Genomic DNA, 56,852 nt, shown 5'->3' with positions numbered 1-56,852 from the left:
TGGCCGGAGCCCGCGGCCGCCGGGCAGCGAGTGGGGGGCGGCGCAGGCCGCGGGACGGCCGCAGGGCTCGGCGCCAGCCCGGCGCACACCCCGCCACCCCGCGGCGCCCCCCGCCCGAGCGAACGCGGCACACCCGGAAGTCGCCCGCCGCGAACCGACTTTCGCGCCCACCGCGCCGCACTTTCCGGCGGAAGTGACGTCATCACCCGCCGCGCGGGTGGGCGGGGCGGCCCGGTGGGCGGGGCGGCCGCGCCGAGGAGGCCCGGGGCCGCTGGGACTTAGCGCTGCGGTCCGCCTATTTGTTTTGTTTTTGTTTTGATACTAGGGATTGAACTCAGGGTCGTTCTAACTCTGAGTTACACTCTCAGCCCTATATTTTGTTAATTTATATGTATTTATTTTGCAGAACTGGGAATGCAACACCGGAGCATTTTACCTGGAGCTACATCCCCAGCCCTAGTTTTTGTTCTTTTTTTTTTTTTTTGGCGGTACTGGGGATGGAACCCAGCGGCATTTTACGTCTGAGCTACACCCCCAGTCCTATTTTTTATTCCTTATTCTGAAACAGGGTCTCACTGAGTTGAAAAGGGCCTCACTAAGTAGCTGAGGCTGTCCTCTGTCCACAAACCGCGATCCTCCCGTCTCAGCCTCCCAAGTACTGGGATTACAAGCGTGCGCCACTACGCCAGGCTTAATTTTTGTTCATTTTGAAACAGGGCCTCACTAAGTAGCTAAGGCTAGCTACGAACCTGTGATCCACCTGTGCCAGCCTCCCAAGTACTGGATTACAACCCTACGCCACCCGGGCTCTGTGTGTGTGTGTGTGTGTGTGTGTGTGTGTGTGTGTGTGTGTGTGTATTTTTTTTTTTAAGTTACAGGGATGGAACCCAGGGGCATTCTACTTCCGAGCTATACCCGCAGCCCTATTTTTTATTCCTTATTTTGAAACAGAGTATCACCGAGTTGCAAAGGGCCTAAGTAGCTGAGGCTGGCCAGGAACTTGTGATCCTCCTGTCTCAGCCTAATACTAGGATTACAAAGTGCGCCACCACACCTGGTTGGATTTTTTTTTTTTTTTTTTTTTTTAAGGCCGAGGCCTATTGTTGGGAAAAGGGTGAGGAAAGCCACCTTGTGGTCTGGTCAGCTTCAGGGTGGCTGATCTCAGTCCCATAGTCCGGGGCGCTTCCTGGTAGTCTGGTCAACCTTAGGGTCCTCTGGCTGATTGACAGGTATGCTGGAGTGTCCTAAACGATAGGTTTCTCAAAATATCCTGTCTTGTCAATGCACAGGGCAATTCTAGTTTCTTTTAGTTAACTCTAGGACCTACAGATTTCCCAGGAATTTGGGAGCATCAGGCCTGGGAAAGAGAACTGGTTTGTGGGCTAAAGACTTCAGCTCCAGGTTCTTATATTAATTTTAGCCGGGCGTGGTGGTGCACACTTGTCATCCCAGCATTCGGGAGGCTGAGACAGGAGGATCGCAGTTCACAGCCAGCCTCTGCTACTTAGGCCCTTTGCAACTCAGTGAGACCCTGTTTCAAAATAAAGAATAAAAAATAGGGCTGGGTTGTAGCTCGGAGATAGAATACCCCTGGGTTCCATCCCCAGTACTGGAAAAAAAATTTAAAAAGTTATATTTACGTTTCCTTTCTGTCACTGTCTTTTCTACCCACTTATTTTTTTCTATCCTACATCAGAGACCACGGGGTTTTTTGTTTGTGGTGCTGGGGATGGAACCCAGGAACATTCTACCTCTAAGCTACATTTTTTGGGGGGGTACTGTGGATGGAACCCAGGGGCATTCTACCTCCAAGCGACATCCCCAGCCCTACTATTTATTCTTTATTTTGAAAGGGTCTCACTGAGTTGCAAAGGGCCTCACTAAGTAGCTGAAGCTGTCCGCAAATCGCAATCCTCTGGTTTCAGCCTCCCAAATGCTGGGATTATAAATGTGCACCACCATTCCCAGCTAAGCTACATTCTTAACTCTGTGTGTGTGTGTGTGTGTGTGTGTGTGTGTTTTAATTTAGAAACAGGATCTCACTGAGTTGCAGAGAACCTAAGTTGCTGAGACTGGCCGTGAACCTGCGATCTTCCTGTCTTAGCCTCCCAAATACTGGGATTGCAGGCCTGCCCCACCACACCTGACTGCACTGTGCATCCTAACAAGCCCTCCAGAGGGCTCTGAGATACACTGAAGTTTAATTCAGTAGCCATCCTCTGGAGAAGGGCAAACGTGGTTATGTAGGTTTGTGTCCTGTGAGGATTGTGGTGAAAGTGGGGAGCGGTTGTGATGTTCCTGGGGACCTGGTGTTTGGGGTCAGTGTTTAGCGTCACTTTTCTGTTTCTCTGGCAGGGCTGTCACCTAAAGCCAGATATTCTAGACCCAGCTTAGGGTATGATGTGTGTGTGTGTGTGTGTGTGTGTGTGTTACTAAAGATTGAACCCAAGGACATTCTACCTCTGAGCTACACTCCCGGTCCTATATTTTATTCTTTATTTTATTTTTTTAGTATTGGGGATGTGACCCAGGGACATTCTACCTCTGAGCTACACCCCCAGCCCTATTTTTATTCTTTATTTTGAAACAGGGGCTCACTAAGTTGTGGAGGCCTCACTAAGTAGCTGAGACTGGCTGCGAACCGTGATCCTCCTGTCTCAGCCTCCTGAGTGCTGGGATGACAAGCGTGCGCCACCACGCCCATCTAGACTGGGCTGTGATTAAAGGGAACTTTATCTGTCTATGGGATGAAGCAGTGCAGGAAGTAAATATGGCAAAATATTTACTTTGGAAATATGAGGAATAGACGGCATGGTGGTGTACACTTGTACTCTGAGTAGTTGGGAAGCTGAGACAGGAGGATTGCAGGTTTGAGGCCAGTCTCAGCAACTTAGTGCAACCTTGTTTTTAAAATTAAAAATAAACCAGGCAGCCGGGCCTGGTGGCGCACGCTTGTAATCCCCGCGCTTGGGAGGCGGAGACAGGAGGATCGTGCAGGTTCGAAGCCAGCCGCGCGCGCGCTGGCTTAGGAGACCCTGTTTCCAAATAAAAATGTAAAAATAGGTCTGGGAGTGTAGTCCGGAGATAGAAGGGCTTCCAGGAACCCCAGTACCACCAAAAAAAAAATAATAATAATAAAAAAAAATAAACCAGGCATGGTGGCACACCCTTGTAATCCCAGTACTTGGGAGGCTGAGACAGGAAGATCGCAAGTTCGCGGCCAGCCTCAGCTACTTAGGCCCTCCACAACTTAGTGAGACCCTGTTTTAAAATGAAGAATAAAGTAGGCCCTGGGGGAAGGGGCTCAGAGGTAGAATGCCCCTGGGTTCCACCAGGGCATTGTGTTTAAGTTTCCAACACCCTAAATGAAGGCAGTAGATAATCCTGGCTGCTGCAGCAGGAGTCTCTGAGTGGGCAAACATTTATTGAAACTGTGTGCCCTGGACAGTAGAACACAGGCTGCCAAGCCGCAGGGAAAAGAAGGTAACAGGATGTCTCTTTGAAAGAGACAGGGAAGAATGGGTCAGTTTGCAAGCAACAATTAAAGGGAATTTTTTTCTTTCTTTTTTTTTTTTTTTTGGTGGTGGTACGGGGCTTCCTGGAAACCCTTCTACCTCCGGGCTACACTCCCAGACCTATTTTTATATTTTTTAAATTTGGAAATGGTCTCTTAAGCCAGCGCGGCTGACTTGGAACCTGCGCGATCCTCCTGTCTCCACCTCCCAAGCGCGGGGATTACAGGCGTGCGCCACCACGCCCCCGCACAATTAAAGGGAATTTGAGAATAATAATTAAAAAAAAAAAACTAGGGAGTTGTTCAAGGCTGGAAAAACTGACTGGATCTAGGTCCTAAAACAAGAGAGAGACCTAAGAGAGGTTCTGAGTGCTGTCCCACTCTGTCAGCGGGGGCTTCCCCAGGTGTGCTCCAGGGACGAACAGCTGGGGCCCTAGGGGGAGAGCGGGGGCCGTGGAAACAGGTGTCTCATTTGAATGCCACCCTGGCCACGCACCCGTCGGTGAGCTGGGCGCGTCACTTAACCTGTCTGCACCTCGCTTTCTTCCTGATGGAGAGGGGTGACCGATAGCATCTCCCTTCTGGGCTGACTCCAGTGCCTGGTCCTGCCATACATTTACAGATCTCTATTTTCCCAAAGATCGTCCCTGACACACAGTCACTAAAGCTGCTCCCACAATACAGCCTGACCGCTTGCTGTTAATGACAGCCTGCGCCCAGGAGACGGCGCTGGCCCCACGGACGTGCTTCCTTCACGCTGTGACTTCGTCCCTGTACATAAAAGTCTTCAGCGTTTGCTCCAGGGCCTGAGGCCGCAGCCCGCTGGATTTAGGGTCTGTTAGCTCTTGGTGGATCATTAACTTGAGGAGGCCAGATGTCCCTGTACCCTGTTGGGTTTTGTCCACAGGCCCACAGAGGGGATTGCTCAACCCACTTTTGAGATATTTATGTACATTTATTTATCTACTAGATAAACTCTTTGTTGGGCTGGAGATTGAATCCAGGGGCTTTCTACCCTTGAGCTCCATCCCCAGGCCCCCACCTTTTATTATTTTGAAACAGGATCTCACGAGGTTGATGAGTCTTACCACTTGCTGAGGCTGTCTTCAGGTCACCCTGCTCTGTGATCCTCCTGTCCCAGCCTCTCCAGTACTGGGATTAAAAATCTGCACCATGCTGGGCTTGAGCTTCTGTTTCTTGAGAGAGGGCTGGCTGTGTGGCCGTGTTTGCTGGGTGATAATCAGTCACGCTGCACACTAAGGATCTGCGAAGTTTCATGCACGCTTACCGTATTTTAAAAGTTCTTTCAGTCTTCTTGAAACTTAGCATACTTTCCCCTGGCAGTGTTGTACACTAGCGAGCAAGAATAACTGTCCATAGACAATTGTTTGTCCAAAAAGCCACACTTTATTAACAGGTTGGAACCTGGACCCAAGCACCTCTGCTCAGCAGATCATGACAAGGGCCCGTCTTTTGTTAACCCTCCCCTTATATAGCATCTTGTTACAAGGTCATTAGTCATTCTATCAGCCTGGACATTTTTGATGTTTACAACCTGAAAAGCAACCATAAAGCACACCACTGACCTGGGAACAGGGTCCCTCCTCTTACGGTATGTTTACCCAGATGTTGAAGAATGAGATAACGGGATGTGTTTTACCCCCCCTCCCCAGGACAGCCGGGGTTCCTTGCCCCATTTGTCTTTCTATCTGCCAGTTAGATAGAGGAGATGAGGGAGAGCAGGCTCGGGAAGGTATACACTTTTTAAATTTATAACTCCTATGTTTAAATTGCCTGAGAAGCCTGGATGTTTAGGGGTGGCAGGGGCTCACGGAAGAGGGTCTCTTATCTATGGAATGTTTGTCCAGACACAAGGGCAGTGGAGCTGGCTCCGGCCGGCGCTTGTTCTATAACTGCTGTGGGAATTTTCTTATAAGTTATTTCCCGCCCGGTGCCTGGATTTAAATCTCAAGAGGAAGTTAAGCTAAAAAACTTAAATTTAAGACTAAAATAAAACTTATAGAATCAAACTCTATTACGATATAAATTCTAAAAAAACACACTAAATTATTGATCTTACTAATGATTATAACAAATTTTGTATTAGCAAAACTTGAACTAAGCCTTAATATCTAACTTAAAACACTTAAAGCAAGGCACAACAGCAGGAGCCCCAGAGCTGAGGGATGCCGTCTGGCCATTTCGGGCGCCTCCCGCGGGACCTCAGAGGGTCTCCAGAGTCGCTTCAGGGGGAAGCGCAAGGACCCCCAAACTCTGTGCATTCGTGCGCGCGCTTTCCTGGCCCCAGGGAGTTGGTGTTTGGGGAGCCTGGGAGCTGCTGGCTAGATAAGCAGCTGGGGAGGGAGTGGCAGTGTGATGGCGGGGCGGGCACCTTTCTGTGTAGGCGGATCCACCCTCTCTGGGCAAGTGAAGAAGACCCAGGGCCAGGGCTGGGAGCCAGACCAGCCCGCAGGCCCGTTGCCGCCGCTGGGGAGATGAGGCTCGTCCTCTTCGTCTTGCTGGGCGCCTTAGCCCTGGGTGAGTTCGCCCCGGTGGTTGCTGGGGGAGGGGCCGGGCGCCAGCAGCCCCACAGCCTGTGGGCCAAAGGGGAAAAGCCATCACTCTTGAAAGGAATCCACCTGCTTTCGTTCGGCTGCAGTGCGACCCAGGCTGTCTTTGACCTCTCTGAGTTGGATAAAAATTGTCTTTTCACAGCCGGGCGTGGTGGTGCACACTTGTGACCCCAGCACTGGGGAGGCTGAGACAGGAGAATCGTGGTTCGCGGACAGCCTCAGATACTTGTTCGCCCACAGCCTCAGATACTTAGTGAGGCCCTTTGCGACTCAGTGAGACCCTGTTTCAAAATAAAGAATAAAAAATAGGACTGGGGGTGGAGCTCGGAGGTAGAATGTCCCTGGGTTCCATCCCCAGTACCACAAAAAAGAAAAAAGAAAGAAAGAAAAAAAAATTGTCTTTTCACCACACACAGGGCTGTGGGCAGAGCCCAGGGACAGGTGTGTTTTCACTAGTGCAAATCTCACATACAGACGCAGGGCCCCTTTTCATATTGGGAGGGTGGGCTCCCTCCCACCCTAACTGGGCAGTGGGAGGGTGGTAATGGTGCAGTCAGAAAAGCCAGGATCCCTCCCTGGCTCCTCAGTCCCTTCTCCTCCATGGGGGAGCGTGTGGGCGCCCTCCTGGCCTAGCACAGACACCCCAGGGCCCTGCAGGGAGCTAAGTTGGGGCGGGCTGGGAAGACGGCACAACTGTGACCCAACTACAGTCACAGGGAAACGCCCTGCTGGGCACAGAGTACTCATCTGTAAGCCCCATATTTGGGAGGCAGAGACAGGAGGATCACAGGTTCAAGACCAGCCTCAGCAACTTAGTGAGACCCTGTTTCAAAAACAAAAAATAAAATAAAATAAAATAAAATAGGACTGGGGTATAGTTTGAAGGTAGAATGTCCCTGAGTTTGATCTCCAGTACCATAACAAACAAAACAAAACAAAAATCTAGAACAAAGTAGCAAGGAAACTCGGGGTACCGCCCCCACCCCCATCCCTACCCACTGATCTGGACAGGGCCTTGATAAATGCGCTTACACTTTACTCTTGCTGTCAAAGAGGTGAGCGGGAGAAGGCGGGAGACCCCCGCCAAAGCTCCTCCTTTTACCTCCTGTTTACAGGTCATGATCAACACATCAGTTCTTGTCTGTGTCTTGCTGTAGAAGTGGGGTCTCACGTTAGGAACATTTTAGAAGATGGTTTTGTTTTTGTTTTTATCTTTGGTGATATCACAGATTGAACCCTGGGGCATTCTGCCTCTGAGCTACACTCCCAGCCCTATTTTTATTTTTCATTTTGAAACAAGGTCTCAACCCAGTGGCTGAGAGCCCCCCTAAGTTGCTGAGGCCGGGGTAAACCTGCGATCCTTAAGTCTCAGCCTCCCAAGTACTGGGGTCACACGCGGGCGCCGCCATGACTGGCTCTAGGAATGTTATAGACGGTTAAGTTTCTGTCAGGGAGATGGCCGCCTCCAGCTGTCCCCAGGGGGTGGCCGTCCACCTTCCATAAAGCAAGATGAAACAATCAGGGAACAGAGAGAAGCCTGTGGAGGTCACCCTTCAGCTCCCTCAGAGAGGCCGCCTTCTGCCAGAGCCCGGCGAGCCTTTGGCCAGAACTGTTTAGGCTTAGAGCAGTTTCCCCAGGGCCTGTTGTTTGCCTCTCTCTCCACTCCAGGCAACGTCAGACATTGATCAAAAGGTCATTTTCCCAATCAGTCCTGTTCACAAGCCAGAGCCGTCCCTGTGGGCCCCAGCCCCTGCCTCCTCCCTGGCTGGTGGACCAGCCTGAGGCCCAAATCTGCTTCCTGAAGCTCAGCTTTTTCCCTCCCTCTTTCCTTCCCTCCCTCTCTCCCTCCCTCCCTCCCTCCCTTCCTTCCTCTCTTTCCTTCTTTCCCTCACTTCCTCCCTCCCTCTCTTTTTTTTACAGTTACTGGGGATGGGACCTACACCCCAAGCCCTATTTTTTTTTATTCTTTATTTTGAAACAAGGTCTCACTAAGTTGTGGAGGGCCTCACTAAATAGTTGAGGTTGAGGCTGGTCACAAATCTGTGCTCCTCCTGTCTCAGCCTCCCAAGTACTGGGATTACAAGTACGTATTGCCACATCCACAATCCACACCAGGGGCACTCTACCTCTTAAGCTACACCCCCAGCCCTATTTTTTATTTATTTTGGAACAGGGCAGGGTCTCACTTGTTGCGGGGGATAAGTTGGGGGGGGGAAGGTGTGTGGTGTGAAATAACCCCCCCCACCACCAGACACACAGAGACAAACAGAAAAACCGTGGATTCTTGTCCTAAGCCAAGAATAAGTATTCATCGCTTGGACAGCTGCTGCAGATTTAAAGAAGTTTATTAGAAGGTAGAAATATAGAGGTAGTTACAGCCCTGTGCCGGAGCCGACACAGGGGGGCAATTCGAATGAAAATGCCAACGAACTCCAGTTTACTGAATTTTTATCCTGTCTAAGTCCGAGGAAGGTCCTTTGATCTGTAGATATGCTAGCCCTATATCTAGTGTGAAATTGTTTCTCCGGCATCTGGGATTTCTTCAGATTTCCCTTAGGCCATTTGTTTCTCTCAGGCATCTGGGATTTCTTCACATTTCCCTTAGGCCATTTGTTTCTCTTTCAGAAATGTAAAGGAGCCTCTCAGGCTTTCTTTCCTTCCCTTTAGAAATGTAAATTACAAGTCCCTCCTTTCTGCTAGCCCTGGCCTTCTTAGTATAAAGGATATATTTTTAAAATTGGAACTCTTTTCCCAATACTTATACCTTAATACATTTCAAACCCTCTTCCCACTACCAGTACATCACTGAGTTGCAGAGGGCCTCACTGAGTAGCTGAGGCTGACCGCAAACCCCTATCCTCCTGTCTCAGCCTCCTGAATGCTGGGATTGCCAGCTGTGCCACCACACCCAGCCCAAAGCTCAGTTTTCTAGTTGAACAGAGAAACTTTTATTTTTTTAAATCATCATTTGGTTGCAAAAGAGAGAAAAGTGATCAAAGTAGCTCACACAGAACTGAGCAAGCAGAGGTGCAGTCACAGACCGCCCGAGCCCTCGGGGGCCGAGGGTTCCAGGGCCTGGGTCTCCACCTCGGGCTCCACCTCCTTCTAGGTCTCCTGCTCTTGTAGGACTCCAGAACTGTCTGTGCTCAGTAGGGGTGGCCACCAGCGCCCTGGGGATGTTCACACTGGCTGCAAAGAGCAGGGGTGGGCGGTGAGTGGTCTGCCCGTCTAGGGGACTGCCTCCACCCACCCTCGGTGTGCATACAGCCTGTTTCTTCTCTAATCCTTCCTATCCAAGTGTTTTTCATAAAAAATGAACTTTAAGTATACAGACAGTTAAATGAATTTGTGTGTGTGTCATACACACACACACACACACACACACACACACACACACACACGATTGAACCCAGAGGCAGTCTATCAGTCTACCACTGAACTACATCCCCAGCCCTATTCTATTTTTTTGTGGAACTGGGGATTGAACCCAGGGGGATTCTACCTTTGAGCTACCACCCCCAGCCCTAGTTTTTATTCTTTATTTTAAAACAGGGTCTCACTAAGTTGTAAAGGGCCTCACTAGCTGAGGCTGTCTGCAAACTGTGATCCTCCAGGTCTCAGCCTCCCAAGTACTGGGATTATAAGCGTGCGCTACCACCCCCAGCTTGTTTTTTATTTTGAAACAGAGTCTTGCTAAGTTTCTGAGGCTGGTCTCAAACTAACCAACCTTCCTTCCTTCTTTGTTTTTGTGGTACAGGGGATTGAACCCAGGGGCATTCTATCTCTGAACTGACCTGCACCCCCATCCCTATTTTATTTTTTATTTTGAAACAAGATCTTGTGAAATTACCACGCACTGGGCTCCAACCTGTGAGCCTCCTGTCTCAACCCCTTCTGCCTGCAGAGAAAGTGACTGGCTTCTCCATCAGGCCTCTGGCTTCTCTCCCCAGGGCTGTGTCAGGAGAATCCTGGAAAGACGGTAAGGTGGTGCACCGTGTCGGAGGCTGAATCCGCTAAATGCTCCAGTTTCCATGACAACATGAAGAAAGTTCTTCCAGCGGACGGTCCCCTCGTCACCTGCGTGAGGCGAGCCTCTTACTTTGACTGCATCCGGGCCATCGTGGTAGGTCACAGCTGCCTGAGCGGGAGCCTGGGAGGCCCACGCTCCCTCCCTCCACCCTTGCTCCTGTGGGGCAAACAGCAGTTAGTCAGAATCATGCTCATTGGACCTGAGAGAGAAGGAGTCAGCCTCAGTGAGACATCTATGCAAGCCTAGCTAGCATGTTAAAGAGCATCTGAGAGGACTCCAGCATCGGGCTGGGGAGGTAACTCGGCGCTAGAGGGCTGCCTGGCCTGGTCAAAGCCCTGGGTCCATCTTAGCACCAAAAAAGAGGAGGAAGAGGAGGAGGAGGAGGAGGAGAAGGAGGAGGAGAGGAGGAGGAGGAGGAGGAGGAGGAAGAGGAGGAGGAGGAGGAAGAGGAGGGGAGGAGGGGGAGGAGGAGGAGGAGGAAGAGGAGGAGGAGGAGGAAGAGGAGGAGGAGGAGAAGGAAGAGGAGGAGGAAGAGGAAGAGGAGGAGGAAGAGGAGGGGAGGAGGAGGAAAGGAGGAGGAGGAGGAGGAGGAGGGGAGGAGTTCCACCTAACATTGTTTTTAGAATTTCTTGGTGATGTAGCAAGATATGAGATGGATAGAAGGTAGCCAACACACAAAAATATCAATATTTTTAGATGTTTGCATACCTAGAAAGTATATAAAGATCAATTTTGCTACTATTATTTATTAAAGAATAAATTTGTTTGGTGAAAAATAAATATATTACAAGGAATGTCATTCTCACATACCTACGATCATTAATCGGGGGACAAGAGCCTAAGGTTGTGGTCTCATGACATTTAAAGTAATAAAAAGCTGGCTGTGGCGGTACAAAAGTCGCAGGTTCAAGGCCAGCCTTAGCAAGTAGAGAGGTTCTCAGCAACCTAGCGAGACCCTGTTTCAAAACAAAATAAAAAAGAACTGGGTGTATAGCTCAGGGGTAGAATGCTTCTGGGTTCAATCTCCAGTATCACAAACAAATAAAGTAATAGACAGGAAAATATCATAGGAGAGAGTTGCAAAACTGTTAAAATATAATGTAAAAGTCTGTGATAAGGGAATAGTGTGTGTGTGTGTGTGTGTGTGTGTGTGTGTGTGTGTGTATGTATGTATGTATGTATGTATGTGGTACTGGGGTTCCTGGAAACCCTTCTACCTCCGTGCTACACTCCCAGACCCATTTTTATAATACACACACACACACACACACACACACACACACACACCTAGTTATTCCACCATCTACTGTAGCTCACTAAGACTCAGCATGAGCGTCCCTGGCAATGGCTAGACCATCGTCTTTCTCAGAGGTGACAGCCCCCTTCACAGTCAATCTCCTCTCTTTCAGGCCAACGAAGCAGAGGCCGTGACCCTTGATGGCAGTTTGGTGGCCAAGGCAGGCCTGGCCCCTTACAACCTGAAACCCATTATGGCGGAGTTTTATGGATCCAAAGACGGTGTGTTCTCCCTGGGTGCCCAGGACTGGTGCGACATCCCAGCCACCGTGGGAGGCGGGGACTCTGTCCGCTTTATACTGGAGCTCTTTGGATTGAGGGTGCTGTCCCTGGTGCTGCCTTGGGTGCTGCAGGCTGTGGGGGCATCCACAGGCCAAGACGGAGTGCTGCCCAGAGCCCATTGCACCCCAGTGGGGCTGCACCAATGGGACTTTTTTTGGCACTGGGCATTGATCCCAGGGGCATTCTACCTCCAAGCTACACCCCCAGCCCTTTTTATTTTTTATTTGGAAACAGAGTCTCACTAGGTAACTGTAGGTCTCACTAAGTCACTGAGGCTGGCCTCAAACCTGCCAATCCCCTATCTCAGCCTCCCAAGTCCTAGAACTACAGGTGTGCACCACCATGCCCAGCTTGGGAGGCCCATTTTGCAGACAAGTGAAAATCAAATCGCCTCTATCCCATGCTTTCTTTCACGGGTGCCACCACGCATGGAGTTTGTTGGAAGGAGAGGTTCTAGGGGGGTCTGTGAATGGACTCCGCCTCCTTTCTGTCCTTGTCCCTTGGTGCCACTGGAGTGGCACGCAGCCACTGCCACCTGACTCCGGCTTGCACGCCCCCACCTTTGCAGTTGAGCTGTAGTGGACAAGGAAGAAAAGCCCTGCGGAGAAGCAGCAACGTCGCAGTGTCTGGGAGCGGAAGCTCTCCCGCGCACGCCTGCAGCTGGGCCTTCGAGGTCCCTGTCTCCACTGGCCCAGAGGGACAGGCAGAGAAAGGTCTACACGTGCCCCCCAGCTTATGACTTATGCTGGGGCTTAGGTCCTGGCAAACCTACTGCGAATAGAAAATATTTTAAGTCAGCCAGGCACAGTGGTGCAAGCCTGTAATCCCGATTCTTGGGAGGCTGAGACAGGAGGATCATAGGTTTGTGGCCAGCCTCAGCCATTTAGCAAGACCCTTGGCAACTCAGCAAGACCCTATCTCAAAATGAAAAATAAAAAGCCGGGCATGGTGGCGCACACTTGTAATCCCTGCGCTTGGGAGGCTGAGATAGGAGGATCCCACAGGTTCGAAGCCAGCCTCGGCTACTTAGTGAGACTCTGTTTCCAAATAAAATATAAAATAGGTCTGGGAGTACAGCCCGGAGGTAGAAAGCCTCTGGGTTCCACCCCTAGTACCACACAAAAGAAAAAAGAAAGAAAAGAGAAGAAAAGAAAAATGGGCTGAGGGTATAGCTTGGAGGTAGAATGCCCCTGGGTTCAATTATCAGTACCAAAAAGAAAGGAAGAAAGGAAGTATTGAAGACGATGGTGTATCCACTATACCTGATCGTCACGCACCACAGCTCGCCAGTATCCTACGCTACAAAGTGCCAGTGGTTTCCCTGGCGAGGGCGTGGCTGCCTGGGAGATGTGGCTGCCGCTGCTGTCCTGCATCAGGAGAGAGGAGCCGGCCTCTCCCCAGAGTCCGGGAGAAGCTCAACGCAGTGGCTCATACCTGGAATCCCTGTGCTTGGGAGGTGGAGACAGGAGGATCAGAGGTTCCCAGCGTTCCAAAGTAAAAACAAATAAACAAATGGAAAGATCAGGTTTAAAATTCAGACAGTGCCTTCTCCTGACTGCAGCGCTGTCAAAGCTCAGAGTCTAACTTAATGAGCCAGGGGGGGCTGTAGCAGTCACCGCCTTGAGGAGCTCCAGAGTTCTCTCTCTTGTCAGTTAAGGACTTATTAATTAATTAATTAATTAATTAATTTAGTTGTACTGGGGACTGAACCCAGGGGCATTCTACCTCTGAGCTACACCCCCAGCCCTATTTTTTATTCTTTATTTTGAAGCAGTCTCACTAAGTTGCAGAGGGCATCACTAAGTAGCTGAAGCTGGCCTCAAACCTGCAATCCTTCCATCTCAGCCTCCCAAGTACTAGGATTACAAGTGTGCACCACCATGCCCGGTTTACTTAAAAAAAAATTTTTTTTAAATTTCTTTCTCCCTGCTTGCCAGGGGACAGTGCAGGTCTCAGGACCCTCTAAAACCCCTCAGCACGCACTCTCAGAAGAGTAATTGTGACCATGTGGCTTCGCCTTTGGTTCCTCTCTCTCTTCTGCTCACAGACCCACAGACCTACTTCTACGCAGTGGCCCTGGTGAAGAAGGGGAGCGGCTTCCAGCTGAACCAGCTCCGGGGCAAGAAGTCCTGCCACCCTGGCCTGGACTGGGCTGCCGGCTGGAACATCCCCCTGGGCCTGCTGCTCCCCGCTGGCTCCCCTGACACAGGTGAGCCAGCAGGGGCGGTGCCCCCGGTCGGGAGTGCGCGGGCCACCCCGTGCGAGCGTGTGTGTCTCGGCCTTGGTGGGAGCCGGCGCCTGGGTTTTCTCTGCCCCAGTACTTTTAACTCTCGGGGCTGTTCTCAGTCCTGGGATTCCCAGAGCATTGGTTTGACAGGGGACCCAGGGTGAAAGGTCACCTTCCTCCCAGCTTCTCAGGAAGCTTCGCAGGGATTCTGTCCAGCCCAGGCGAGCACAGGAGGCCTCTTCAGCCCTGGGAGATAATGACCAAAGCCAGGCATGGCTGTGCATGCAGTACTCCCAGCACTTGGGAGACTGAGACAGGAGGATTGCAGGTTTGAAGACAGCCTCAGCAACGTAATGAGACCCTCAAATTAGTGACATCTTGTTTCAACAACAACAACAAAAAACATCAAATCCTATATTCTGAAATATGTCTTTTTTTTTTTTTTGGTGGCACTGGAGATTGACTCCAGGGGCATTCTACCTGAGCTACACTCCCAGATCTATTTTATTTATTTATGTATTTATTTACTTATGTATGTATGTATGTATGTATTTAGCGGTACGGGGGATGGAACCCAGAGGTATTCTACCTCCAAGCTACACCCCAGCCCTATTTTATTTTATTTTTGCGGTACTGGGGATGGAACCGAGGGGCATTGTACCTCAGAGCTACACCTCAAGCCCTATATTTTATTCTTTATTTTGAAACAGCGTCTCACTGAGTTGCAGAGGGCCTCGCTAAGTAGCTGAGGCTGTCCTCGAACCATGATCCTCCTGTCTCAGCCTCCCAAGTACTGGGATTACAAGCGTGCACCACCATGCACGGCTTGAAAGTGTGTCTTTTTGAGTGCCACCAACCTCTGCGGTATTGGTGACCGTGACTGTGCCTGGGACATGCGGCTGAGAGGGGTCTGATGGAGTGCTACAGCCTGGACCACGTTCTGGCCCTACTTTGCCCTTCCTGGGGAATTCTGTTTACCTTGGTGACAGATGTCACTGCATGTACTCCTGGGCAGTTAGGCGCTGGCCATCGGCCATTGGCACGCCCCTTCCCATAGCCAGCAAGACTTCCCACTCTCTCTGGGCAGGGGGCTCCCCATGAGCCTCCAGGGCTCTGGACATAGAATGGGAGGTGCAGGTGGGCCCGTGTCTGAGATGCAGAAGGGCAGCGGGACTGGCTGACCACACAGGGTCCCGCCTAGTCCTTAGCTGCCGCCATGTTGTGAGTTACAAAGGCTGGCGGCTGGGGCGCAGCCTGGTTGGTTTCTTGATGTCACATCCTGCAGGGGACCAGCTGGGGAGGATCTGGGCTGCACATGGGTGTGATGCCCAAACACAGGGACCCCGGGCCATCCGCTGGCCGCATCTGGCCGGCCGAGCGCCCGCCTTCCTTAGGACAGGCCTGGGCGGGGCGGGCAGGCCAGCGGGCTCTCGGGCAGGGCCACCTCCCTGCACCTGTGTCTTTCTGTCAACCAGCAGCCGGGCAGTTCTTCAGCAGCAGCTGCGTCCCCTGTGCGGATAAGAAGTTGTACCCAAGCCTGTGTCAGCTGTGCGCGGGGAAAGGCGCAGACCACTGCTCCTGCTCCTCTCGTGAACCCTACTTCGGCTACTCAGGCGCCTTCAAGTGAGTGAGCGGCCCCGCTCCTCCCCGCCCTGGCGTGGGGGAGACGTCACCGGGAGTGGAGGGGCCGAGTGCCTCCCACGCCAGCTCTCACTCCTGACCTTCTAGAGGAGCAAGCTTTGGCGTGGAAGCCCCTCCTGTCTCCCCAGAGCCTGGGGCGCACCCGAATTTCTTTCCTGGTTCACTGTGGGCTGAGGGAGCAGGCTCACTTCTGGGGACCCTGCATCTGTAGACACAGGCCTGGGCTCCGCAGGCAGGTGGGGGCCAGGCCCCCAGCTCACATCCTTTTGTAGAGCGGGGTCCCTGCCCCCACCTCTCTCCACCTTGCTCAGCCCCTGCAGGGACCACTCCACAATCCAGGCGACTGATCGGAACCAGAGCGCAGCAAGCGTGGCACACACCACCATCCTAGTACTTGGGAGTCTGAGATAGGAGGATTGCAGGTTGGAGGCCAGTCTCAGCAACCTAGCAAGACTCTGTTTCCAAAAAAAAAAAAAAAAAAAGGTGGGGGTTGAGGGTGTAGCTCGGAGGTAGAATGCTCCAGAGTTCAATCCCCTGTATTACAAAAGCAAAGCAAAAACAAAACAAAACAAAAACCGCCAGTCGTGGTGGTACACGCTTGTAATCCCAGCATTCGGGAGGCTGAGACTGAAGGATCGCGGTTCGTGGACAGCTTCAGCTACTTAGCGAGGCCCTCTGCAACTTAGTGAGACCCTGCTTCAAAATAAAAAAGAACAACAACAACAACAAAAAAAAAATAGGGCAGGGGGTGTAGCTCAGAGATCAAATAAAAAATAAAAAATAAAGAGACCAAAATTAGGGCTGGGGTGTAGCTTGGAGGTAGAATGCCCCTGAGTTCATCCCCAGTACTGAAAAAAAAAAAAAAAAAAAACCCACAAAACTGGCTGAACTCCACGGCTATCCAGTGCCTATATTATCCATGTAAAAAACTTTAAGCCTTTATTAAAAAAAAAAAAAAAAAACAGGCAACCCCTGTTGACTTGGGCTGCTCTCCAAGAGGAAGACGAGGGTCCTTGTTTTGCGCCCTCCGTCTGTCCCCAGAGGTGCCTGGCGCGTCTGCTGCAGGGCTAAGCTGTGCTGTGGGGTTCAAAGGCTGCTCGTCTGAGGAGGGCCACCGCCTCCGTGAGGATGGACTGGTACCTGAACAACTACCGGCACCAGCTGCCCAGGGCTGGTCGCCCGGCAGACCTTCAGGGGACCGCCTGAGAGCTGGGCCCGCCCGTGCCCAGGCTCAGCACCTGACAGCGGCTTTCCTGTTCCTAGGTGTCTGGAGGATGGTGTAGGAGACGTGAGTTTCGTGAGGCACCTGACAGTGTTTGGTAAGTGCTGGATGCAGAACCTTGGGGGCCCAGGCTAAGCCCAGGGACTGTTCATCACCCAGAGTCTCCTCACATCTAAAAACAATACCCAAGCCAGGCGTGGTGGAGCAGGCTTGTAATGCCAGTGTTTGGGAGGCTGAGGCAGGACGATCACAGGTTCAAGGCCAGCCTCAGCTACTTAGTGAGGGCCTCTGCAACTCAGTGAGACTATGTTTCCAAGTAAATAATAAAAACTAGGGCTGAGGCTATAGCTCGGATGTAGAACGCCCCTGGGTTCCATCCCCAGTTCCACAAAAATAAAAATGATACCCCGGTGTTGAGTGGCACGGGCGTGGTTGTGCACAAGCATCTCTGTGGTTTGTATCTTGTTCTTCTCAGCCCACACGGCTCTGAGCATCTCCTTGGTCGGGAGCCTGTGCCAGCCTCTCCCCACCTGCCCAGCCCATCGCAGGAAGCTCCCTCTAAGTCCAGCAGACAAACTTTCTGAACAGCTAAACAGGGCTTACTAAGAAAACAAAGCAAGATTTTAATTCGTTTGTTCTGAGGCACATGGGATGGAGCCCAGGGCGTTGAGCGTGCCAAGCAAGCATTCTACCGTGGGATTACATCCTCGACACTGAAAACAAGTTTTAAGCCAGCTGTGTTGGCACACGCCCATAAACTCAGTACTTGGGAGGCCGAGACAGGAGGATTGCAGGTTCAAGGACAGCTTTAACAACATAGGGAGACTCTCTGCAACCTAGAGAGACCCTGTTTCAAAACAAAAGATAAAAATAGAGCTGGGTTGCTGGGCATGGTGGCGCACGCTTGTAACCTCAGCATTCGGGAGGCTGAGACAGGAGAATGGCAGTCACAGACAGCCTCAGCTACTTAGTGAAGCCCTTTGCAACTCAGTGAGACCCTGTTTCCAAATAAAGAATAAAAAATAGCTTGGAGGTAGAATGCACTTAGGTTCCAACCCCAGGACTAAAAAATAAATAAATAAAATAGAGGTGGAGCATAGCTCAGAGGTAGAATGCCCCTGGGTTCAATCTCCAGTACCACCAAAAAAAAAAAAAAAGTGTTTTAATAATTGGTTCTCTTAATCACTAAACTATCACTTTCAAATTTAATCACATTCTTTTTTTTTTTTTTTTTTGAACTGGGGATCGAACCCAGAGCGCCACACCTGCAAGGCAGATGCTTCGCCACTGAGCTACATTCTGGCTCCCAGTCACATTCTTTTAATTAATTCTATTTAAATTTCTATTGGTCCTTGTAATGTCTGGCTATGTTGAGGTTTTAGATTCTGGGATTTATAGCCAATTAGATATCTGTCAGCTGCAAAATACACCGCACCACTCAGAATGTTTAAATCCCAGTGTGTGCTCGCTGCCACTGGGCAGGACCGGTGTTCTCAACGTGGTACTGGCCTCGGCTCCTCACGGCCTCGGGTGAGCCCGTGATAGGAAGATTCCCGAGTCCCTCCATCTCTTACTTAGCCACCTGCAACACACTGGCCCCTTGTGACAGTTTGGTTTGTCAGCGTGTTGGCAACTGATGTGTGCCTTATTATGAGCCACTTTAATTAGTGGGTCACCTCTCGGTCTCCTTTCCCAGGAACAAGTTGTTCCAAGTCATTATCTTCATGTCCTGCTTGGATGCTCAAGTTGGCACAGCTCTGTGCACTTCCCGGCCAGCGGTCACCCTAGAGAGCTTGAAACAGCCTCACTGATGGGGGCGCAGGTGTCCCAGACCATCCGGGTTTACCTTTGGCCAAAGTCGTTTATTATTCCGTGATTCCTTATTACCGTGTGTGCATGTGTCTTTGTGCGTGTGTGCGTGGCTGGGATTGAACCCAGGGACATTCAACCTCTCACCTATACTCCCAGATCTTTTTATTTTTTCTTTTGAAACAGGGTCTCACTAAGTGGCTGAGGCTGGCCTCTAACTTGTGGTCCTCCTGTCTCAGCCTCCCAGGTTACAGACCCAGTTATCCTTTACCACCTTCTTTGGAGAATTTGGGGAGAGACTATAGGGCGGGCGTAGGGTACAGGTGAGTGTTAGGAGTGAGCCGGGGTTTGCTGCAACCTCCTCTGGGCCCTTGGGTGACTGAGTGAATATGTGATATCTTTTTGAAATCATTAGGTCATATTGATTCTTTTAAGTTTAACATCATTAAATCATTTGAAAAAAAATTTTTTTGTGGTCCTGGGACTGAGCCCAAAGGTGTTCTACCTTTGAACCATATTCCCGGCCCTATTTTATTTTTATTCTATTATATTTTATTTTTGGTACTGGTGATCGAACCCAGGGGCATTCTACCTCAGAGCTGCACTCCCAGCATCCCCTACTTTTTTTTCCAGTTTTTATTATTTATTTATTTATTTATTTATTTATTTATTTATTTATTTATTTATATTTGCAGTACTGAAGATTAAACCCAGGGGCATATTTCCTCTGAGTTACATCCCCAGCCCAATTTTAGTCTTTATTTTGAAACAGGATCTCACTAAGCTGTGGAGGGCCTCACTATGTAGCTGAGGCTGGCCGCAAACCCGGATTCTCCTGTCTAAGCCTCTCAAATGCTGGAATTACAAGTGTGCACCACCATGCCTAGCTCCAGTTTTTATTTTAAAACAGGGTTTTGCTAAGTTACTGATGGTCTCGGTACATTGCTGAGGTTGGCCTTGAATCTGTGATCCTCCTGTCTCAGCCTAAGTACAGGATCAGGCTAAGTTGCCCAGGCTGGCCTAGAACCTGTGATCCTCCTGTCTCAGTCTCCCAAGCATTGGGATTCTAAGAGTGCACCAGCATGCTTGGTTTTGTTGAGATTTTAAGTTGCCTTAAAACTCTGATTCTGTTTCCTCTCATTTATAATGGGATAATCTTATTATTACTAATATTATTATTGTTGTTGTTTTGTTGGTGTTATTAGTTGTGGTCCTAAGGATTAAGCCCGGGGCCTTCTACCTCTGAACTATATAACTCCAGTCCTATTTTATTTTATTTTGAAACAGTGTCTCACTAAGTTGCTGAGGTTGGCCTTGAACCTGCAGCCCTCCCGTCTCAGCCCCCCACCAAGTACCGGGATTGCAGTGTGTGCCACCAGGCCTGGCTGGGATCGTTATCTTCTTGGGCTCCCTAGCTGCTGTGAGGATGCAATGAGACCAAGCAGGGACAGTCCCCAGCACCACCGTCGGTGGGTCATGAATGCTCAGTACTCATTTGCTGTCACCATTCCTCCTAGCAGGACCACAGAGGAGCGGGACTTCTGTAGTAGGGGCCCCGTGTCTCCCCACAGCAGGATGGTGAACCAGTTACCGCCCTGCCCGCTCCTCCAGCCCACAGCTGCATCACATCTGTTTGGAAAGGTCCTCTCTCAGCCCCCTTTGAGCCACACCTGGAGGTCCAGTGGGCACCGCAGCTTACCCAGGCTCCCTGGGCTTTCTCTCCCCAGAGCACCTGCCCCAGAAGGCCGACAGGGACCAGTATGAGCTGCTCTGCACAGACAACACCCGCCGGCCAGTGGACGAGTACGAGCACTGCTACCTGGCCCGGGTCCCTTCGCATGCCGTTGTGGCTCGGAGCGTCAACGGCAAGGAGGACCTGATCTGGGAGCTTCTCAGCCAGGCGCAGGTACCCCTAACCCCCACCGCCACCGGCACCTCAGCCCCACGCGGGGAGAGCCCTGTCTGCGGTCCCGGCTTTTCCTCCCGCCTTCGGGCTGCTCTAGAAGTCCTCTGCGTTCCAGACACAGTGGGGTTGTGGGTGACACGTGGCCCTTTGGGTGACAGGGCGCTGGTGTGTGTTTACTGCAGAGAGCAGAGTCCACAGCACCCTCGACCCACCGCAGGCTCGGGGGCTCCGCCTTAGTCTTTTCAGCTCTCAGCAGGCCTGGGGTGCAGCAGTGTGCTCCCTGCCACCCACGGCCTGTCCTACCCTCCAGTCTCCCCTCGCAGCAGGCCCCTAGGGCCTGAGCTCTTTCTCTGTGTCCTGTGTGGGTGGCATCCCCCCCCCCCCCCGCCCCAGCCAGCCTCCCTTTATCTCCCTGTTCCATCTCTACCAACGCTTTCCGCTCAGCACTGGGGGATTCAGAGATTAGAGAGAGAGAGATTGGCCCTTGAACAGCCCTCAGGTGGGCGTAGGAGGAGGAACCAGGTGTGTCTGTGCTGTCACCCCCAGGTGGACTCACATGGCCCCGGGGACCTGCACGGAGAGCGGGGCAATGCCCGGGACGGTGTATCTGGGAAGATTCTGGGCCCTGGGGCCTAAGCTGTGTGCCCCAAAGAAGCTGTCAGGGGTCACTGGGGCTGACACTTCCTGCAGAGCCACTGCAAATGTGGACAGAGAGTCATTTGAGAGAGCTGGTGGGCTGGTGCTCCCAGAAGCTATAATTAAGGATGGCTTTGGGCCAGCCAGCTGGCGTCCTGAGCAAAGGGCCCTTTGTTTTTTGGAAGCGAGAGAGGAGGACTATTTGATGAATGACTACAGAGCTGGGGTGGGAGGAAAGCTGACCTGCAGCCCCAGGACAACATGCGTGGGCTCATCGGCCACCAAGGGATGAAAACTGCCATGACGGTGGGATCAAGGCCCACACTGGAGAGGGACAGCTGCCTGAAAGAGGCCACCGCATCCTCTCTGTACGGAGCTAGGGCAGCCCCTGGTATCATCGCTGAGGCCACACAAGGCAGCACATTTCCAGGAGATTCCTGAGGACACAGGAGCCACTGGATGATATTGGCCCCAGCCACTGTCCAACAATCAGGGACTCGCTGTGTCCCCTCTTAGCTTGGGATACATTCCAACCCCCTCCCCCAGGGAATGCCTGTAACCATGGGTAGTACCAACCCTACACAGGTACTTCTCAACTTTTATCATCACCGTCACCATCATCATCACTACCATCACCACCACCATCATTACCATCACCACCATCATCACCATTATCATCACCATCACCATTACCACCATCCCATCATCACCACCACCACCATCATCACCATCATCACCATCATCATCATCACCACCATCTCATCATCACCATCACCACTACCACCATCACCATCACTACCATCACCACCACCATCATTACCATCACCACCATCATCACCATTATCATCACCATCATCATTACTACCATCCCATTATCACCATCACCACCACCATCATCATCATCATCATCATCACCATCACCACTACTCTGCAGGAAATGTCAGCCCCAGTGACCCCTGACAGCTTCTTTGGGGCACACAGCTTAGGCCCCAGGGCCCAGAATCTTCCCAGATACACCATCCCGGGCATTGCCCCACTCTCTACAAGCACACCGTGCAGGTCCCCGGGGCCATGTGAGTCCACCTGGGGGTGACGGCACAGACACACCTGGTTCCTCCTCCTATGCCCACCTGAGGGCTGTTCAAGGACCATCACCGTCATCACTATCACCATCATCACCATCACCACCACCACCATCACCACCATCACCATCACCATTACCACCATCACCATCACCACCATCACCACCACCATCATTACCATCACCACCATCATCACCATTATCATCACCATCATCATTACCACCATCCCATCACCACCATCATCATCACCATCACCACTACCACCATCACCATCATCACTATCACCATCATCAACATCATCATCATTATCATCACCATCACCACCATCACCATTACCACCATCACCATTATCATCACCATCACTACCATCACCATTACCACCATCACCATTACCACCATCACCATCATCATCACCATTATCACCATCACCATCACCACCATCACCATCACCACCATCACCATCATCACCATTACCACTATAACCATTACCATCAACATCACCACCACCACCACCACCACCACCATCACCACCATCACCATCACCACCATCATTACCATCACCACCATCACCATCACCACTATCACCATCACCATCACCACCATCACCATCACCATCATCACCACCACCACCATCATCAACATCATCATCACCACCACCATCAGCCCCATTATTATCACCATCAGCATCAGCATCAGCATCATCACCGTTTGTGGTGCTGCAATTGAACTCAGGAGCATTCTCCCTCCAAGTTACACCCCAGCTCTATTTTTTAAAAATTGGAAACAGGGTCTTGCTGAGTTGCTAAGGGCCTCACTAAGTTATTGATGCTAGCTTTGAACCTGAGATCCTCCTGTCTCAGTCTCCCAAGTACATGCGACACCACACCTTGTACTTCTCAACTTATGATGGGTTATATCTGGCTAAACCCATTGTCATGGCAAAACTTCTTAAGTCAAACCATCCTAAGTTGGGGAGCGCCCAGACTGTTTTTCTCTATGTAAACCTATGATAAAGTTTAACTTATAAATCAGGCCCAGTAAGAGATTAACAATACTAGCTGATAGTTGGAGATTTTCTCTCCGGGACTTGGAGAGTCTTCTTCTGAAAGGATGCGGACAGTTGTGGAAGGCCACTGACAACTTTATTCAGGGTAATGGGCACTTATGTATCATAAAACGTGGAAGAGCAAGCCGGGGTATCTAGGACAAAGGATTGGATGGCGTGTGAGTCAAAGAAAAACTAACAACACTTAAATATTTTTCAGCTAATCCTAAACTTAATCAAGAATGCACGTGCCTAGGAGAACACACGGGTTTGCGTGTGGCCATGGCTCTTGGAGCAGCTTGTGGACTTGGCCCTGCGCCTAGTCCTCGGGGGCCTCTTCCTACAGCATTTGCCTTCAGCCAGACCTCACAGCTAGTAACAAAAGAGAACACAACACTATATCCCATTAAAAGTACTTTAAACTGACTATTTGGGGAAATTTCCATTTACTGTTTTTGAGTGTGGCTAACTGGAGGTAACTGGAACTTGGAAAGTAGATGGTGTGTTAAGGGGTCTCCTGCATATTTCTCTCTGCTTTCCTTATCTGGTTTGGGGTTTGTTTTGTCTTTATCTGTAACTCAAGGTCTGCCTCCCTCTTTTACCCTTCCTTTCCTTCCTTTTTTTTTAACCTCTGAGCTACACTTCTAGCCCTCCTTTTTTTTGGAGGTACTGGGGTTCCTGGAAGCCCTTCTATACCCGGGCTACACTCCCAGACCTATTTTTTTATTTTTGGAAACAGGGTCTCCTAAGCCAGCGCGGCTGGCTTCGAACCTGCGCGATCCTCCTGTCTCCGCCTCCCAAGCGCGGGGATTACAAGCGTGCGCCACCACGCCCGGCTTACACTTCTAGCCCTTTTTATTTTTCATTTTGAGACAGAGTCTCACTAAATTGCTGAGGCTGGCCATGAACCCATGATTCTCCATGTCAGCCTCCCAAGTACTGGGATTATAAGAATGCACCACCACACCTGGCTTATTTATTTATTTATCCTTTGAACAGGAAAAATTTGGAGCAGTCAAGTCATCAGGATTCCAGCTCTTTGGCTCCCCCCACGGGAAAGACCTGCTGTTTACCGATGCCGCCCGTGGGTTTTTAAAGGTCCCTCCTAAGATGGACGCCAAGTTGTTCCTGGGATATGAGTATCTTTCTGCCATTCAGTATTTAAAGAGAGGTATGTAAGGTCTTGGACAGTGCCTGGCCGGGGTGACAGGAGGGACCATGAGTTGCGGGTCTCTGGGTGCTGCAGGCCTCGCCTGACCCTGCTGACCTACAGCGCCCAGGGAACTATCAATTGAACTGGGCTGAGGAGGGGATTTTCTGCTCTGCTCAGAGAAGGGCCTGAAGTCTGTGACTACAAAAGGGGTTTGAAGCCGGGCATGGTGGCCCACGCCTGCAGTCCCAGTACTTGGGAAGCTGAGATAGGAAGATCTCAGCAAACTAGCGAGACCTTGTTTCAAAAGCAAAATAAAAAAGGTCTGGGGGTAGATTGCCTCTGGGCTCAATCCCCAGTACCAAAAAAGGGGGGGCTGCTTTGAAGCCCTTATTATAGTCAAGCAGAAATGATAACGGTCCCGTCGACTTTCCTAACCGGGCTGTCGGCCCGGTGACAGGCGTGTTTGACAGGGCCAACAGCCCATCCGTCTTAGTTATTAGTCACCACCTCGCTGCTCTAACCCCAAGGCTGGGCTCGTAACTTAGAGGAAGGATGATTTATTTGCTCACGGTTTCGGGATTCAGTCCACGTGAGGCCGGGGACTGCGGATCTCAGGACATGGCGGCAGGGAGTGGAGAGAGGGAGAGTGCAGTCTCCGTTCTCCCATCATGGAGGCCGGAAGCAAGAGAGGGAATGGGAGGAAGGTGGATATACAGTCCCAAGGCCCAGCCAGCCACGTCCCTCCAGCCCAGGCCACCCTGATAAATCCATCCCGGTGGATTCATCCCCTGCTGGGGTTACACAGCTGCCTTTCAACACTGCAGGCCCGTGTCCTTGGGGCCCGGAGCTTTCCATCGCCAGCCTTTCAGTCTTAAAGTGAGAACACGCTGCTACTCCACCGGGGCCCAGCAGGAATGCCAGGGCTTCTGAGTCCAGCTCCTGACTTCTCCCGGATCTCCGCACCTCCTTTCTCCTTCTCTATCTCCCCCCTCCTTTGAGTCAGTCAGTAGTTACTGAGTGGGCCGGGCGTGGTGGCGCACGTTCGTTCGTAATACCAGCATTCGGGAGGCTGAGACAGGAGGATTGTTCAGCTACTTAGGCCCCTTGTAACTCAGTGAGACCCTGTTTCCAAAAATAAAAGACTGAAAAAGAGGGCTGGGAGTGTAGCTTGGAGGTAGAATGCCTCCGGGTTCCACTCCCAATATTGCCGCACACACACAAAAATTTACTGAGCAGACACCACAGACAGCCACCATGTGGGACGTGGGCAGGGCGGGGAGCAAAGCCAGCCAGCCAGTGTCCACCCAGAACAGGACTTGGGGATGAGCCGCTGGGGCCTGCTCCCAGGATGGGGAACCCAGTTCTGGAAGGGAAACTCTAGAAGGCCTTGGCTTGGGTTCCGCTTCTCCTGGAGGGAGGTGGGCAGGAATTAGCAGTGTAGGAGGAATGGGTCAGCCCCCTTTGCGGCCGCCAGCAAGGGCCCGTCAGGCAGCCACTCTGCTGCCTCCTGGGCTCCCTTTTGCCTCCCTGGCTCTCCTCCACCCACCCCAGGTACAGAACACCCCGAGAAGCTGCGGTGGTGCACGGTGGGTGAGCACGAGAAGGCCAAGTGTGAACTGTGGAGAGTGGTGAGCGGCGGGATTTTGACGTGCGTTGTGGAGGAGACCACTGAGGACTGCATTGCCGCCATCACGGTAGGAGCACCCGCCACAGCTCGGCTCTGCCGTGCAGATGCTGTGCGCTGGGCCCTCCCCAGGAGCCCCTCAAACAGCCGCCCAGGGCTCCTCGGGGCTCAACTCTGGAGTTGGGGAGCTCGGAGGGGGCCCTGCCCAACCGCTGCGCACCCGGCAGGGCCACCTTTTCGGTCCTTAATGTTTTTTTCCGGGTCCTAGAAATACTACTGTTGGCGGCAGATAAATGAAACTGTTCAGAAAATCTCTGCTCAAAGTGGTCCACACCTGGAAACCAGCTGCCCAGAGGCGGAGGGAGGAGGACCGCAGGTCCCAGGACAGGCTGAGCAATGTTGTGACACTCTTAGCAACCTAGTGGGACCCTGCTTCAACGTAAAGAAATTAAGAGAGCAGAGGTATAGCTCAGAGGTAGAATGCGCCTGGCTTGAATACCCAGTACCGCTAAAACAAACAGAAAAGAGAGAAGAAAGAAAATTAAGAAAACTCATCCCTTCAACACGCAGAGGTCGTCTCGCAATTTATTTTTTCAATCATCACATAATTTCTGAATGATGTTGTATTATGAACCTTCCAATCTTCTATAGGCAGTTAATATTTTTATAATCAGGTTAAAATATATAAATAAAGCCGGGCGTGGTGGCGCACGCTTGTCATCCCAGCATTCGGGAGGCCGAGACCGGAGGATCGCGGTTTGCGGACAGCCTCGGCTACCTAGTGAGGCCCTTCACAACTCAGTGAGACCCTGTTTCAAAATAAAGAATAAAAATTAGGGCAGGGGGTGTAGCTCGGAGGCCAAATGCCTCTGGGTTCCATCCTCAGACCCCCAAGATGTGTGTGTGTGTGTGTGTGTGTGTGTGTGTGTGTGTGTGTGTGTGTGTAAAACTGTCAAACTTAGAATGGCTGTACAGGAGTCTTGCTGATTATACAGCATCTTGAATTCCTCACCTGTAAGGGTTACAACTGGAATGCTCAGAATAGTGCCTGGCAGAGGAATCAGTCAATATTGTTGTTGTTGTTGTTGTTGTTGTTATTATTATTTTAGTGGTACCGCAGATTGAACCCAGAGGTATTTTACTTCTAAACTACACTCCAAGCCATAGTTTATTTTTTTGTGGTACTGGGGATGGAACTCAGGGCATTCTACCTCCCAGCCACACCCCCAGCCCTATTTTTTATTCTTCATTTTAAAACAGGTTCTCACTAAATTGCAGAGGGCTTCACTAAGTAGCTGAGGCTGGTCACGAACCTGTGATCCTCCCATTTCAGCCTCCCAAGTACTAGGATTACAAGTGTGTACCACCATGCCTGGTTTATCATTATTATTTAATGTTTGGGCCACGGTTGGCGTACTTGCTTAGATAATGAAATATTTAACTATATACATATTTTTTATTTTTTAGTGATATTGGGGATGGAACCCAGGGGTTCTTCTAACTCTGGGCTATACTTCCAGACCTATTTTATACTTTATTTGGAAACAGGGTCTCACTGAGCTGCTGAGAGCCTCACTAAGTAGCTGAGGCTGGCTTCGAACCTGCGCGATCCTATCTTAGCCTCCCAAGCACAGGGATTATAAGTGTGCGCCACCACGCCTGGCTAACTATATATATATTTAACAGCTGCATAATATTATACCACATAATTCTGCCTCGATTTACTTAACTAATTTCTAAATGTTTGTGTTTTTGGCTATTTCCAAACCCTTTGCTATTATAAAAAATGTAGCATTGAAAAGTTTTATATCTTTAACTGTCAACATTTCTGAGTATATCTTTGATATTAATGATAGCTAATATTTCTCTTTAAAATATATATATTTATTTATTCATTTATTTATTTGTGGTGCTGGGGATTGAACCAACAGACATTTTTACCTACAAGCTACACTCCAGTCTTATTTTATTTTTTATTTGTAAACAGTATCTAGCTAAGTAGCTGAGGCTGTCCTTGAATCTGCGATCCTCCTGTCTCAGCCTCCCGAGTACTGGGATTACAGATGTACACCACCATGCCTGGCTGATAGCTAGTATTTCTTCTGTTACCTCCTATGTGCCAAGCATGCTAATGAGTTTTGCCATTACCTTATTAATCTTTTTGATAAGCCTTCGAGGTATTTCTTACCAACTTCAGGGATAGAAGTACTGTTTAGGGTTGTGTGCTTTGGAATAATTTGGTTACTTCAGGAATTACAGTGCCTAAGACTAAATCTTAGTGAGCATATATTACACAAATTATTTAACCTCTCCCTGCTTCAGTTCACTAATCTATCAGAAAAGGAAATTTATCACCAGGTGTGATGGCTCAGGCTTGTAATCCCAATACATGGGAGGCTGAGGCAGGAGGATCACAGGTTCAAGGCCAGCCTCAGCTACTCGTGGGCTCTCTGCAATTCAGTGAGACCCTGTTTTAAAATAAAGAATATAGGCCAGGCGTGGTGGCGCACGCTTGTAATCCCCGCGCTTGGGAGGCTGAGACAGGAGGATCGCGCAGGTTCGAAGCCAGCCTTAGCTACTTAGTGAGGCTCTTGGCAACTTAGTGAGACCCTGTTTCCAAATAAAATATAAAAATGGGTCTGGGAGTATAGCCTGGAGGTAGAAAGCCTCTGGGTTCCACCCCCAATACCACCAAAAAAATAAAATAAAATAAAAATAAAAAATATAATAGGGCTGGAGGTATGTATAATTTGGAGGCAGAATGCCCCTGGGTTTAATCCCCAGTGCCATAAAAAAAAGAAAAATTATAATACCTGTGTTACTGGAATTTGTACAGAACACATAGGTAATCACTGGTATTTAGAAAAAAGCTGATATAAGAGATTGGTATACTTTTTAGATTTCTAGAAGGGCAGTTAACAAGTTAAAAGTGAACACTGTTAGCCAGGCAGTGTGGTGCATGTTTACAATCCCAGTATTTTGGAGGCTGAGATGGGAGGATTGCAGGTTTGAGGCCAGCCTCAGAAGCTTAGTAAGACTTTCAGCAACTTAATGAGACCCTGTTTACAAATAAAAAATTAAATGGGTCTGACGGTGTAGCTCAAAGGTAGAAGGCTCCTGTGTTCCATACTCAGTACCACCAAAAACAAACAAACAAATAAATAAGTCTAGGTGTATAGCTTAGAGGTAGAATGCCTCTGGCTTCAACCCTCAGTCCTGAAGAAAAAAAAAAGAACAGTGTTTATATATTTGTTTATATTTATTTTGAAGAATATAATTATAGAAAGCTGGGTATGTGGTGGTGCATGTTTGTAATCCCATTACTTGGGAGGCTGAGACAGGAATATTGCAAGTTTGAAGCCAGCATCAGCAACTTAATAAGGCTCTCAGAAACTTAGATGAGACCCTGTTTCTAAATAAAAAATAAAATAGGTCTGGGAGTATAGCCCAGAGGTAGAAAGCCCCTATTTGGGTGCTACTACCAAATTATCCCAGTACCACAAAATTAAAAAATAAATAAAATAAAAATAATTATATGAACATAATTAACAATTTATACATTTTTTTTGGTGGTACTGGGGGTGGAACCCAGAGGCTTTCTACCTCCGGGCTATACTCCCAGACCCATTTTATACTTTATTTGGAAACAGGGCCTCCCTAAGCTGCTGAGAGCCTCACTAAGTAGCTGAGGCTGGCTTCGAACCTGCGCCATCCTCCCGTCTCAGCCTCCCAAGTGCAGGGATTACAAGTGTGCGCCACCACGCCCGGCTAACAATTTATACATTTTCCTCTGTATTTAGAAAATTAGTTGAAGTAAGTTAATTATTAATGAGTTATTTAATAGTTTTTTGTGTATTTTTTTTTTTTCGGTACTAGGGATGGAACCCAGGGGCATTCTATCTCTGAGTTAGACCCCCAGCCCCGTTTTTTATTCTTTATTTTAAAACAGGGTCTCACTGAGTTCGCAAAGGACCTCACTAAGTAGCTGGTCGCACATCCATACTCTCCTGTCTCAGCCTCCTAAATGCTGGGATTACAAGCACGCGCCACCACGCCCAGCTTATAAAATAGTTTTTATTGAAAGCATTTGTCATTCCTGGGTTCTGAGCAGAGTGCTAAGGGGGTTATGGGATATATGCCCTTGTTTGAAGGAGAACATACTCCCTAAAATAGATTCAATACTGTCCCTGAGCCTGGCCATGTGGATTGTGGATCTGACCCTGGTCACACAGACGGTGTGGTCAGGGCATGTCCCGGACTCAGCCTGGGCCCCCTGGGGGCACACAGAGATGTCCGAGTGTGGCCTGGGCCTCCTGGGGGCACACAGAGATGTCCGAGTGTGGCCTGGGCCCCCTGGGGGCACACAGAGATGTCCGAGTGTGGCCTGGGCCCCCTGGGGGCACACAGAGATGTCCGAGTGTGGCCTGAGCCCCCTGGGGGCACACAGAGATGTCCGAGTGTGGCCTGGGCCCCCTGGGGGCACACAGAGATGTCCGAGTGTGGCCTGAGCCCCCTGGGGGCACACAGAGATGTCCGAGTGTGGCCTGGGCCGGGCATCCACTCCTGGGCCAACAGCACCAAGGCGGGTCCTGTCTTCTGAAGCCCACGTGTACGTGGTAGAGGACTCGGGTGATCTGAGGTCTGGCCCATCAAGGGCGAGTGAGGTGGAGTCAGCGTGATGGGAGCCTCGGAGGGCCAGCGGGACGGGAGACAGTCACTGTCCCACCACTGATGGCTTTCTCAACTTCAGAAAGGAGACGCTGATGCCATGACCCTGGATGCAGGATTTGTCTACATTGCGGGCCAGTGTGGCCTGGTGCCTGTCCTGGGGGAGAACTATGGTAAGTGGGGGGAGGGCCTGGACGTAGAAAGGGGAAGAAATAACGTCGTGTGGAACAGGATACTAGTAACTATTGTTGAGGTGTTAGGGAACTAGTTGATAAAATACCCCTCCCTAGAGTCAAAACCAGTGAAGAAGCTGGGCATGGTGGCACATGCCTGGAGTCCCAGTAATCCCAGGACTTGGGAGGCTGAGGCAGGAGGATCACAGGGTCAAGGACAGTCTCAGTAATTTAGCGAGACTCGCAGCATCCTAGAGAGACTCTGTTTCAAAACAAAAAATAAAATAAAATAAAATAGGGCTGGGGGTATAGCATGGAAGTAGAATGCTCCTGGTTTCAATTTCCAGTTCTCCCCCCCCCCAAAAAAAAAACCAAAAACAACAACAGTGAAGATACAGAAGCAGGAGTTGGGCAGAAAAGTCTCAAAATAATACTCTTGTTACTGAGAGAGCGCAATGCTTGCCGATGGCTGTGTTAGAGCTGCCCACTAATTCAGGACAAGATGCCGAGGGGACCGCACAGTTACTGCAGACGAACCTGGCCAAGATCTGCGGCTATCTCACCCCTCTTTCCCTTCAGTAGGCATCTTATTTTCTTTCTTTTGCATCTGCCTGAGAATGGAATTATCAATGCTGGTGTGGAACCTAACTTTTAGATGGGAAAGGGCAGAGGGAGAGGTGTTGAAGGGGCCTGCAGAACCTCAGCTCGCTGGCAGCCAGTGACCGACGGCTTAGGTAGCGTCTCAGTCAGCATCTCACTGCTGTAGTCCTAAACAACAGGCCACACAACTCAGAGGAAGGAAGGTTTATTTGAACATAGTTCTGAACACTCAGGGGTTCAGGCCATGTTAGGTCAGGTCTGTGGAGCTCAAGGCATGACAGCGGGAGAGCACAGCTCTGCTCTCATATGTCAGAGAGGGAGAGAGCAGGGGCGGAGGGACCACGTGTAACCCCCAAGGCCGCATCCCCAGGGCCCCTCCTCGGCAACCAAGCCCCACCTCCAGTATGGCTGCCTACTCCCAAGAGGTCTCGGGGAACATTCTAGATCTAAGCCATTAATTACAGTTAATGCTTCTCCTTTTATTCTTGCTGCTTATGATCAAGAAGGTTTGGGTAGAGAACTCTGAGAGTTTAATGCCATGTACCTTGATTGCTTCTGTTTTTTTTTAAAATTTAGAGCCTAACCAGTATGGTAAGCAGCTTGGGTCGAGATGTGTGAACACACCCTTAAGAGGTGAGTGGGAGCCAGTAACACTGGGTTCACCTTTCCAGTTTCTGTCTGTGGTTCAGGACTCGCTCCACCAGCACAAGCACTTACACAGTGCTGGGTAGGAGTCCCTGAATAAAGCATGATGATTTCCGTTAGAATTGGGATTAAGTCAAGAGTGATAGTTCCTACCAAAGACTGCAATAAACATAAGAAAGAGAGAGAGAGAGAGAGAGAGAGAGAGAGAGAGAGAGAGAGAGTGTGTGTGTGTGTGTGTGTGTGTGTGTGTAAGATAGTGCAGGCATGAAAAGAGATTAAAATGTTATTAGAAAATAATATTGTAACCCTAGAAAATAAAAAACTTAATATTAAGAAAGGAGTTACCAAAGCTCTTTTTTTTTTCTTTTGAACTTCAACAGAAATACTTAGGGGGGCATTTCAGAGTCAGACATTCCAATCCCACATGGACAGAGGGATTATAAATAAGTGGCCTGTGAGAGGGGGAAATGAGTCACAATATGAATGCCCACCAGGGAGCTGGGCGTGGTGGATAGGATCAGAGGTTCAAGGCCAACCTCAGCAAGTCGCACAGCAACTTAGCAAGACCGTGTTTCAAAATAAAAAATAAAATAGGCCTGGGGATATAGCCTGGAGGTAGAAAGTCCCTGCATTCAATCCCCAATACCACAAAAATAAGTAAATAAAAGTCCACCACTGGGGAGATTTTAACATATGATACTTGTCATAGGACACAACCTAGATTCAACCAGTAACAGAATGAAATCGGTATGTTTGTTTCTTTTGAATTAAAAAGCTATGCACTACATATTATTGAAGAACAGAGCAACTTGCTGAAAATAATGCCTAGCAAAATTCTATTGAAATAGTAGAGTCTTGTGTGCAACTGTATGTGGGTGCATGCATGTAGACATGTCAGGGAGCAGTGGTATGTGTCTGTGTGGCTCAGGACCTAATCATGATACTTATTAGCAAGGTCTCTGCTACAGGAAGATGTGGGAGTTCAAGATATTCTTGTTACCTGGGAGAGTGGCAGACAGAGGCTAGCAGCAGCAGCTCTACAATACATTTTCAGAGAGCTCTGAACATGGGTATTGAAATTGCATCTTGGCACCCACCATGACAAATATACTGTAATCCTTTATTGTGTGTGTGGAATTAGGATCGAACCCAAGGGCATTCTACCTCTGAGATATATCCTATTTTGTATTCTTTATTTAGAAACAGAGTTTCACTGAGTTGCAAAGGGCCTCACTAAGTAGCTGAGGCTGTCTGCAAACTATGATCTCTCCGGTCTCAGCCTCCCAAATGCTGGATTACAAGCGTGCACCACCATTCTCAGCTCTTACTTTACTTTCTAATTTTAAAACAGGGACTCCCTAAGTTGCAGAGGGCCTCACTAAGTAGCTGAGGCTGGCCGTGAACCTGTGATCCTCCTGTCTCAGCCTCCCAAGTACTGGGCTTACAAGCATGCCTAACCATGCCCAGCTCATCTGTAGTCCATTTCTAAACACATATATTTAATAGAAATATTAGAAGTGTGCATCATATGAGTAATTATGTATGTGTGTGCCAGCAGTTTGTTGCTGTGACCAAAATACTTGATGAGGACAACATAGCAGAGGAAAATGTTTACCTTGGCTCATGGTTTCAGGGTTCAGTTCATGGTGAGCCAGCTCCATTGCACTGGGCCTGGGGTGAAGCAGAGCATCAAGGCAGAGAGGCATGGTGGAGGAGAGGGAAAGGGAGGAGGGGGGAGACAGAGAGAAAGAGAGAGACAGAGAGAGAAGGGGCCATGGCAAAGATAAGCCTTCCTAGGGTGCATCCCCGGTGCCCGGCTTTGTCCAGCTGGGTCCCGCCTCCCAGTGCATTCAGACATAGATGGGTTAATTCAGTGATGAGGTCAGAGCTGTCATGACCCAGTTACTTCCCCAAAGCCCCACCTTCGAGCACATGAAACTTAAGGGAGACACACACACACACACACACACACACACACACACACACACACACACACTACTGTTGTTGTCTACTCCCTGATAGAGCAAGCTTGCTCAGAAACCTTGAGTCTTCTCTGAGGAGGCCCTGCTCTTTGCTGGAAAGGACAGGCAGAGTGCACCCGCCAGCAGTCGGTGAAGAAACGCAGCACAGTTTTAAGCAGGAAGGTATTGAATGCAGGGAATTTGATGCTAGTGGGAAGTAGATACGAGGCTCCCATAATGACTCCCACCCAGAATGAAATGGAGCCAGCTCCCGGTGAAGGCCACCATGGCCAAGGCCTTTCTAAATACAGTGACTTCGAGACAGGCCCTGTGGCTGTGATCCAGGGATGGGGGCCAGAAGCCCAACAGCTATTGGCCCTGTGATTTCTGTAATAGCCTCTAATCTGCTGAGGTGGAGAAGGGAGAGCTGGGCAGAACAGACTCACATTTCCAGACTCCGTTCCTAGCAGATGATGGTAAAGGGAACAGCAGAAGACCCTGTGTCTCTCCCACCCTCCCAGCATCAACTCCTGCCTTGCACTGAGGGCAGAGCTGCCAGAAAGCACAGGAGGGGACGGGACAGAAGCAGAAAGCGCCCGGCTCACCTGCCCTGCCCAGAGGCACGCTCTGGCCTGCGAAGGCGGGCGGTCACCTCTCCCTTCAGCCCCCCCCCCCAAAAAAAAAAAGAGCAGACATTGAATGCCGGCCTCTCCATTGCAAGGTTCCTATGTGGTGGCCGTGGTTAAGAAGTCAGATCCCAACATCAACTGGAACACACTGAGAGGGAAGAAGTCCTGCCACCCCGCCATGGGCACGTCTGCAGGCTGGGACATCCCCATGGGTTTAATCTACAACCAGACTGGGTCCTGCAGATTTGGTGAGTATGTTCCAGAGGTGTGGCCTTGCTTCCCAGGGTCTGTGCCTGGGGAGAGGAGAGAGAAGGGAGAGCTCCATCCATTAGGCAAAGCAAGTGTGTGTGCGTGTACGATTTTCACACTTAAACCAAATTGGCTATTTTTAAATTTTTTTATTTATTCATATTTTTGCGGTACTAGGGATGGAACCCAGGGGCATTTCTACCTCCGAGCCACACCCCAGCCCTATTTTTTTTTTTTTTTTGGTGGTACTGGGGTTCCTGGAAGCCCTTCTACCCCCGGGCTACACTCCCAGACCTATTTTTATATTTTTGAAACAGGGTCTCTTACGCCAGCGCGGCTGGCTTCGAACCTGCGCCATCCTCCTGTCTCCGCCTCCCAAGCACGGGGATGACAAGCGTGCGCCACCATGCCCGGCGTCCTATTTTTTATTCTTTATTTTAAAACAGAGTCTCACTGAGTTACAAAGGGCTCACCAAGTAGCTCAGGCTGGCCTCTAACTGCGATCCTCCTGTCTCAGCCTCCCAAATGTTGGGATTACAAGCGTGTGCCACCACGTCCGGCTAAATTGTCACTTTTTAAATTGAACATCTACCACCAGTAAGAACCTTGAGTGCTGGATATTTGACATTCCTTCCCATCTCCCTTCGATTCTCACGTTTGGCATTTTATTTTCTTTATTTTGTAAGACTGGACATTGAACCCAGGGATGTTCTACCTGTAAGCGACACCCCCAGCCCTCTTTTATTTTTTAGTTTGAAACAGGGTCTCACTAAGTTGCTGAGGGCCTCACTAATTGGTTGAGGCTGACCACAAACCTGCAGTCCTCCTGTCTCAGCCTCCCAGGTACTGGGATTAAACAATAGTTATTTCGGTGGAACTTGCTGGGACCTCACAGGCCTCTGTCTTCCCTTTTCCCACCTATCTGACAAATCCCCGCCCCTCAGAAGCCCTGCAGCTTGGCTCACTCCCTGTACCTGGGTGGCTGAGCATCTTGGAGAATGTCCCAGGGAGAAGTGGTTATTAGCACTCACGGGCCCCCACTCTTTCTCTGCCCCCCCCAAAAGTCCTGATTGCCCCCACACCTCAAACCCACACCCAGCGGCCAGTCTTTCTCAGCGATGACCCAGCCTGCACCTCAGGGAGACAGTCGAAGCTGTCAGCAAGGTGCCCACAGTGTGTCACTGCCAAGCTCTGGCCTCGATGCCCCTTCCACCAGCCAAGCTCTGTCCCTGCGCTTGGGGGTCACCCCGGCTCCCCTCATACCCACATTTGTTTCTTTTTTTCTGCTCTAGCCAACAATTACAACACGTAAACATACCCAGTGTCTTCCACCTCCCTCCCTCCGTCCCTCCTCTCTCTCTCCCTCATTTCCTTTCCTTTCCCTTCCTCCTTCCTTCCTTCCTTCCTTCCTTCCTTCCTTCCTTCCTTCCTTCCTACCTCTGAGCAACACCCCTAGCCCCCTTTTATATTCGGGCCTGGGGATGGAACCCAGGGGCTTTCTACCTCCAAGCAACACCCCCAGCCCTATTTTTTATTCTTTATTTTGAAACCGGCTCTCACTAAGTTGCAGAGGGCCTCACTAAGTAGTGGAGGCTGGCCAGGAACCGCGATCCTCCTGTCTCAGCCTCCCATGTACTGGGATGACAAGCGTGCGCCACCACGCCCGGCTACCCCCAGGCCTTTTTATTTCTTATTTTTAAACAGGGTCTCACTAAGTTACCGAGGTTGGCCTCGAGCCTGCGCTCCTCCTATCTTAGCCTCCCTCGTGCTGGTTTGATGGGTGTGCACCGCCATGCCCGGCTTCCTTCCACCTTTAGAACTCTTCCCCGTCTCCCAGCAACTCTGGCTCCTGCATCGGTTCCCTTCCCGTCGCTACCCGGCCGCCATCTTGAAAGTGCTTCCAGTCCCCCCTCCCTCCTGCCAACTGGCTTGTCTGAGTATCCACGGGGAGAATTCTGCTGGTGACCACTAAGGACCTCCGTGTCGTCCTACCGGAAGGATGCGCCCAGCCCCTTCCTCCAGACCCCGCAGTACCATTTCCTCAAGACGCCTTGGAACAGTCTCCTGTCTTCCCTGAAAACGCTTTGGCTTGGTTTTTCTCCTGTCCTGCAAGAGCCCCTTTCCCCAGAGCGTAAGACATACCTCAGCTGCTTGAAGCAAGGGTCCCCCAATCTAAACCCAACCCCCAGGCCCCTGTGTACCCGGGAGCCTTGGGTGTACAAAAAGGACGGCTGCACACACAAAGCCAGGTACTCGGCTGGTGCTGGACAGATGCTGGCTGCTACACACCAGTAATCCCAGCACTTGGGAGGCTGAGACGGTAGGATCGCGAGTTCGAGGCCAGCCTCAGCAACTTAGGTTTCAAAATAAAATCCATCTGGGGGTGCAGCTCAGAGGTATAGTGCCTCTGGATTTACTCCCCAGCAACACACACACACACACACACACACACACACACACACACACACTATAACACTCTACCTGGTGTCAATAACTACCAAGTGTATCCTCTTAGGTACACATCCATCCTCTTTTTTCTGCCTCTCTTTCCCTACCCTTCTCTTCTCTCCCTCCCTCTCTTTCTGTGATACTGGGAAGTAAACCCAGGAGTTCACTGAGCTACATCCCCAACCTTTATTATTACTTATTTATTTTGCAGTCCTGGGGATAGAACCCAGGGGCCTTCTACCTCCAAGCTATACCCCCAGCCCTATTTTTAAAAATTCCTTATTTTGAAGCCGGCTCTCACTATAGGCACGCCCCGCCGCACCGGCTTTGCGCTCTCTCTCAGTGGTGACTGGCTACGTCTTGCGTTACTTAGGCCACCTGTGGGAAGGTCCCGGCTTTCCTGCTGTCAGGGATGCGCTAACTCGGATTATCCTTCCTCGCAGATGAATTCTTCAAACACAGCTGCGTCCCTGGGTCTAACCCAGACTCCCGGCTCTGTGATCTGTGCGGAGGCAGCTTCAACCCAGAGCACGTGTGTGTGCCCAACAGCCTCGAGCGGTACTACGGCTCCGGCGGGGCCTTCAGGCAAGAAGCCAGCCCACGTCTCCGCCCCGCCCTGCCCTCACCCTTCCCACCATCCCAGAGTTAGAGAACCACGGCAATCGGAAATGGTCTGGCTCTAGAGCATTCTCCTGTTGACCTGGTGACCTGTAGGTCACCTCAGTGCCCTGGGAGGAACAGGCGCAATGGCGGCAGAGTGCCCTTCCTCTGAGTAGACCAGTCATGGAAGCCTTAGAGCCTCACTTTAAAGGCCACAGGACACACACTGGACACCTTGCTGCTTATACCTACTAGTGAGCAGACTAGTGAGTAACCTTCAAAAACAGATATTCCTAGCTGGGCATGGTGGTACACGCCTGTAATTCCAGAACTTGGGAGGCTGAGACAGGAGGAGCACAGATGTGAGGCCAGCCTCAGCTACTTAGTGAGACCCTCTTTCCAAACAAAAAATAAAATAAAGTAAAATAAAAAGGAATGAGGGTGTAGCTCAGAGGTAGAGTGCCCTTGGTTTCAATCCACAGTACCAAAACAAACAAAAAATCGATATTCCTGGGCTTCATTACCCACTCAAGAAAGACTGCCTGAGCACCCAGTTTGTGGCACTTGCTGTTCTAGGTAGCCGAGTTTTAGCAGCCGGCAAGGCACACGTGGTCCTGCCCTAACCACTAAACATATAAATAAGGAACAGTTACTAGGTGCAGGGGTATGCACCTGCAATTCCAGCACTCAGAAAGCAAGACTCTGTTTCAAAAATAAAAAGCAACTAAAAATAAAAAACTAAATAAATAAAAATAAAAAGTAAATAAAATAGGGCTAGGGTAAAAAAAAAAATCGCTCAGAGATAGAATGCCCCTGGGCTCAATCCCAAGAACCACAAAATAAATGGAAGGAAGGAAGGAAGGAAGCTCCTTCTAACCATAAGTGCCGCAAAGGAACCAAGGGAGGGATGTGTTGGTGAGCTTTCCATCACTGTAACAAACTGCCTGAGATCATTAGATTGGAGGGAGAAAAGGTCTTTTCTTTTGCTTTTTTTATACGGGTCTGGGGATGGAGCCCAGGGGCATTCGACCTCCGAGCTACACCCCCTGCCCAATTTTTTATTCTTTATTTTGAAACCGGGTCTCACTGAGTTGCAGAGGACCTCACTAAGTAGCTGAGGCTGTCCGCGAACCGCGATCCTCCGGTCTCAGCCTCCCCAATGCTGGGATTACAAGCGTGCCCGCCGCGCCCGGGTAGAAAAGGTCTATTCTGATTCATGTTTTTAGAGGCTCCAGGGTGAGAGCTCAAGATGGAGTAAAACAACAAGCCTCTGGGCCAGGAAGTAAAGGAGATAAAGAGGGAGCGGCTGGGGTCCAACCGTCCCTACTGAGGACACAGCTCTAGTGACCGAAAGACCCCCCACGGCCCCGCCTCCTCGACTCCGCCACCTCCCACACCACCAGGGGAAGAAACCGTGTATATGTGTGTGTGTGGGTACTAGGGATTGAACCCAGAGGCACTCTACCTCTGCGTTATACCCAGCCATATATATATATATATATATATATATATATATATATATATATATATATATATATATATATATATTCAGCTAGGTTGCTGGGAGTCTCACTACATGCTGAGACTGTCTTTGAAGCTGCGATCCCCCTGTCTCAGCCTCCCAAGTACTGGGATTCCAGGCATGCGCTACCACGCCTGGTGGTAAAACAGATTTTTGTTTACGTGTTTAATGTGTCTCATAAAGCATGTACCTTGAACGCAGGGGAACATTTTTCATGGGCTCAAGCGTGAAGCACACTCGCTCCCAGTAATGCCCAGGGCACACCTGAGTGTGACTGCGCTCCTCCTCCACAGCCCTACGCCAACCCTGCTCAGGCTGGTGGGCATCTCTGGTGCGAGTTTTGCTCCACGCAGAGAGTCGCGTGTTGGAGATCCCTGTTAAGGACACAACATGAACACCCCTTGGGAGAAACTGGCCAGGATTGAAAACGAGGCAGCTGTCTCCTTCTATTACGCTCCTGTCCAGTCCCCAGGGATGGATGTGCGGTGGCCTGGGAGGAAGGTTCGGTGTGTGGGGTGGCCGTGACTCCCTCGGCGTCTCCCTCTGCTCCTGTGAACCATCACTCACGCGGCCCTCGCTGTGCAGGTGTCTGGTGGAGAAGGGAGATGTGGCCTTCCTGATGCACTCCACGGTCCTACGGAACACCAACGGTAAGTGCCTGCGCTGTCCTTCCCTGCCCTGGAAAAGTCCAAGTCTCCGTGTGCAGTCTCTTACCTAGCAGGCAACCGGGGAAGTTCATTAACCAATTAGTCTCCGGTGACTTAGATCTTAACATTTTATTTTCTATGGTACTGGGGATTGAACTCAGGGGTGTTCTTTCTCTGAGCTATACCCCCAGATTTTTCGATTTTTTTATTTGGAAAAAGGGTCTCACTAAGTTGTCGAGGCTGGCTTTCAACCTTCAATCCTCCCATATCAGCCTCCCGAGTACTGGATGTGAAGCACCACTCTCAGATTTTCCGTTTTATTTTTAAAAGTTATATTGAGCCAGGCGTGGTGGCGCACGCTTGTTATCCCAGTGCTCAGGAGGCTTAGACAGGAGGATCATCCGGGTTTGAAGCCAGCTTCAGCTACGTAGTGAGGCTCTCAGAAACTTAGTGAGACTCTCTTTCCAAATAAAATATAAAATAGGTCTGGGAGTGTAGCCCAGAGGTAGAAAGCCCCTGGATTCCACCCCCAGTGCCACATACACACAAAACATTATATTGAGGCCGGGTGTGGTGGCACATGCTTGTAATCTCAGCATTTGGGAGCTGAGACAGAAGGATCCAGGTTCGTGGCCAGCCTCAGCTCTTAGTGAGGCCCTCTACAACTCAGTGAGACCCTGTTTCCAAATAAACAATAAAAAATAGGGCTTGGGGTGTAGCTTGAAAGTAGAATGCCCCTGGGTTCCATCCAAGGTACTGCAAAAAAAAAAAAACAAAAAAAAGTTTTATAGATGCCAGGCATGGTGGTGCACACTTGTAATCCCAGGATTTGGGAGAGTGAGACAGGAGGATCACAGGTTTGAAGACAGTCTTGGCGACTTAGTGAGGCTCTCAGCAACTTAGTAAGAACCTGTTTTCAAATAAAAATATAAAGTAGGGCTAGGGGTGTAGCTCAGAGGTAGACTGTCCTCGGGTCCAGTCCCTAGTTCCACAAAAATAGTTTTTATTGTGTGTTTTTCTGTCTTGTGTCTCTTGAGGGATCGGTGGTTGGTGTCCTTCCGCCAGTGAGGGTGGAGGATGACTGGAAAGAGAAGACAAACAAGGATTAATACACATAATCCTATGCCAGCATTTGTTAAATAAGACCACCAAGTAGTGGGGGAAATAAAGCCCCACGTTGGGCGCCACGTGCCGGAGTCCAGCCCTAGCAAGAGTCGGGGGTCCGCGAGTGGTGGGGTGAGGAGTCGGCGAAGTACAGTGGAAAAACAGCATGCAGACTCGATGGAGGGTGAAGCTGCCCTCTGTGTTTTCCAATTTTGCTCTCCCTACTTTCGGTTTTGGCAAGCATTTTATACTTTCATTTTTGGCTACATTCTATTCTTACAATTTTTTCCAGAATTAATGCATCAGTAAGTATACAAAGAACTGATACATCAAGGCAAGGTGACAGACGGCCAGTTTCTTTTTAAGGGAACATTTCCCCTTACAAGCAACTAAGGAAAAGATCAGAAGTTTATTATTAACTACTAATATAATACCATAATAATATCCTGTACTAAGCATTACACTCTCTGATTGATATACATCACTGTTTTTTAATCAATAGGCACTACTGAGGAGGGAACGTTTCATACTTTCCCATGTCCCAAGGCTGTGCCTGGGTACCTGTCTTTCTGCTGCTGTCCACATACCCATTGTACGACCAAGGGGGTAGGGTTACTGGGGGTCAGCAGGCACTCTACCATAGCCTACCTCTGATTACATATGCTGGCTTTTTAGAACTCGTGACAGTGGGAATGTCTTGGCTCTGTTTTAGGTTTATTGTTAATATTTGCTTGGGAAAAGCCTGGGAAGGATCGGTTGCCTTTAAGGCTTGTTCTACTTGTTATTGTCTGAGTCTTTATAGAATTCTTGTTAGATCGGTCATTTTGAAATTTAGGTACAACTCATACATAAATGTTAAAGCTTCAGGGAGTAAATCTTGGATTCTTTTAAACAATTTGGGGCCTTAAACAACATAAGTCTCAAGTACCTTTTTGGTAACAAGGCCAATTTCAAAAAGTCCCCAAATCCCCATGCCTAATCCTGTTCCCCAGAAGGAGCTGCCGCGCGCCCGTTCCAGGGAATGTCCGCCGTGCAGCGTTCCTGCTAAAATGAGCCTTGCTAAATTTTAGACTGGGAAAAAGGCGTGGCACTCGACCCAAGCCATCAGGCTCAGGCTGACCCACATTTTCTACTCAGGACACAACCCTTCGGTGTGGGCTAAGGGTCTGAAGAAGGAAGACTTTGAGTTGCTGTGCCTCGATGGTACCAGGAAGCCTGTAACTGAGGCCCGGAGCTGCCACCTGGCCAAAGTGCCGAATCACGCTGTGGTCTCCAGGAAAGAGAAGGCAAACTTTGTTCGCAGTGTACTCTTCAACCAACAGGTGTGGGTCCTCTAGGCCCCGTTCGCACCCCCTGGAGCGCCACAGATGCACGGCTGATTCACACTCCTCGCTGGGCGCGGGACTGAGTCTCCCAGTGCCTCGGATTCCAACTGGAGGCTGAGCTTGCTTTGCGCTCTGGGGCTTCCCGGCCATCCCAGTACGCCCAGGGTGGGCATCGAGGAGCGTGTGCCCGAGACTCACACGGCTCCGCAGATCCATGGCACGTCTTGAGGGATTAACCCTTTCGCTCTTCTTCTGTTGCGGAAGTAAGGGCGGCGGCTCAGTGCCCTTCACGGTAGGCCCAGCCAACTGTAGGCAAAGCAGAAGGGAGGGTGGATCCCAGTGTGTTTCCTCAACCTGGCAGGCTGCGCACTGGCCAGGGCGTCAGGAACGCTAAAAGCCAGCATCCAGACATCTCCTCACCGCCACCGGAAGCCAATAAGGGCTGACCTCGTAGAACAGCAGGCTGCCGAAACCAAATGCTCTTTTTTCTCAGTCCTGGGGATTGAACCCAGGGGCCTTCTACCTTCAAGCTCCACCTCCAGCCCCTTTTAGTTTTTCTTTGGCATCTTTTTGTTTTATTTTGTCTTTATCAGCAACCTTAAGTTGCTGCGCGTCTTGACGATTGCTGAGGCTGGCCTCAGACCTGCGATCCTCCTGTCTCAACATCCCCAGTACTGGGCAGGTACCACCATCCCAGCTCCAAACCAGATGATTTAAAGGGAAACCCAAAGCCACTTCTGCCTTTTACACTCGTGCCCTCATTCTTGGGGTTTTCGCAAATGAGAAATCCATGTCTTAGAATATACCACCCACGTAATTCCATTAAATGATATCAACCCAGGAAAGCTCTCAAAAGAGCACTGAAAAAAAAAAAAAAAGAGCACCTTTCAATTGTGAACTTTTTATTTTTTATTTTGTTCTTTCTGGTATTGGGGATTGATCCCTGGGCATTCTACAGCTGAGAGACACCCCTGGCCCTTTTTATTTTTATTTTTCATTTTGAAATGGGGTTTTGCTAAATTGCTGAATGTCTTGCTACGTTTCTGAGACTGGCCTCGAACCTGTGATCCTCCTGTTAGCCTCCCAAGTACTAGTATTATAGGTGTGCACCACCACACTGGGCAACTGTGGACTTTTTTTTTTTTTTTTTTTGCAGGTCTGGGGATGAAACCCAGGGGCATCCTACCTCTGAGCGACACCCCCAGCCCTATCTTTTATTCTTTATTTTGAAACAGAGTCTCACTGAGTCACAAAGGGCCTCACTAAGTAGCTGAGGCTGTCTGTGAACCACGATCCTCCTGTCTCAGCCTCCCGAATGCTGGATGACAAGCCTGTGCCACCACGCCCAGCTAACTGTGGACTTTTGACGGGACGAATCCCGCACAGGACAAGGTGGCGCATTAGCCAAAAGGAGATGGGCCAAGGAGGAGTGGGGAGAGGAACAAAGAGATGGGAAAGGCTGGGCACCTGGGGAAGACCCAGAGACCAGAAGAGGCCAGGAACAGAACAGAGAATAGAAAGGAAGGACCCAGGAAGCTGGACACATCTGGCAGTAGTCGGCCAAATGATGACCAAACTGGAAACTCTATTTACCAGAGTTTTCTTCACACCACGTCGCCATCTGGTGTGGTGAATGTCCATTTGCAAGGGGGGAAACAGGTTCACCGGGCTCAGTGGGGAAGTTTTCCGAAGGTCCTACAACCAGGGAGAGGTGGCTGGGACTTCGAAGCCCACTGCTCTCGGCCACGAGACGCCTGCGTCTCCTGCGCCTTTGCTGTGTCTGGGTTCCCTGGGGCTGGAGCTGAGCGGTGTTCTGAGGCAGCACACAGCAACCCAAGCCTCCTGAAGCCCGTGGTCACTCACTGTCTGCCTGTCTGTCTGTCTGACCCAGGAGCTCTTTGGAAGAAATGGATTTGAATATAGGATGTTTCAGTTGTTTGAATCATTCAACAAGGACCTGCTGTTCAGCGATGACACGGAATGCCTGGCTAGGCTGCAGAACGTCACAACGTACGAACAATACTTGGGGCCAGAGTACCTCAGCGTGGTGGCTAGCCTGAAGCCGTGCGTGACCTCTGGTACGTACAGCGATCGCTAGTGAGCGACTCGTGAGCGCCAAGCCCCGGGCTGGTCCTGATGGGATGCGAAGAGGTAGGGGCTTGTGTCCTGCCCCCCAGGAGGATCGGGAATGGTGGAGGAGGCGGCCTCGCCAGACAGTGGCAGGAGGCACTATCTGGAAAAGTTTAAAGGGGACAAGGCATGGAATGGGAACTGAGATCACGTTGGAGTTGAACTTTTTTTTCTGTGCATTCCTATTTTTTTTTTTAAGTACCAGAGATGGAACCCAGGGGCATTCTACGTCCAAGTTAGGTACACCTCCAGCCCTATTTTTTATTCTTTATTTTTGAAACAGGGTCTCACTGAGTTGCAGAGGGCCTCACTAAGTAGCTGAGGCTGGCCGCGAACCGCGATTCTCCCGTCTCAGCCTCCCGAATGCTGGGATCACCAGCGTGTGCTATCATGCCTGGCTCCTATTTTTGTTAATAAAGTGAAAATGTATTCGTGAGCACGTCAGTGGAGGGGGAGGTCTCGGGAGGTGACGTATACTGTATATACCCCCAGAAGACTAATTTTCAGTGATTGTAAGTAAAACATAAATAATAGTAGCAGAAACGGTAGTATAGGAAGCTTTTTCCACTGTTTGTATTTTATTTTTGCGGTACTGAAGATTGAACCCAGGGCCTTCTACCTCCGAGATACATTCCCAGCCCTATTTTTTATTTTTTCTTTCTTTCTTTTTTTTTTTTTTGGTGGTACTGGGGTTCCTGGAAACCCTTCTACCTCCAGGCTACACTCCCAGACACCTATTTTTTATATTTTATTTGGAAACAGGGTCTCTTAAGCCAGTGAGGCTGGCTTTGAACCTGCTTGATCCTCCAGTCTCTGCCTCCCAAGCACGGAGATAACAAGCGTGCGCCACCACGCCCGGCTTCTATTTTTTATTCTTTATTTTGAAGCAAGGCTTCACTAAATTGCACAAGACCTTACTAAGTAGCCGAAGCTGTCCAAGAACGCAGTGCTCCTGTCTCAGTCTCCAAATGCTGGGATTACAAGCGTGCACCACCATGCCCAGCTTACTGTATGTATTTTAGATAGCGTAGCTGCCTCAGACAGAAATAAATTAGAGCCAGAATAATCAAGTTGTTGGGAGTTTGCATGCATTTTTGTTAAATCGTAGCCAGTGTTAGAGATGGTAAGAATAGGAGAGAAGGATAATGCAGTTGTTCTTTTTTTCTGGTACTGAGGATGGAACCCAGGGGCATTCTACCTCTGAGCTACACCCCAGCCCCATTTTTAAATTTTTTAAAATTTGAAACAGAGTGTCAATAAGTTATGGAGAGCTTCACTAAGTAGCTGAGGCTGGCTGCAAAACTGTGATCCTCCTGCAATCCTCCTGTGTCAGCCTCCCAAGTACTAAAATGCAGGTGTTTAAGGAGAGCACATCAGAACATGTCTGAATGTCTGTGTGTGTTTAAAAAAAGTCCTTATTAACTACCAGTCACTTTTACAAAACAGGAGCTGAACTGCGTTTTGTAAGCACTGGCAGCGTCTGACACTCTGTCTCTCTTGTGTTATCTTCACAGAACTTCTGGATGCCTGCACATTCCACAAAAATTAAAACCAGTCAGGGTGGGCAGTCGCATCCGGATAGATGTCGGGAGCCTCAAATGTGGTGAGGTTCATTGCTCATCTCCATGTGTAATGATCTTTGTAATTTTGTGCTATAACCGAATTATAACTGTGTAAAAATTAAAATGAATAAAATTATGTCTTTTGAGACAACATCATTAAAAGTTCCCAGATTACTTTTGGAGAAAATTTCTTTGTGTTATAAGTGTGCTTTTAAATTTAATATTTATGAAATTGTGCCCTTTTATAGAATTCCTTAAACTAGTTTGACTTGGTTCCCTACACTCTGATTATTAATCCCAGAGTTAAATCATTGAAATATAATTTAAAGGTGGGCATGATGGTGTATACCTGCAATCCAAGTACTTGGAGAATTGTAGGTTCAAGGCCAGTGCCTCAGCAATTTAGCAAGGCCCTTTGCAGCTTAGTGAGACCTTGTGTTTTTTGTTTTTTGTTTGTTTTTGTTTTTTTTTTTTTAAAGAGGGCCAAAGGTTTTGGCTCAGGGGCAAAATACCCTTGGGTTTAATCCCCAGTAAAACACACACACACACACACACACACACACACACACACACACACACATTGAAAAACACAAACAAAAACCAACAAATATAATTTAAATCAGGCATTGTGGTAATCCTGATATTTTGGATGCTGAAACAGTAGAATTGCAGGTTCAAGGCCAGCCTCAGCAATTTAGAGAGACCCTGTCTCAACATAAAAAAAAGTGGGAGGGCCGGGCCTGGTGACACACGCTTGTAATCCCCGCGCTTTGGGAGGCGGAGAGGGGAGGATCTGCAGGTTTGAAGCCAGCATTAATATATTATATTCTATACATAATTTAACATATAAATATATTACATATATAATATTATATAAAAACGTATGTGTTTAGGGCTGGAAATTGAATACAGAGGCATTCTACCCCTGAGCCAACACGTCCCACCCTTTTTACTTTTTTATTTTTTATTTTTATTTATTTTTATTTTTTGGTCGTACTGGGGTTACTGGAAACTTTTCTACCTCTGGGCTACACTCCCAGACTATTTTTTATACTTTTTAAATTTGGAAACAGGGTCTCTTAAGCCAGCGCGGCTGGCTTCAAACCTGCACGATCCTCCTGTCTCTACCTCCCAAGCATGGGGATTACAAGCGTGCCCACCGCGCCCGGCCTATATATAATTTTTGAAGCAACAATCTGACTGATGAAAGTCTGTGTGGTGCTTACAGAGGTGCAATAATTATTAAATACAGACATAATAAGAAAGGATAGGAATGATTTTGTTTGTTTATTTATGGCAGTACTGGGGATGGAACTCAGGGGCATTCTACCTCTGAGCTACACCCCCAGCCCTATTTTTTATTTGTTATTTTGAAACAGGATCTCACTGGGTTGCAAATGGCCTCACTGAGTAGTAGCTGAGGCTGGCTGTGAACCTGCGATCCTCCTGTCTCAGCCTCCCAAATGCTGGGATTACAAGCGTGTACCACCATGCCTGGCTGATTTTGTATATTTAAAAAAAAATTTTTGTGTGTGTGGTACTGGAGATTGAGCCCAGAGGCAATTGAACCTTCAAGTTATACCCCGGGCCTATTTTGTTTTATTTTATTTTTTTTCTTTGGAAACAAGGTCTCACTTGACTGATGCAAGTCTTGCTACTTGCTGAGGCTGTCCTGGAACCTGCAATCCTCCTGTGTCAGCCTCTCAAGTACTGTGATTACGAGTGTGCGCCACCACGCCTGGCTAACAGCATATTCAATTTAAAATTTAATAATGTCAAGTGGAATCAAACTCTTAGCTCAGATTTACTGGAAAATATTAAAATTACTGCAAATACAGAATCTTATTGTTCTTATCATTAATTTCCTCCAAATTGTGATGAGTCATGCATTCACTTCTTTTAAACTGGTTTCTTTGCTTTTTTCTTTTTTTGATACTGGGGATTTTTATTTTTATTTTTTATTTTTTTGTGGAACCCAGGGGCTTCTACCTCCGGGCTACACTCCCAGACCTATTTTATATTTTATTTGGAAACAGGGTCTCTTAAGCCAGCTGAGGCTGGCTTCGAACCTGTGCAATCCTCCTGTCTCAGCCTCCCAGATATGGGGATTATAAGTGTGCACCACCACACCCGGCTGGTACTGGGGATTTAACTCAGGGTTAGTCTGCCTCCAAGCTACACCCCCAGCCCTTTTTACTTTTTATTTGGAAACAAAGGGTCTCACTAAATTGCTTAGGCTGGCTTTGAACCTGCGATCCTCCTGTCTCAGCCTCCCAAGTACTGGGATTACAGGTATGTGTCACCATGTCAGGCTAAATCAGCTTTTTTATCAGAGATTTGGTGACATCTATTACAGTCCCAGCCTGTGGTAGTGCCTAGGTAGTGTTGAACAGAAATCCAGTTTATATACTATTAAAAGTCAGATTCATGCCCACCCGGAAGGACCCTGAGGTCCTGGCCACCAGGCCCCGACCCTGGGCGGATGGGCAGGTGCTGGCGGGGCACCCTTAGGCGACCCCCACTCCCCACCCAGAAGGACCCTGAGGTCCGGGCCTCCAGGCCCCAACCCTGGACGCGTGGATGGTCCTGGGCGGGGCACCCTTAGGCGACCCCCACCCCACACACCCGGAATGAAAAAAAATTTTCATCCTTACCAAGTGCCTGATCCCACATCCTCCTCAAACCACACATACTCTCTTCTCTTATTTAAAAAAAAAGGGAAAAGAAAAAAGAAAAATATTCTAGAGGGGTTAAGATGGCCGATGCAGCAGCTAGAATATTGGAGATGCAGATAAAACATATACATCTGAACTGGAACTTTTGGAAAAATTCCCCGCGAAGGAGGACTGAGGCTTCTCTACATCTTTAAGAATCCTGGACATTACCTGTAAGGAGAGAGTCTAGCAGAGACCTAGGAGGAAGGCAGTGGAGGCAGCAGTGGCCGAGATGGCGGTGGAGACTTGGATTTGGGAGAGGCAGACATCTGATCCAACCCACTCTGATCCTCTGAAGAAATTACCCCAAAGGTCGAATGCTACTGTCGCGCATGCTTAGGAACACTGGACATTATGCGGTATGGGAAAAGAGCTTGGGAAAGATTTGAAATGGTGGAGACAGTTGCATTGGCGGTGGCAAGTACTCAGGGGAGGCAGAGATCTGGCATAATACACCTGGAACTTTTGAAGAAATTACCTCAGAGGTGGAATACTACCACCATGCACCTCGGGAACATGGGACAACCTGCTGGGTGAAGAGGGGGCTCAGATCGGAGCCTGCCGTGAGGCAAGGCAGGTGATGGGGCCTCTGAGGCCGGGATTGGAGCCTGCTGTGGGGTTAGGTCAGTGCCATGGCCAGTGAGGCCAGGATCGGAGCCTGCCATGAGGCAAGGTCGGTGCTGGGGCCTTCAAGGCCAGGTTTGGAGCCTGCCGAGGGGTTAGGCCAGTGCCGGGGCCAGCGAGGCCGGGATCAGAGCCTGCCGTGAGACGAGGCTGGTGCTGGGGCCTCCGAGGTTGGGATCGGAGCCAGCTGATGCATTAGGCCAGTGCCGGAGCCAGCGAGGCCGGGATTGAAGCCTGCCATGAGGCAAGGCCAGTGCTGAGGCCTCTGAGGCCGGGATCGGAGCCTGCCGAGGGGTTAGGCCAGTGTCAGGGCCATTGAGGCTGGGATCAGAGCCTGCTGTGAGGCAAGGCCAGTGCCGGGGCCTCCGAGGCCTGGATAGGAGCCTGCCGAGGGGTTAGACTGGTGTGGGGGCCAGCGAGGCTGGGATCAGAGCCTGCCTTGAGGTATGGCCAGTGCTGGGGCCTCCAAGTCCGGGATTGGGGCCTGCCGAGGGGTGAGGTCAGTGCCGGGGCCAACGAGGCTGGGTTTAGAGCCTGCCGTGAGGCAAGGCCACTACTGAGGCCTCCGAGGCAGGGATTGGCACCAGCCGAGGGGCTAGGCTGGTGCCGGGGCCAGCAAGGTTGGGATTGGAGCCTTCCGTGAGGCAAGACCAGTGCTGGGACCTCCGAGGCTGAGATTGGACTCTGCCAAGGTATAAGGCCAGTGCCAGGGCCAGTGAGGCCAGGATTGGAAATTGCCTTGAGGCAAGGATGGAGCTGGGACTTACGAGACCAGGATAGGAGCCTGCCAGGCGGTTAGGCCAGTGCCAGGGTCAGCGAGGCTGGGATTGGAGCCTGTTGTGAGGCTAGGTGCTGGGGCCTCTGAGGCCGGGAGAGGAGCCAGCCGAGGGGTTAGTTCAGTGTGGGGGCCAGCAAGGCCAGGATCGGGGCCTCCCATGAGGCAAGACCAGTGCTGGAGCCAGTGAGGTCGGGATAAGAGTTCTCCGGGTGGCCAGGCCACTACTGGGGCCGTCAAGAGTGGGATCGGAACTTGCAATGCGGCATGCACAGAGAGATAGCACAGAAAATAAAATCCAGATGCTTCCTCTAATTAGCAAGAACTAGAAGGAAAGGGGTAACAGGAGGAGGTTGAGTAGTAGAAAGGGCCCTATTGAAAAGCAATTAAGGTGACCAATCAGAGGGGAGGGGATAGGGGAGAATGGAATCTCTTTAAAACTCATGAGGTGCGTAAACAGTTATATCAAAGATAATTACCAATTAAGCATGGGATCGAGGTGGGGAGAGAATGGGATGGGGATTGGATAAGGGCTTATTGGATGATATGTGCTTGTATATCCTCTCAAGTCTTGTATTTCAAAGTGATGTATGATTACAAAAAATAATAATAAATAAATAAAAAATATATTAAAAAAAAGTCAGATTCATGAGTATGAACTTCTGCTTCTGCAGCCAACTTGGCTGGTTGCACTAAGAGCTAATAACACTGAGGGTGGCTGGCACCGGGGCTTGTTGGCTGTCAGAGCTGGTGAGATCAAGGGCTGTTTGTCCTGAGAACAACTGGCAGTCTGTGGGGCTGTGAGTACTACTGGGAGCTCAGGAGAGGCCAGCTCTGGCCACCGGAAGAGCTGTGAGCACTGGCCACCAGGTGAGCGGGGGAGAGCGGCTCACACTGCGCGGGGGGGAGCGGCTCAGAGCCGCTAGCACGAAGGGAGCCGCACTTTCCCTGTTCACGTTTCTATCCAAACCCAGCAAAGTAGCCTTCAGCCACCTGGTACCAATTCTCCAAATGCCCTTGTCCAGAGGTAAAGCTAGCCTCAGAGGCTCAAACTGACCTGTAAGTAACTTCACTGGCTTCCCCAAGCAAATGCCAACACCCTGGAAAAAAAAAAGACAAGAAAATCTAAATAGTCAAGAATGCAGCGTGCATAATGTCCAGTGTCAAAGGAAACACGCAGAGAGAGAATCGGCAGATGCAGGGGCAGAACTCATCAATAGACACACCCAGAAGCCACCGTGCCATCCAGACAATGTGCTTCCAACAGCTCAGGTCTGGCAACAAATGCCCCTCAGCTTTTGTGCATGTGAAAATGATTTTGTTTTGTCTGCACTTAAATTTTTTTTTCAGTACTTGTGCTTGAACCCAGGGGCATTCTACCTCGGAGCTACACCCCAACCCAATTGTTTATTCTTTATTTTGAAACAGGGTCTTACTAAGTTGCCGAGGGCCTCACTAAGTAGCTGAGGCTGGCTGCAAACCTGCGATCTTCCTGTCTCAGCCTCCCAAGTACTGGGATTACCAAGTGTGCACCTCCACACCCAGCCTATCAGTTGATTTTGAATAACATAACTATAATGTGTCTGGATGCAATTTTCATTTTCTTTATCTTTTTTTTTTTTTTTTGCAGTACTGGGGATGGAACTCAGGGGCATTCCACCTTCAAGCTAAAACCCCAGCCCTATTTTTTATTCTTTATTTTGAAGCAGGGTCTCACTGAGTTGCAAAGGGCCTCACTGAGTAGCTGAGGCTGGCCACGAAGCAGGATCCTCTTGTCTCAGCCTCCCGAGTGCTGGGATGACAAGCGTGTGCCATTATGCTCAGCTCGCAATTTTCTTTATGTTTGCTTTGGATGTGTTGAACTTTTAGATTAATGAGTTTATAGTTCTCACCAATCCTGGATTTTGGGGGGTATTATTTCTTCATATACTATTGCTTTCCCTTTCTGGAATTCCAATATCGATTTGTTAATCCACTTGCTGTCATCCCACGGGTCCTGGAGGCCTGCGTTTTCATTGAGTTTCTGCTTCTCTGTACTCAGGTTCGCTGATCTTTTGTTCTTTAGTGTCTAAGCTGCTGAGAAGTTTGTCCTTTAATTCTTTTTATAATCATATTTTTCACCCTAAAATATTCACTTCGTTCTCTTGTATGTCTTTTATTTCTTTTCATATCTTCCTCATGTGTCTGTCTCCTCCTCCCAAGGACTGGGATCACAGGTGTGCGCCACCACACCCAACTCTCTAAGTTTTCTAGGCTCCATTTCAATCCAAGTATGTTTCCTTCAAAACCAGCAATCTTAACTTCATAGACATCGTCTTCCAGCAGACCAGATGTTGTGACAAACAGACCCGAGAATTCTCCTGACATCAGACCAGGGGTTGGGATCAGAGGCACGCTGGTCTAGCCCAGGAAAGTAGAAAGGATGGCTCCCAAATCCGCTCTCTGGAAGTACCCCAATTCCTCCTGAGTCTCAAGGTCCTCACCTTTCCCATGAGCCAACATGCTTTTTCTCCCATCCCACATAGCTATCAGGGCCAAATAATCCAGCCAAAGGCCATGGGGACAGAATATCTCTCCAGCGCAGAATCAAGTCCTCAGGAGCTCCTGGCCCCAGAGTTCCTTCTGTCAATGACAAGCTCATACCTGGACCTACATCCCGTCCCTGCAGGATGCCCCCAGGAAGCCACAGACATGCCTGGCCTTTATGCTGGGGCTTCTGGAAGCCTCTACTCTAAAGTTTCATCTGCTACAAGATCCTCGAGCCCTCTTGCCCAAAGCTCAGATGCTGTTGGTTCTAAAGGGCCTGGGTTTCTCCCACCAGTTTCCTCCACCAGGAAAGCCGACCTTGCAGGCCTAGGGGACAGAGCTGCAGCAAGTGTTTGAAGGATTTTGCTTTGATTGGGGTCTTGAGCTAGCACTGGAAGATTGCTGTCCACCCACTGCCTCCAATTCTAAGAACGTGGAAAGAAGGCCAAACATACTTGAGGTACTAGTGGAACCCACTTTCTCCCCAGGGAGAAAGTGGGAGGGATAGAGGCTTGTTTGTTTGTTTGTTTGTTTTGTGGTACTGGGATGGAGCCCAGGGCACTCTACCTCTGAGCTATACCCCCAGCCATATTTTTTCTTTATTTTAAAACAGGGTCTCACTGAGTTGCAAAGGGCCTCACTAAGTAGTAGCCGACGCTGTCTGTGAACCACGATCCTCCTGTCTCAGCCTCCCAAATGCTGGGATTACAAGTGTGCGCCACCACGCCCGGCTGGAATGGAAGCGTACTGATCTGTTTTTTAGGTAGATGCTCCCCTGCGGGGCTGCCGAGTCTTGTTCAATGATGGCATGTACAGAAGAGCTGTATATATTGACATACGATGCTTATCTGTGGGTAATATTTGGAACAACTGAAAAAGTAAGATCATTCAGTTGCAGAAACTGACCGACACCAATTGTTTGTGAATCTGGAGCAGTCAGAGGGGTTTTTTTGGACAGCTGAGAAAACAAATAGACTTTGAGCCTCTCTTTCCACAGAGTGGGGACATTGAACAGTGGCACAGAGAGATCAGTGTTCTGTTTGTCTTGGCCCCTGGGTGCCCTGGACTCTGCTCAGCTGAGCCAGCCACCTGTTTATGCGTTCATCTACAGACCCCGAGACTTGACTGCTCTTGATAAAAGAGACATGATAAGGGCGATTCTGAAATCAACCTGGAGGGAAATATGAATTACGCTCTCCAGGAAAGCATGCACGGGATGGTGGGGACGGCTCAGGACACCCAGCCCAAAGTTCTAGGTTCTAGTATCGCCTGCTCTGTTGACAGCCTACCAGCTGCGCCCAGTGGCTGGGCACAGACTTATCTGTCAGATGAGGTTGCTGAGCTAGACAGCCTCTTAGGGTATGTTTTGCTGAAGGGCCTAGTAGCAAAGGAGAGAACCCAAAAGTCATCAGACAGGTCCCTTCAGTCATTCAGTATGTAATGAGTATACTGTCTGTGCTTGGGCTTCCATAATAATGATAATAATCATTACTGTCTACCAATGACGCCACATGTCAACAGGGCCAGTTCCTTCTTTCTTTCTTTCTTCCTTTCTTTCTTTCTTTCTTCCTTTCTTTTCTTTCTTCCTTTCTTCCTTTCTTTCTTTCTTGTGGTCCTATGGATGGCAGCCAGGGCCCTTCTATCTCTGGGCTATTCTACCTAGACCTATTTTATCTTTTATTTGGGAACAGGGCCTTGCTAAGTTGCTGAGAGCCTCACTAAGTTTCTGTTGCTTATGGACCAGGTATGGCTGGGTTTGAACCTGTGACCCTCCTGTCTCAGCCTCCCAAGTGCAGGGATTACAAGACTGTGCCACCACAAACCGGCTGGGGCCAGCCCTTTAATGCCAGTACCAGTGTAGAAAAGACAAGGGCGATATCTGTATTCCTATTACAAGTGAGGAAAGAGTCTGGGAAGATAGATCCTGGAGAGGTGCTTTGTCTAGAATCGTATTGTTTCAAGTGGCTTAAGACTCAAGCCTAGTTTTTGACTCGAAATTCACGCCCAACTTATTCTTCCATAGATTGCATGTGGTACTATCCACTCTTGGTTCTCAGGAATGGACAGCAGATAGAAGGAAGGCCCAGGTAACACGTAGAGAAGAAAACGCTGCTGAGAGCTCGTGGTCAGCACCCTCGCAGGGCCCCTCCGTGTAGTGGGGCCTGAGGGGCTGAGCTCAGGGGGCCGTGCACACGGGCTCCCAGGGGGAAGACAGCTCAGAACCCAGAGGAAAATCAGAATGAGGATAACTGTGTGCTGGGTTCTGGACCAGGTGGACTAGGTGGGTTACTTGAATTGCTAATTTGGAGCCAAGAGTAATTCTACAAAGGGAACATGATTCTTCCTGGTTTTCTTTCTTTTTTTTTCTTTCTTTTTTTTTTTTTCAGTACTTGGGATGGAACCCAGGGGGCATTCTACCTCTGAGCTACACCCCCCGCCCTATTTTTATTCTTTATTTTGAAACAGGGTCTCAATGAGTTGCAGATGGCCTCACCGTGATCCTCCTTGTCTCAGCCTCCCAAATGCTGGGATGACAAGTGTGCGCCACCAGCCTCGAATTCTTCTTGTTTCCCAGATGAGAAAATGAAAGCCCTGAGGGTTTCAGTTGCCCAATTCACATCCGATCTGGAAGTCTAAATGTACGGAAGCGACAGGTACCACTGGGCCCCGCGATGTCTCTGTTCTCTGACCTGAAGATGCACAACCCCGGTTGGTCTCTCCCAGCTCATCCCAGAAGGATGACTGGATGGACGGGAAGAAGCCTGTGGCTCTACGGTATCAGAAGATGAGGAGCATCTCTTCATCCAGAGAGAGCGGGGACCGCCACCTCCTCTTGTCCTGACCTTGCCACTGGGATCTTCCCCCTCCAGCGCGCTCCTGTTTTGCCCTGTGCAGAGGGCTGCTACCTTCACATCTGGGAACTACTCCCCTCCTGGGAGCAAACTCTTTGATCTGAGACTCAGCTTCTATTTCAGTCCAGACTCTCTGCTACCCGCTTTCTTGGCCCAGTTACCACAGGTCCTCACATCCCTCTGCCTTCCTCCCCCTCCCAAGCAGCCTACTTGGCCCCCTGGGAGCCAGTGCGCTCCCCCCCCCCCAGACAGGCACTAAAGACACGCCCCTGACAGATGCTGCCCGTTGCACAACATCCCCTGAACCTGCTGTGGAGCCCAAAGCTGCACCCCTGGCCCTGACCCCTAATCTGCTTCCCATGTTTCCAGGTCTGTCCAGGCGCCCTGTAAACAGCGCGGCAGAGAGGCCAGCATTCCTGCACGCCTGCCTCTGGTCAGGAACTTTTGTTCCTTTACACATGAGACTCCAGAGAGTCCACTCGGCGCCAGGGTCAGTGGCCTCTCCAGCTGCTGGCTTACGGACCAGGCATGGCTGGCCTGGGCTGAACAAGGTGCTGACAAGGAAAGAATGTTCTCACCAGCTCTTGGCTTACAGAGGGATCCAGAGACTTCTTCCTCATCCCTCTTCCTTCTCTGCCGTTCCTCCTCCTCCTCCTCCTCCTCCTCCTCCTCCTCCTCCTCCTCCTCCTTCTTCTTCTTCTTCTTCTTCTTCTTCTTCTTCTTCTTCATTCTTTTTCTGTACTAGAGATTGGCCACAAGGACACTATTTCTGAGCTACATGCCCAGATTTTTTTTTAATTTTGAAACAAGGTCTCACTAAGTTACTGAGGCTGGGTTCCAGCCTGCGATCCTCCTGACTCCATCTCACAAATACTGAGATTACAGGCTGGCACCCCTGCGCCTGGCAATATCTCTGATTTTGGACTTGAAGACCCCTGGCCGTGGTCTCTCCCACTCATTACAGAAGAATGACTGAAGAGAGGGGAAGGAGCGCAGAGCTTCGTGCTGTGGAAGACACGGCCATTTCTGCCCTGTTCTTCTTGTGTTGTGTGATCCTG

At 49.7% G+C, this 56,852-nt stretch overlaps 1 protein-coding gene across 1 annotated transcript; it reads left to right on the top strand.

Annotated features, from left to right (window-relative positions):
• Positions 1-6,009: 6,009 nt before the first annotated feature.
• On the top strand, positions 6,010-55,784 carry LOC308263628 (inhibitor of carbonic anhydrase-like; the record flags this gene model as incomplete). Its single annotated transcript, XM_080696613.1, has 19 exons — positions 6,010-6,172; positions 9,214-9,291; positions 10,038-10,210; positions 11,527-11,635; positions 13,743-13,904; positions 15,398-15,545; positions 16,827-16,882; positions 20,322-20,500; positions 24,263-24,434; positions 25,968-26,110; positions 30,791-30,881; positions 31,378-31,459; positions 34,609-34,727; positions 34,809-34,964; positions 37,857-37,998; positions 40,121-40,185; positions 42,424-42,608; positions 44,503-44,689; positions 55,639-55,784. 19 exons carry the CDS (start codon positions 6,010-6,012, stop codon positions 55,782-55,784), a joined length of 2,556 nt encoding a protein of 851 aa, XP_080552739.1.
• Between the last annotated feature and the right edge of the window lie 1,068 nt (positions 55,785-56,852).

This window comes from Muscardinus avellanarius (genome assembly GCF_963383645.1).
Source record: "Muscardinus avellanarius genome assembly, chromosome: 5".
Taxonomy (NCBI): domain Eukaryota; kingdom Metazoa; phylum Chordata; class Mammalia; order Rodentia; family Gliridae; genus Muscardinus; species Muscardinus avellanarius.
Note: the sequence above shows the minus strand (reverse complement) of the source record. Positions and strands in the feature narration are given on the sequence as shown.